The sequence below is a fragment of the Calidris pugnax genome, unplaced genomic scaffold (assembly GCF_001431845.1).
Source record: "Calidris pugnax isolate Ruff unplaced genomic scaffold, ASM143184v1 scaffold17, whole genome shotgun sequence".
NCBI classification, from domain to species: domain Eukaryota; kingdom Metazoa; phylum Chordata; class Aves; order Charadriiformes; family Scolopacidae; genus Calidris; species Calidris pugnax.
Genome location: NW_015090794.1, coordinates 4,571,518 through 4,643,270, shown reverse-complemented (window position 1 = coordinate 4,643,270; position 71,753 = coordinate 4,571,518). Strand labels below are relative to the sequence as shown.

General features: G+C 45.9%; 1 long non-coding RNA gene across 1 annotated transcript; it reads left to right on the top strand.

Annotated features, from left to right (window-relative positions):
* Positions 1 to 19,230: 19,230 nt before the first annotated feature.
* LOC106884753 lies at positions 19,231 to 54,413 on the top strand. The gene is made up of 3 exons (XR_001411280.1): positions 19,231 to 19,362; positions 24,687 to 24,831; positions 54,241 to 54,413. It is a non-coding gene; the product is annotated as an uncharacterized LOC106884753 (long non-coding RNA).
* The last annotated feature ends 17,340 nt before the right edge of the window (positions 54,414 to 71,753 follow it).

Genomic DNA, 71,753 nt, shown 5'->3' with positions numbered 1-71,753 from the left:
CTTCATATTTGCAAACATGTTCAGACAGCTCCTTCAACATTAAAAAAAAAACGAACCAAAAAATCTTTACAACAAATCTTTAAAAAAATCTTTATGGCAGTAAGTACTCTTTCTGTTGTCTCAGCTGGACCCTAGGTAGGAGTTTTGATTTTAGACTAGGCCAGATTCCAGTGGGTGTCCAGCCTAAGCCAGTCCTCTGGGCTCTCTTGAGTTGTTTGAGAGAGAGACATCTTTTGAGAGGGATCCATCCCAGCCTGAGATGGGATACTTGGGGTAGGCAAGCAAGGGGAATAAATTGCTCTCTGTGGGTGTCTGTTTCTTTCCTCAGGCTACAGAAGGAAGCTAAAAGACTAGCTTAGATGGCCTTCTAGCCTCTTCAGCAGATGAATGTAGGTGAGGTGAATTTTATACTGAATATATGCCAACATATCCTCTTGTTCTGAGTGCCTGCCAGAATCTTGCTGGTGCACCAAGTGTAGGAAATATTTGGTGTAATCCACCTTTGCAGAGATGCCTCTCCTTAAAAGTGATGAGGTACATCCTCTTTGACATATTTATTTCATTCTTCTGGATGTGTACTTAGTGCAGTTTCTACTACACAGGTGGTCCCAGTGATTTCTAGAAAAAGTGGCTGGCTAATCTCTTCTTTCTGTCACAGTCCCTATTGCTGCTTGCAAGGGACGAACAGCAAGGAAGGAAAATGGTGTGTAACTCAGAAAATATACCTGTCTGCTGCAATATACCTGTCTCATGCGAGTCTGTTGTGAGACTGTGACACTGAATTTGTCTGTCTACTGCAAAGATTTACAAGGAAAACTGGTTGGGGATATTTCTTCTTGCTAATGAGCATTGAAGATAAACAGCCTTTCTGATATGGCAAAAAACCCAGTTGTGATAAGGAAGGTGGAAAATTTATTCTTGATTCTTGCATCATTTTCTAATTCAAGTACAATAGGATGCAAAATGCTGAACAGCTGATCAACAATTTAAAGGATGGAGGCAAAGACACAGCTTGCTTGCTGGTTGGCCTGTTTGGAACGGTGTGGTAGGTGGAAAGCTTTTCTGACAGAAGTGTGGAAGAAAGCCAGGGCATGGCTCCTCTACGTTTCTCTGTCTCATCCAAATGGATATGTAGCTTTGGCACTTCATCACTAGCCAAGCAGAGGCCATTTGAATTGTGAATAGTGTTCTCCCAATGGCAAACAGAAGATCAGGCCAGAGAAAAGTCTCTTGGCATTTAAATGAAGTCATACACTCTAGAAATGTAAGTCTTGCCTGTCATTCCAGTAGTGCATTTCAAGAGCTGATAAAGGCTCCTGGCATTGTGCTGATCTCGAGTGCACACCATATCACCTTTTTATCCTAAGGATAGGGAAGTGTCATTTTCATTAACCATACTTTATATATATGTATGTACCTTAAGAGGAAGAATTTATATATAAAGGTTTTTTTTTCTTCCTCCCAAGATTTATAAATCTCATTTGAAACTTCTGTTTGATTTATCCCCCAGGCTGGGGCTATAAATACTGCATGGGGTTTTTTTTGTGTGCTCTGTTCTAAGTATATTTAGAAGTGTACACAGTTATTTGTGTTCATACATCACATTCTTATTAATGAACACAGTATAATTGTTGGCTGTATTGACTTTTGTTTCTGTGGATGTTTTTAAAAGATGTTTTAAAGGCTCTACTGGAGTTTGCATGTGCTTCAGAAATTAAATTTAGTCTGTGATTTTATTACCCTTTTTATTTAATTTATCTTAGCTGTTGCTTTCAAGCTGTGAACCAGCTGTTGACTTTGAAAAAACATTGTTCAATTTGAAAGGAGCATTTTAAAGCTTAATGTAATGGCTGTAAGTAATCACTACAGCAATTATATTCTCTGGTGTTGTGCGTCACTATAATAATATTGGAGGTGGTGAGAAAATGCAGGAGAGAAACACATCAAGCCCAGACTTTTCAGTTTTGCCTGTGATGCCCAGCATCTCTCTGGTTTGTGTATCGCTTGGTGTTACTGCTTGAATTGTGGCAGAAAAACCGAAGCTCCCCTCTGTTGTGGCTCTGTGTGTGCCCAGCAGGAATCGAGGGCTTTTTCCGAGCATTGTCCTCTGTTGTCATTCTTCTCAGACTGGACAGGTTTTTTTCTTTCTCCATGTGGGCAGAATGTAGATGGACGCTTGCTGCAGTGGCAGAAGCCTCTGCTGCTCTCTTGCCTTTTCCTGGCTACTTCCAAGATGTTGCACTTACCATAGAGTGGAATTTTGGTTTTGACTCTTCTTCAGCAGTTGTGTACCCACCTTGTATGGTGCCAGTGGTAGCAAAGCTCCTCACAGGGCATACAGAGAGTCTGGCCAGGGCAGGAGTGCTTGGCATCTTGCAAAGTCAGGTGATGCTCCCGTTGTGCTCTGGAAATGAGCAGCTGATTGCCATGGTGAGGAGAATTGATACGAAAGTTAAGGGTGTATTTTCATCCACATTCTGAGAGGAAACATCTTCCATTTATTTGTGAGCAGCTCTCTAGTTCAAGCAGGCTGGGCCTCTTGGGGAAGAGAACTTTCTGGGTCACTGCAGTGAAGATAGAAGAAGCAGCATGCAGTCAGGATCCCTTCATGTTGTAACAAACCATGAGAATGCTGTGCAGCTTCCTCCACGCTGGAAATTCTCTCTGCAATGATTTTAAAAGGAATGTAATATTCATCATTGTGGGAGTGGGCTAAATTTCACAATGAGTCACCAGCTGTGCTTACACACAGTTTGTGCTTGGAAACTGTGGGCAATAGTGGTGCTCTAAAAAGGTGGTCCGCTGGATCGCACAGCTGTGCAGGACCTAGCCCCTGCTCTGCTTTTGACAGTGGGTGTTGCACAGCAGGTTCAAGTCACCTACCAAGCTAAACCATCAGCTCCCATTGACAGCTTTGTGAAGCAATAACGCAGCTGGGCAAGACCCAGTAGGAAGCTTAGATTCAGCAATATGCTAAGCCTTCCACAAAATTACTTTGCAGCAAGATCCTTCAGAATTAGGATCTAATGACAGCAAGATCTGAGCCAATGCAGTACAGTGACAATGACAGTAAGAGCAGTGCAGGGAGGTAGAGGCACTGAGAGCTTGGGACAAATGGGAGAGCAGGCTTATTACTGAGACAAAATTGCTGGTGTTTGGTTGCTGTAGGATGATGCATTTGGAAGTGGGTTTTCTGATGGCACTTGTAATGGATGGTAGTCATGGTGATACGATTGGGACGATCCTCTACTGAGAGGTAGTCCTGCTTTGGCAGGGTAACACTCAGCTAGAGTGACCTGTACTTTATCTTAAAAGAAAAAAGTAACATTAACATGAGTGTGAAAGCATACCCACGTGTATCTGTTTGTGCAGTATGCATCTGTATGACAACTGTAGCAGAATGAACTTGGATGTAGTTTCCCTTTTCTCCACCTGCATGTGGTGCAGAGGAAAGCAAAAGCACTGGTACAGATCTAAGTGTGCTTAGAGATCAGGTGTATCCCTTCCAGACAAGTGTGGGAGACGCTGGGCTGCTGGCCGTGGATTTGGCACAGAGGGATAGAGGCAGAATCCTCATTGTGACAAAGGCAACGTGACGTGTGGGTTACATTATATACATATAGGTGTGTATGTATAAATTAGACATTCAAAGAAGGTAACCGCTAGGATGAAGACAGACATGGAACAGCGTGTTCTGGAAAGTTAAAAGCTTAGCCAGCGTCCCAAGGTATTTTTTAATGTAGCAGAAAGAAATTCCTTTGGGTGCAGCAAATGAGACACGTAAAGTGTAATGCCCTGTGAAATCACAAAGAGCCACTTTCAACAGATGGAAAAAACAACTTTAATACAAAACTAAAAATTGATAGACTCTGCTTTTGATAATCCAAATACCAGGTTACACTTTAACAGTATCCATTACTGTCTATAAAGTATATTTCGGTTGTTAAATGCACTTGCTGGTTTGTCACTATATAGAATTTAAAGTGATGAATCCTATATACTTCTGTCTTCTTCACTCTAAGAAATTAAACAAAGTCTGTGACAAATGACTCCCAAGTTGCACATGCTATTTCAGTCTGCTGTCTGCTGCACCTGTGCCGCTGTTCTGAGCGTGGAACCAAACCCCTTGTTTTGAAGCTGCTTTTAGGAGTCCCGGTGGCAGGAGATGTTAAGAGCTGTGAGTGGACACGGATGAACTGCCCATTGCCAATGGCAAGCTGTGGACTGACACCCTAGAGCCAAGGAGCTTTCCTGTGTCCCCGGAGAAGGAGCATCTTCATGCAAATAAGATTAGAGTGCTCACCTTCCCTCATCTGACCTTTCTGATACACACCTCTGCAGTGGGGGCACCTCTTCCAGCTGTCCTATGCTGCTCAGGGCAGCTTCAGGCAGGATTTCATGGGAACACTGGGCTGCATATTCGTTCCCAGGGTCAATGCTAGCACTTGGGAAAATCCCCTGTGCACCAGTCATTGTAACCTAATCAGGGAAAACCTGAAGAAGACAGCACGGGATGGGGGAGGAATCCATGTCCTGTTCTTTTTGGAATGCCTGGAGTCACTAGCATATGAGTAAATGTGACATACTGAAGTCTTGGGACTCCTGTAGAGAAAGGCAAGTCTTACAAGTCTCTTGGAGTTCTCTGGAGGAGGCAGAAAACATGTGGGACAGCAGAACTGGATTTATATATTCCACTTGGCTTTCCAAAAAGAATTCAGCAAGGCCCCTTGTGAAAGACTTCTAAATAAAGCAAGCAGCTATGGGTTGAGAGGACAGGTCCCCAGGTGGACACAGAACTTAAAAAGCGTATAGGAGTAAATGTCCAGTTTTCACAGTGAAGGGAGGTCACCAGAGGAATCCTGTGGGATCCATGCTTCAGCTGTTCGACATACTCAGGCATGGTCTGGAGAAAAAGATGAACGATGAGTGTGTGTTTGCTGACAGTTCTCAGCCTTGCAAGACAGTAAAAATAGGAGTTCACTGCAGAGCGCTGTGCAAACTCTTCTACATAGTGAGTGACTGAGCTGGTGTAATTCAGTGCAGAGAAACAGAAAGTGATGAACAGAAGGAGGAAGAATGCTAATTTTCTGTATGCAGTGATGAGTACAGAGGTGATTGTTAAGTCATGAATGAGACCTGGGATTGTAAAAAAATACTGGTATGGAAATGGTGGCGTAGCACTCAGTCATAAAAGTAAATAACATGTTGGGAGTTCTTAGAGAAGGAACAAAACAGGTAACAGGATTATGTCCCTGCATAAATTCTTGGTGTTGCGCACCTTGAATACTCTATGCAGTGCTGTTCCCCCTTTTCAGAAAGCAAAGAATTGAATTAGAAAATGTTAGACAAGAGAGACAAAGCTGATCTGAGATCTGGAATGGCTTCTTTATGAGGAGAGCTTTGCCATGGAAAAGAGACAATTAAATGGAATATATGTGTATAAAATCACGCGGAATAGGAAGGATGAGAAAGGAATGATTGTTCACTGCCTATGTTCATGAAAGAGCTGGGGTGGAGGGAAGGATGTGACAATATCTGTCAAACTTGAAGCAAAAAAAAAAGGAGTTACTTATTCACACTGTACATACTGGAAATGTGGAACTCTTGGCTCCATGATGTAGTAGGTGCTAAAAGTTTCAAAATATGAAAGCATAAAATAGAAAAATCTATTTGTGAATATTAAATACCAAAGACTCACCCCAGTCTGACTCAGGAAGTTTCCAAACTGTATGCACGTCACTAGAGGTTGGGGGCATGCTGCTACGTGCTTTCCTAATTCTCATATTCTTTTCTCTGTGAGACGGTCAGTGAGGCCCTGGGAATGTTTATGGAGGCTTCTGGGCTGTGGATGGTGATCTAAGTCTGCGCAGTTTTTGGTCAGAGTTCTTAATGCCTGTGCAAGGGGATAGAGCAGCCTGCTAGCACGGAGGAACCCACATGGTCAGGAGGTTGTGGCCTTTCTAGATGGAAAATTTGAATGAGTTAAGCAGCCACTGGCTCCAACCTCCACCATTCCCGCTCCTTTGCACGCTTTGTTGCTCATTGTGTAGCAACAAGAGTGATGGGGGTAGAGTTCAGGGCTTCATCTCACACCGTGGCTGTGTTGCTGTCAGGATGGAGCCAGCTCCCTGGCTTTTCCTCTGCAGGAATCTTCCCATTTACATGCCTCAGAAATAATTCCTGTGAATTTAATTAATCACAGTTTACATGGTAATAACCCTTGGAATATTTTTTATGGGTAAATAATGTGTATCCCCTGCTGTTTGTGGGGGTCTGCTGGTTCCAACTTTCAATTATGGCATAATCTACTTCCCATTAAATGATCAGAGACCAAAGGAAACTAACAGCAGCGGGAATAACTGGCAGCTACTTTGTGTCTGGGGCATGAAGTACCTTCTTAATGCTTGCTCAGAAGCCCCTACAGTGAAGAAGAATGCATTTTTTTGGTGCTGCGAAGCGAGGGAGTGTCCGGTTGGCAGCGTGGTGCTGTGCACAGGGACCTGGCTAGTTCTCCGTACAAGGAGCCTTGTTCCCAGAGAAGTTCCATGTGAATGAGGCTACTCAGCCCCTGGTACGTGACCAAGTCCAGGCACTTTCCTCGCTGTATGCCTGGCTGCGAGCTCTGCTTCGAGGGGGCATGGGAATGCCTGGCTGCAAGATTTAGTTCAGTCCCTCTTCTCCTACCAGGCAGGCTCAGAGCAGCTCCAGATGGTCACAAGTATATCACTTTCATGTGAGACAGTGAGGAGGGTCATTGACACCCAGCACCTTCGACAGAAGAGGTGGTGAAGAGGCTTACCCAGGGCTGCACAGTATGTCTGCAACGGAGCAGAGTCAGGACTTCACGCGTCTGAGTTGCCAGCCCCATGCTCCGCTGCAGCCAGACGAGCCTTTCTGCTGAATGGTAGCCCAGGAGGTGCCATGCCAGCCTGGCCAGCAGCCAGGTGCACCATCACAACACGTGCGGGGAGAACGACTCGGAAGTGATGTGATGTCTGGCTGGGAAGTGCTTGCGCAGGGGCACACTCCAGTCCCTGCACTATGATTATCCTAAGCAACAGTATATTTTTCCCAATTTATGTTTCCTTTTCCCCCCCTTGTCTTTGCTATTTTTGCTTTTATTTAGTGTTGTATTCTCTGTAGTAATTACTTTAATCTGTAATGTTGCTGCCTGCCTGACTCCCCCAGCTCCTGGGTGCCTTCAGGACCAGCACTGTAAACAAGTCATGGTGTCCCTCAACAGCAAGGTTCCTGCTGAAATAGCTCCCTAAATAAATAAAAGGCAAATTGGATATTGGAAAAGAACTTTAAATAACATCTGAATTCCTAGGGAACTACATCTTACATCTCTGTAAGGGACAAATGGGTTCAACATAAGTAATAATCCTCTGGAATGAAAAATAAAGAAACACTGTTCCCCAGCCTCTGTGGGTTTGAATGAGAATAGACTTTAGTGATAAATAAAAGCAAAATGCAAAGATGTCCCCAAGTGGCAGATGGGAGCAAAAGATTTAAACATCATTGGATTATAAACACATGATCTCTGAAATGTGCCATAGCTTGCCTCCAGATAGCTGCTTTGGATATGATGGGTCTAGCTTTTTCCTCCTGTGTAATGGGAAGAAGCTAAAAGCCCTTTATGAGACAGCATTGCTGGCAGGCCTTTGCAGCACATGCTACGCCATGACCTTCCCATATGGAGTTGTGCCTTTCAAACACAGCTTCATTGTGCTGAATTCTAGCTCTTTAATGAAATGTAGCTAGTTGAAATTCTCACAATGATTTTCTTGCTGGTCTTTCCCCATACTGATGTAATGCTAAAATCCTCTCTTATTCCCACTTCGTATGATCTATTTGTGTTTGCATTTTGATTGCTATGTCCCTGCTGTTTGATACTAACTCCTTCTCCACACCTTCAGGAGTTTATGTCTGGCCAAGCCCCTGAGAAGTGTGCACATCGGCTCCTGCTGTTCTTCCTCTCCTGTGCGTGACATACCCATCCTTTTGGTTCTGGGGCAATTTATTCCTGTCACTGCGTAGAGCGGATGCTTTGTCACTGGATGCTTTGCTTCCTGAGCGATAAAGCTCTCTGTCGAAGTAGGATGGGTGCCTACTGTCTGTGACTGTGATCAAGCAGCTGAGCTCACTGTGGTGTGGGTGCGATGGCATGTGCCGTCAGGGAATCCCCATGTGTGTCCCATCCAGTGCATCACAAGATGAAGCTGGGAGTGTGGGTTGTGCTACCCTTCATCTCCTTCCATCTGTTTACTCCCCCAGTTACAGGCAGTGGGTATAGCTACTGCTACTACCGCCCTACTCTTCATCTTCCTCTGCATCTCCTGGATGCATGTTCTATGTGAAAAAAAGCTGATTCTTGCTGCTAAGAGCCAGAGCCAAAGATGAGCACGTTTAGTGCCGTAGAAAAATCCCTTCCTTTTGAGACGCACTTTATCTTTGCTAAAATGAAATTCTTTATGTGCCTGTTTATGAAAACCAGTCCAAATTACTCCCTGCCCAGCAGGGTTGTGCTGCACCCTGGTAATGATTTAATAGCAGCTCCTGAAGAGGGCAGCATGGGTTAGCTGATGCTCCTTCACGTGGACTTACACTTTATATTCCAGCCGTGTCTGAGGCAGAGCTAGTGAAATGTAAAAGAGCATTGAAGGAATTGGTAGTAAAACTCTTGGCTCTGTGATAAGATGCCTGGGCTGAGCAGACAGAGTTATCCCCGTTCCTGTTCCTACAGGAGAACGCGGCTCTCACCAGCAGTTGTGCTGCCTGCCACAGGCTGACGTGAAGTGCCTGGTGCCTGTGGGACCTCTCTGCAGGCCAGTCCCACTCTGCTGTCCAGGGGAGACCACCAACACAGGAGAGCGCGTGTAGGAACCCCAGCTGCCCCCCTCTCTTTAAAAGACTGACCCTACATGCTGGGTGGATTTTGAAACTCCAGAGTTGTGGACAGGTTGTTGTTAATTGCTGAGCATTAACGTTGCACTCACCTCTGTGGAATGTTCAGAAAATAACAAAATGAAAACACAAATCCCTTACACCGAGGAGCTTGCACAATGGCAGAGTATGAAGTACTTTTATGACTAAGAGGAAGACACCGGGAGACCTAAGGGAAGGGATCAGCGTCGTTAATGAATCCTGGGACTTTGGTGCCTGACTGTCTTACATGTGATGAATGAACAGCTTTTTCCCTTGAAGCAGAAACCAGCCTGGTCTTAAGCACACAACAAGACTGGAAAATCACGTGGAAGTACTTGTGACATCCACATTAATACCAGATGAACTAATCAGGATTAATGTTAGTGGGAGTAATACCGGTGGATATCACAATGATTAGACTATTATAATAATGAGTTTTCCAGGGAGGATGATGACAGGTGATTTATATACTGTACAGGTATTTCTTCTGTGTATCCAGATGATAAGCAACTCTGGCACTTTGCTGCAAGAAGTTGGGACTTTTCCTTATTACTGAAGTTGGCCAGAACGTGGTAGGTAGTTGGCCAAAAAGGTCCTGGGCAGGAAGAGAGGGAAGGCTGGGTGGAGGAAGAGGTTGCTGGTGTTTCATTCCTTAACTGCTTTGATAGAGCTGTTGCAAACCTAGCCCTGAGGTGTTTTCTGGCCTCACTGGGAAAAATAAGGAGTTGTGATGCAGGATCAGTTTTATAAACACCAGAGTACTCATAGGCAGTAAGGTGGTGAAGACTGCTGTTTTATCATCAAACTCTGCCTTTCTTCTGTACAAGCATTGGCTGCTTTCTGTTTTGGTATTCAAAAGAAATATATCCAGTGGAGTATAAACCACAGTGGTAATGACAGTTTCACATGGTGTATGTGTGTACAGTGTTTGGTCACAGAAGGCTGTGATCTAACTGTTCTAGGAGTCACTGTCATGTGTAATAGTGATTGCTCAGAAAAAAATGAGGAATCTAAGGTAGTAAGAAAAGGTAGTACAATTTTCCATGCATGGCATTTTATCCTTCACCATTTTTTCTGTGTCTTTGCTAAGGACTGACTGTAATTGTTGCCATCTAGGATGAACAGTCACTTCTCTGTAGACTTTACACCATCTCTGTAGGCTGGCAAGAGATACGGAATTATGGTGTTCCTGTGCAAAGCCTATTCTGCCAATGTGTCGTCAACTATTTTGGAAGAAATTTCTTTTTCTCTGGAACTGAAATCAGAGGACAGGGAAGCTACCCAGTAGCTTGTTGAGGATGCAGAAATGATGTAGCATTTGAAGGTCTCATAGTAGATATTGAAGGTCTTTTATTGATTTGTTGACAGGGCGACCAGGGCAACAGCTGAATTTCTTTTTTCTCTTCTCTCCTCTTGAGTTGATGGATAGCTGGATCCTATCCAGAGTTTCATTTTGGACTTTAGAAGCTATGTGAGTACCTGCGTCCCATCTACAGCCTCATTCGTTAAATACCCAGCTTTCTAGCTTTGATGCCCACCTTTGGGAAGGTAACACCGTGTTACCATTATTCTCAGTTTTATAATCACTTTAAAAAATTAAGTCAAATCTTTGGTAATAATAATAATAATAGTAATAATGATTTTGAATGTAAGCCTGAAAAAATGAAAATAAGTTCAGAGCGTTTTCAACATTGAATTTTCATTATGGGTATTTCAGCTGCTTCCCTCTCAGCAAGGATTGTTCATTCGTTCCTACTGCTGTGTGTGCTTTGCACAGTAAGACCTGGGCAGCTAATAAGTGGGAGGGTGCCACAGACGCTGAGCAAGCCGTGTTCATTCTGATTCCTGCAGCAGGTTAAGGTTGAATAGTGAGTTAAAAAGCCAAGGCTGACACTGCTGCCTAAAAATTAAGTGTCATGTGTTTCAACTGTACTTGTTTTGGGGTAGAATGAAATCCGAGGCAGCATCTTTCAGGTGATTAAGTCCTGTGTGTCCTTTCATTTTCACATTGAGAAATGACTTGGGGACAAGTTACCAGATGAAAGCAGCCAAAAAATTCCTGGGATTTTTCCATCATTTTTATGATTCCTAAGCAGAGACGGCTCTGTCTGCCGCAGGAAAGAGCTCTGTGCTCTGCAGCAGGTTAATAGGCTCCTTTTTCTTCGGAAGTGCTGTAATTTCTTTCCTGTCACCATAATCCTCAACCCTCAAGTGACAATGTGGGCTCCTTAGAGCCCTGTTCAGAGAGATGCTGTGTTTGTGTTGTAATCTGGCAGAGAGGTAGTGTCCTGAGCCAAAGCTGCTTGCCCACATCTCCATCTGGGAAGTGGGGATACACGCAGGAGGGCTGAGCACGAGTGGATGGGGCCAGTGTGACCTTGTGCTGGTTGTGCTTCTTATTTCAGTGGATTAGAAGCAATCTACATGAAGCGTTGGTTTGGTAGTGTTAGTCTGAAAATGTATGTAACCCTAGGCATATACACCTAGGGTTAATGTGTTACCAGTGTAATACCAGAGGACTTTATTACATGCTGTTTACATAGACAAATATTTGTTTATGAAAAGTGTCCCCCATCGGTACTTCTGTTTTATTTTAAAGAACCTGAATCATGAAGGGCACCTGGTAATCTACAGTAAAGCAAGACTGTGCTGTGCTACATTGCCACTTGAATGCTTAAATACCCTGGAGGTTCATTTACAGATTTGCTCAGGTGACCATGTCATCTTTACCTGCAGCTCTGAGGGTCTCTTGGCCAGGTCCAGAATGGGAAGGAATGCAGGCCAGCCTTGATTACTAATTACCTGCATTCTGAACTTACTCTTTTTGATGCTTGAATTAATCTATTTTTAAAACTGTGATTAGACTTTGCAGATATCTCAGTGATCTGCAAATGTCAGGCTGGGAAGTAGCCTCGTGCCCAAGGAGAGCTTCTGTGAGGTGGTGGTTCCCAGCAGAAACACTCCTGCTGTGACCACAGGGTGTTCCTAATAGGCAACACTGGGTCCTGACAGGTTTGGGGCTTGATATTGCCCTTTCAGAGAGATTCTGTCTTTGCTTAACTTCCTCCCTAATGCTTTCTGATCCGTATTGCTGTATTGCAAAATAAAATGCCTGATTCATTTCTAGATTAACTTGGTCTCTCCTTCACAGTGTAGATTTACTAAGGATCTCTGCAGGGGAAATCAAATGGAATGCCCTGGCGGGTGGTAAAGACATCTGGGAACATTTTGTGTCATCCTCCTGAAGCACGTTAGGTCTCTTGTCACCAGCTAAAGATCAAGATGCTGCATTCGGCTCATTTGTTTTGGAATTAAAATAGGAATACGTGAAGACTGCCGAAGCCTTTCCATGGTGCTGGGCTGGCTCCACAGTGGGCAATCCCACAGACAAGAGTGGAGCTGGTATGATTTATACCAGCTTTGAACCTAGTTCCCTGCACTCACTTTTTTGTGCTCTGCACAGTGGTAAGATGAGCAGTTGAGCTTTTGCTAGGGAGTATGTCAAACTTGCTAATTTTGCTCAGTCTTGGATTAAGAGAGCAGCAGAACTGACTAGAAGTGGGAACCGGAGGGTTCAATAATTTTGCCACCAGAACCCCATTAACTAGAAAGTGATCTGTAAAGCAAGCTCTTGTCTTGTCTGTCTTCTGTGCTGTCAGTTTGCCAGGCATGGACATTAGACAGTGTTCATAGAGGAGTAAGTTACACTTGTCTCTCCCTGGTTTGTGCCCCTGGGATGAAATGACAATACAGCACAGCTGTACTAACCGTGACACTGACAACCTTTCTCGTTCGGTAAAGAAAAGGAAAGGAAGGGCATGTACACTGATCATCTTAAAAGCAGGTGAGAAGGGGATGAAGGATACTGAGAGCACTATGATGTCCACTGGGGTCTCCAGCAGCTATGCAGAGTTCTGCCTTTTGAGGCCACCAAAGGAATTTCTGCCTGCCAGTGAAAAGGTTTTCCTCGCTCAGGACCTTCACAGAGTTCTGGTTCCATTTCTCTGCCTGGATTCACATTCTCTTCCAGATAGGTGACTACATCCAATGTCTTTGGGAGCAATTTTTGTAGCCTGTTTGCATAGCAGGGCTCAGCTCCTGAATTACCAGCAGCTGCCTAACCCACCAGGGGCCTGGGGAGGAGGGGTTCTGCAGCCAGCAGAGCAGGTCAGGACCACATGAGCAGGGCAACCACATGCACCTTGGAAGAGGCAGAGGTAGTAAAGGCCACGGCTCTGATCATAATGGCTGAGTAAGGCTGGGAGGCAAGATAAGACCATCCAGCTAGTGAATGGTGAATGTCTTTGCTATGTGTAATTGGCTCATGGCTCCACAGAGCCTCTTCCCTAACTGTTGGTGCTCTCATCTGCCCTCCACTCCTGATCCTTGCATCTGCCCTTGCTGGCCTTCTGCTTTTGTTCTGTTTTTCTGCTAATCACTCTCTGTCTTCTGTCTCTTGATCCTGCCATGTAAAACACTGGCTGTACGTAATAAAATCAATGGAATTTCTACTCAGACATGACATGTCAGACCAACCAGTGGAGTCTGAGCAAGGCAAAGGCAGCCTATAATTAACACCTCTTACAGAAGTGCAGAAAGGTTGCCTCCCTGCACAGAGGCACAAGGGCATGCCCTGTCCAGACAGGCTGGCTCCCCAGCACTTGGCTTGGCTTGCAGGATTGCAGGGTTCTGTTTGTTGCACGTCTTTCTTTGTAAGGAGATGCTGGGTAACAAATTCAGCTTGGTGGCAGCTGGCTGTTTTAAACCCGACTAAGTTGCAGGCTGCTTCCAGGTGGCCTTGGGAAGAGACTGATTTTAGCAGCTTAAGCCATCCAATTTTCAGAATCAAACTTGTCTTGTCCTATGTGCTCCACACAGACTCTTCCCAGTGCATTCAGACCCATGCGACTTTTGAGGCTGAAGACCCTGGTCTATTTTCTGTCTGTTGTTATATATAATATATATAGTAATATATATAATAAGTTTTTCTGTAGATACAGCATTATGCTAAGATAATTAAAGCAAATATTGGTTCTTGATACAAAAACGAGTCTTTGCACACAAAAATTATTCTGATAAAGAAGCTTTGAGAATTTATTAACAATTAACCATGTGCAATCAAAACATAACTATTTTCCTTCTACTTAGATGTTCAGAGTTGTTAAATTTGATTTTCCAGAAATGGTTGCCAGTAGTAGCATAATTGAGCAGCTAACTAAATATATTAATGCAGTTTGCTACCTATAAAGTACGTTTTGGCAAGTTGAAAGTCTTAATCCCGGCCCACGTATTTGCACATTTTCAGCTTTGTAATGTTACCTCGGCTGCCAGAGTGCAGAGACCAGGGCTAAACCTCCCAGTGTTCTTAGAACAAACCAAGAAATCACTCTTGTTTTATGGGGGTTGGTGGGACAAGTTGTGTTTTAACTTAGCAAATAAAGTACCAGATGATTTAAACTGTGCAGCTTCCAACCACTTTGTAATCCATGTTGGAGAACTGTTGGTTGGTTTAGAAGATGAACCCACCCATGGGCTGAACTCGTGGTTGGTACAAGCAGCACATGCTCCCAAGGCCAGAGTTGGCTGAAGTTGTGCCTGGCCGTGGCAGTGCCATATATTCTAATGATAAAAATTCATTCAGGCTACTGCAGAAAATAAGACCACTGGAATTATGAAAATTGTTTGTATGAATTACAAGAATTATCTTGTAATTCAGCTGCAATTTGAAAAAGGTTTTAGTGTTTGTTATGGGGCTGGATCCGCCTGCGTGCTCAGCTCTCTGTGGGACCTCAGACATGGCACATCCACTCAGGGTCTCTGTGTGTGGCATGCGAGGGCCAGTCAGTGGGCCAGTTAGCGGGCCAGTTAGCTGGTTGACCCTCACTGGTTGTTACCATCTCAGAAAGAAATGCTCTCAGCCTTGTGAGTAGACCAGCATGTCTACTGTGCGATTGTGTGTGAGAGAGAGGGTAACAGGACTCGGGCTGAAGAGGTGACTGCACTTCTGCTTTTTAGAATCTACCTGCTGAAACCGGCCAGCTTTTACGTGAGGTGCTTTTACAGCAGCAGGGGCTCTCCCTGAGACTCCAGGCTGAGGAATGTGGTGGTGTGAATCTGTCAGACTGCTCCCTGCCAAGAGATGTTTGTGCTCGGAAATGCAGCTTTCTCCACTGTGTGGTTCTGGCCTCACAGACTGTCCTGAACTCCTCAGCTACTGGTGCGTCACAGTCTTTTGGGACTCCAACGTTCTCCCTCTGCCTCCTGCACCGGAAAGATTCTCCAGGGTGTTTCCTCTGTCATAATCCAGTGGCTGCTTCTTTCTCTCCACTGCTGCCATTTTGGCTTTTGTTGTTGCAAAGATGGTCCCCCAAAAAGCTGAAGAAGCAGCCAAAGAGTGAGAAGAGTTTCCAGGAGAATAGAAGGAAACTTTTTCATGAAATTCAAGAGAAATCTTGATTCCACTGCAGCATGTCAAAGCCAGGTCAAGGCATGTTTTAAACTTTACAAACGTTACATTTGCTGCTCCAAGGCTAAACCCACACTCCATATTTATGGACAAGTAGCAGACTTCTCTGGGGATTTTCACTTTCTCTCCATGTCCATGTTCCTGTGCATTTGTACAGGACAGGCAGTTCTGGTGAAAGCATGTGAAAGCAGCTAGACCAAGTTTGACTCACAGTGCATTGCAGCCCTCAGGAAAAATACTGATGACAACGCCCTAATTAACAATCTGTCCAGCCTCAGGTTTCATGACAGGGCAGTGGAGTGCTCTGAGGAACTTCCAGCTGTTCTGCTTAGCCAGGTCTGAAAACCATGGTTTGAATGAACACCGGGCTCCCGAGTGCCAGTGACACACTACACAGATAAAATTACTCAGAGCCCTAAGTGCAGGAGTTGCCTGAAACATGCCATATGGCTGAGTTCAGGGTCAAGCATCAAGAGCAGACTGTCAGAATGTGGTATCCGGAAACCCCAGGGCTCAATTTCCTAGAGCTGTTCTCTGTGCACAGAGACCAGAGCAGACGTTGCATCACCTTCCTACTCATTGAGTCCTTGCATTCATCATCGTCAGTGAAGGTTATAGGATGTCATCTCACACCATTTCAGAGGTTTACTCTTTACCAACAGGAAATTTCCAGCCTTGGTGTGGACTGGTCACCTCCCTCTTCTGTTAGTTGTAGACTTAAAAAGAGATGTTCATATTTTAAATATGGTGCAATGACATCAATAGTAATAATTATTGCATGCATCAAAGCTTTGGAGATTAACCACGGATCATGCATCTAAATGGCAAATGGTTATAATAGCTCCATACGTGAAACATCAAAGTCTGAGGAACGTTGCTCTGTTATAAAAAATACATCAGAATGATCATTCCACTCCAAGCAAAGTGCAGAACTGTAGACGTGCATGGAACAAATGCAACACATTTCATACTCATTTGGGTGTTTCAAGTATGGGAAAAATTGATTCCACAGCCCCAATTACCAATCCACATCAAGTGAAGACTGTTTTGAAATTATGAGATTTCACACAATATTAGGCTTAAGTTGACTCCTCCTTGTGAAAATGTATTTATAATTAGGGCCTAGAAAAGCAAGAAGCAGTATTTGGGGTTTTAAATTTTTATATGCTCCCTGGCAGAGGGAGAAGTGGCTGAGATTGCATAAAAATCTTAAAACCATGATGTTTCAAGTATCCTTTTGCTGAATTGAAATGGCTTTCTCATAGATTAAAGGAACTGCACTGTTGTTTTCTTTGTTAGGAGAAAAGTATTCCAAACTGAGAAAAGCACAGCCTCTCTCTATTGAGCCCGGGGACAGCTGCTGGAATAAGAAAATGCAAAACAGTCACTAGAACAACAGAACCTCTGAACTCAGCAACTGAAATTGCCAATTACAGACGTGCTGCTGTTTCTCCTCCCTCATCACAGCTGTTTAGCTTGATCACTCCCCCAGCCCCGGTGGGACGAACAGTGTGAAGGATGCGGTGCCATGCATGCTCTGACAGCCAAATCAAAGGCCCAGCCGAGTCAGTGCCTCAGCTACGAGTCTGGAGGAAATCAGAGACCCTCATTAAAGTTTCAGAAAAACCTAACTGGTATGAGGACAGCATTCAAAAATGTATTTGGGGAAAACAAATATTGTTTTAACTCTATTAATAATTGATGTGTTGCCAGCAGAGATCCTTATAGCATTAAGGGAATTGAAAATTAAAGGCACAAAGACACGACTTTAAGAAAACACATTGATAAATAATTAATATGGCATAGGCCTACTGGAATCTAAAGAGGGTAGATTTTAGCTTGTCTTGTCAAACCTATGCTTTCTAATACCACAGTTTCTTCCAGAATGAGAGCATGGTCATTTTCACTTTATATCGACAAAAGCTCTGGTTGTTTATGCTGCTCAGCTGGAATAATTTACTGACTTCTGTGTCAGTTGCTTGTGCTGAGAGCCCCTAGGATCCTAAGTAGTACATACCCAAAGATCATAGCTTTCTTAAATCAAGTGGGGAAAAAAGATTGATGATTATTTAGAAAACAGAGAGAAGAGAACGTGTCTATTTCAGGGAAACTACTGTTTGTCAGGGTCAAACTGGATCAGAGGAAGAAACCTTGGCAATGACTGTTTAGCAATATGATGTACAAATGGCTGGGAGAGGTGTCTTGGCATGTGTAACACCCAGGAACAGCTACTGCTTTAGTCTGTGTGTCTCTAGAGAGATGCATTTTCAATGGTGAGGCCAATCTTGGGGACTACACTGAATAATTCAGTGGCTGGCACTTCCCCTGTGCATTTTATCTGATGAGGATCTTAAGGACAATAAATAGAGCAACCCAGCATTCCGCAGAATACAAGCCCATCAGCATGACTAAAGAAAGCACTGTAGAATGTGCTAAAGGAAGTAAATATGGAATTTCTGGATTTCCCTCCAAAGGAGCTCTCTACCAGCGCTGTGAGCAGAGCCTGGGAGAAGCAGCGTTCAGAGACATGGCTGAAGAGTTCAGCTGATGTACAGCTCCTGACATGGAGAAACACCGTGGTTTCAAAACAGAATACTGAGCACTGTGTTAACTAATAGAGCTTCTACCATCTCTGAAACCCTGTGCGTTGCTGAAGGGTGTAGGAGCTCTTTAAAGTACCAATTTATTCCAGTCCACTCCTGTCTTTTGGGTTGTTATAATGAAGCAGCTAGTAAGTCAGGCATAATTGCTGGCAGGCATTCTAATTTAAGAAACTGCACAAGAGCATCCACAGAGCTATGTTTATCATTGCATTCCTTTAAATAAAGCAAAAGTGAATGCTGCATCTTCATTACAAATGTCTGTTCTTTACATGCAAAAGGTTTGTTGAGATTGATGGGATTCATAAACAACCCTTTATTTACTACAGCAAAGTTAATAATTAAGTAGAAGAGAGAATATCCATGAATGCTATTATAAAAGTAATTCTTGCCCTACTTCTGAGCAGGAAGCGCATGTAAATTAGTGACTGAGAACGTAAGGATGATCCACTAGAACTACAAAGGGGAGTCAATTTTTTCCATTCTGGATAATGTAAATGTAGTGGTCAGACATGGCCTCAGTATATTGGTGAGTGTGTTCTGCCTCAGGTAGATGCCCCTTTCACCATCCCCCAGTACATGGACCGCATTCATTGCATCCACCCTGTGCTGAGCAGGAACTCACCATTCCTTCTTGCTGCTGTGACCCCTGCTTGCTGTGACCACAGGCAGCAAAGTCAGGCCCTTGCTGGAACTTGAATGTGAAAAGTGTGGGCTGGGACTCACTGGGAAAGTCGGGACAGAGAAAGGGTTGTGGAAAATCATGCTTCTTTGCTTTCCTGGTGCAGAGGCCTTCTATCCATCCTGGTGCTGGCTGGTGGGGTGAGCTTCCTTGCCTTCCAGACAGCGCTATTGTTATTTAAGATGCTGACTCCGGGAGCCTCATACCCATCAGGCAAAGCTGAGACTGTCTGATTTAACAAAGCAGGGAAACAAGCCAGTCAGAGTTATCTCGATCTGAAGCATATTCTAGGAGTGATTAGCTGCCTAAACTTACACTGTAATTATCTGTGCTGAGTGGCTTCTGCACATCATTGCCATTTTTCTGAGTGTTTTTATTTAAGTTGATAATGGAAAATGAATAAAGCCTTAGTTCCACTCTGATTTTGACACTTGTGCCAGAAAATATCTGAAGATTAACATTTTTGTGTTCACAATAGTTAGATTAATATTAATTTGCTGGCATCCAGCAAGCTGATTAGTTTTCCTCTGATATGGCTCAACTTTGTAATTACAGGAACTGTCTCCTCCTGGTTTGTGCCTGGGGTAAGATTCTCAGAGGCGTCCTGACATCACCGTGACCATGATTTCACCAGGCTGACACTCTGCAAGGTTGTCATAATCTGAAATCTCTGCTCCTGGAAAGAGGTACGGACTGGGACCTACACTGTCCATGACTTCATTTAAACTGAAGGGAAAGAGACTTGAAACAGGATACAGCCGTGTCAAGTCTCAAGGAATGTATGAAATTCGCAGTTGTAAGCCAAGCTGGCCTTGGTGACACAGCCCACCTGGTGCTGCAGGTGTAGGGGTGACTCCACAGCACTACAGTTTGTCTTACACTGGGTATGGGCAGAGCTAACCGAGGCAACAGGAGATGCCCCCCTTGGTGGTGATCTTCTTCTGATCCTGAGGGATGCTACAGGCAGGTGCTACTGGTGACAAGCCATTGAACAACCTCCAGCACCACCATGGAGGACACCTGAGAGAAAGCTTAATGTGGTATGGAGGCCTGTTTAGCTCGGGGCCTCTCTGGTCACAGCCATTAGGAGATCCTTGTGAAAAGCCTATAGCAGGCAGGGCGTGGATTACATGATTATTTGCCCATGGTCCTCAGAAATCCTGCTCATGGTCTGTCTGGAGTAGTGGTTGTACCTGACCATCGCACTGAACTACCAGGTGGGGCTGTGCTCCATGAGTGTCTCTGAAGCCTCTTAAAACCCATGAATACATCTGGGCTTCACAGTGTTCTGGGCTAAGAGCCCCATTCAATTCTGGGGTCATACTGCCCTTCCTCTTTCAACCTGATACTGAATAATTTCACTGTCACCTCGTGATTCCTAGTGGTTGTACCTGACCATCGCACTGAACTACCAGGTGGGGCTGTGCTCCATGAGTGTCTCTGAAGCCTCTTAAAACCCATGAATACATCTGGGCTTCACAGTGTTCTGGGCTAAGAGCCCCATTCAATTCTGGGGTCATACTGCCCTTCCTCTTTCAACCTGATACTGAATAATTTCACTGTCACCTCGTGATTCCTGTGTTGTGAAAGCAGGGGCTAGTGCACATCTGGTGTGCTCTGCTGACTGTGTTGTGAAAGCAGGGGCTAGTGCACATTGGGTGTGCTCTGCTGAGCCCTCCTGCTAGGGACAGTCCCGTCCCTCCTGCTAGGGACAGTCCTGCTTTCCTGACTGCATTTGTAGGTGAGTCGACTCCTGGAGTTCTGCTGGACACTCCCGAGGCAGGCAGAGGGCCCTGCCTGCTCCTGGGGAGGCAGAGGCAACAGGTAAACTTGCATCCTTTCCTCCCAGAATCATGGTCCCAATGCTTCCTTCACAAATGGAACTACAACCTGCCACTCAGTCGTCCAAGTGATTAAGCCTTCCTTATTTGCTTAGAGACCAACTATGTGTCGGAATCAAATTCAGCCTTTAGAATTAACCCATCTTTACTGCCCATTAAGTCTGGATTCCCCTGACCAGTCATGCAAAGTAACATCTCGCCTTAGTGCCATATTCATCTTGCACTGTCAGTTTTACCCAACTCCTAAGCACTCAGTAATAGCCAGACTGTCAGGGTGTTAGTTATTCATTAGTTTTCACTCACTTGAAGAATATATCGTTGTCATAATATGGCACATTGCACTGGGAACAAACTCCCCATGCAGACAGGGATTAGGGCCATTTTTCAAACGCTGCTGACTGTTAATTTGTACATTGTTTGAAGGGAAAAGGTCTTCTTAGAACTCCATTTTGAACATTACTTTGACAGAGCATAGTGGGCAGTTTTCACATCCTTTCAGATAGCTGGGGGACAAATGGGTGCTGGTGACAGGGCTGCAGAGCACTAACCCCTATGTCAGTGTGTGCCCAGTGCCAGCTCTTGTTCGTGCACCCAAAGCTAATCAGGTGAACCTCATCAAAATCCACTTGTTCAGCAGCTGACTCTACAATAGCTGCTGGCTCCTCAGCCTCCATCCCTCATCACTGTGCTCCAGAACTGTCTGCCGAAACTTGATCAATGAGATGTTCAGATATTTTGTTTAGCTGCAGTACAATCCTGGCCAGGTGAGAAAAGCACCAGGTTAGTGCCACAATGAACAGAGCACAGGTAGTAGCCAGTCCATGGGCACCTGGTCTACTCAGGAGAAGGTTGGGAAATAAGTCTGGTAAAACTGGGAAGGAAAAGTTGATCTTCATATATGGAAAATGTGAAGATAGCCACAAGTCTGCAAGCTGGTGTGGAGGGAACATATCTGTGGTGAGAAGGGGAGATGATTTCATGCCACCTATAAGGTTCCTGTTGTGTCACCAGCACTGGGGAGAGCTGGGTCAAGGACCTTCTGCAGTAATATTGTTGCTGAGATGCATTGCACCTCAATTCTGTGTGCCCAAAGGGCGAAGCAGGAGGTGTGCCGTGTCTGTGCAGAGCTGGCTTCTGGTGGAGCTCAAGGAAAGCAAGTCAGGCATCACCCTCAAGTCTGTCATCTTGTGTCTCCTCAGCCCAGAGGATTGTTAGGTTTGAGGGCAACTTAATGATGGAAAGGAGAATTGATTAACATTCAGAACTGCTCCATTATTGAACAACTAGAGCAGATCTTCTTTGTATTGAACCTGGATGATCAGGGGAGCGGGGAAGGAGTAGGGCTGTGTGTCTAAGCCAGGGTGCTTGCTATTCTCAGCTCTTCCCAGTTACTTTTCATCATCTGTATGGCTGCCCCCAGAGAGCTCTGGGAAGGAGGGATGGCAAATACTGCAGAGCTCACAGTTCAGCTATCAGCTCCCACAAGCTGAGTGTCCTGTTTGCTTCTAGACTGAAGCAGCAAGTGGAACAGCCGTGGCTGATGGGTTGTTCTGAGCTGCGACATGTCTCCGGTCTGCCTTCACAAAAGGCAGAAAAATAAAAAAGGAAAATTAATCTCTCAAGGGGAAACAAATCAAACCAGCAACCTCTGCTACAGCTCGTAGCTTGCTTAAACACAAGCCTGGACTAGAACATTTGTTGCAACCATTTAGTGACCCATGCTCTTCCCAGATTCATCTTCTGAACTGGAAAAAGCAATTTGTCTGCCCATGTGCCCTGAAGTACTGGTATTTGTTAAATCCACATGCTTCGAAAGCCCTAGAATTGAACTACTGGATCTGTAGAGAGAAAAGCAAATAAAGCCAGCTGCGATACGCCCGTTTCATCTAGATAATATTCTGATAAGGCCTGATTTATTACCTTTATGTCTTAAGGCCAGGCAAGCCTCTTGGGGTCTCACCTTTGTTCCAGTCATAAAGTACGATGGGGCAGAAGGAGGAGAGTTTGAGAAAGGAGATCCAGAAATCCTATTTGCTTGTGGAAGTCTCCAGGTGCTTCTTTTCCAAGCTTTCCAGTTCACACAGTGCTGTCTAGTCGATCAGTTTGCTGGTACGTTGGCTGTCCCTCTCTTGGTGCCAGGCTCATGCACACTGCCATCGGCATGGGATGCCAGCATCTCCAGGGCATGGTGCCCATGGCTGCCCAGGGTGGCCATAGCACTTATCCTTCTGCACTGATCTCCTTTGCAGAATCTGACTTCCCTTCTTTGAAAAATTATTCAGCCCAGGCTGAAACCAAGTTATCAATGACAAGAACAATCTGAATATCACCTGTGAACTGGGGTTAAATAATAAGGCAAGACAAACACAAGGCACACAGAGGGTAATTAAAACCATGATACCTAGGGATCTACCTGAAATTGCAAAATAATGCATCTCAGTGTCTTAATTCTGCCCAAATTAGCAGTGCTTAAAGAACTGTTGACAGTGTCTGCTAGCTTTGGAGATTGTGATGGGGTGAGCAGAACATCAGAAGAACTTTGGTCTCCCTGTCTCATCTCTGGGACCCTGGAAGAGGCACTCCATTTCTGTGTCTGGCTTCTCTGCTGGCTTCCCTGCAGCTCCCCACCAGAGGTCCTGAGCTCTCGTCGTGGGTGGGAAGGGAGAAGGTGGGTGCAGGATTTCCCCAGCGAAGGGCCTGCTCTTTCAGCCAGATGCTGCTGCTGCTGCAGGGGCTGCCATTTTGTCGTATTATTCCTTCATGTTTTGAAGTTGAGGAAAAAACTGGAGCAGATGAAGGATCAAAATCTTTGTGGTGTCCAGAACCTTTCATGGGGAACTTCGAGTGAAATCATAGAAATCTTCCAGGAGATTGGTTCATTTTTAATGATATAGGATTATCGTTTGTCTGTTTAATTCAACCTGAGTGACATAATATCTTTCATTTGGACTTATTACCAGCAGAGCAGTTAGTCAGTTGGAAGCAGATCTAGGGCAGGGCATTTTGTCATTATTTTAAATTTTCTCTATCTGACAAAATTGAAGGCCTTGAAAAGACTAGAGCCATTGTAAAGGATAGAGCATCAGAGAATAGGTCACACAGTGTATTAAAGAATGAAAATTGATTCATTCTTTCCTCTGTTGAATAAGCAGCTGTACTTTGGTCCCTGTGATCCATGAAATAAGCTGTCAGGGAAATAGGAAATGTGCCACATTTGAACTTCACTCATTGATTCCGTTCTGATCCGAGGTGCAGTATTAAAATGCATTACACTGAGTGCAGAAGCTGCAGCAGTGACAGCAGCTAGGCCTAGCTTGCTAGTCAGTTGTCTGGGTTATTTGCTATTAAATTAATCAGCACTTTTACAATGCTGGGACTCATTTACTTAGGTCATCTGGTCAGAGCCAGCTAACAGGAGGAATTTCACAAAAGTGACGTTTGTTAGTTTTAAATAAAATCAAAGGCACAGAGGAGACTCAGGAGGAGTGGTTCTAACAAGAGCTATTGGCCCTTTTATCTGGAGAGGCAATTTTCAGGCAGTTCAGAGATTCTGACAGTAATCAATGTAATAAGGGGTAGCAGAGACTTCTAGAATATGGGATTACCAGTTGGAGCACGTTAGGCCAATTAATGCCTGCAACTCTAATAGGCTGCTTAGGTGCAGAATGAAATGGAGGACTTTCCCATTGCATAAAAACCATACTTACCTTCATTTTTTATATCAGAACACATCTTCCTTTACACACCTTTTCCCAAGTAAAAAATGAACCTTGTTGTGCTGTCCTCAGGTAACATACAGAGGACTGCCTGAACTATTATTTGCTATGGTGAGTCTGCTTTATCCATACTGAAGTGTCTTCCGCTTCTTCTGTGAGTTCTTACAAGTTTTATTAAATAAAATATCATTTTTGCTGCCTTTGCTTTATTTGCCTCAAAACTGTGATTCATAAAGATGGATTTTTATAATTAAGGTAGAAATGAGAAATAACCCCCTATATATAATTTAAAATGTTGAAATTATAGACACTATCTAACTTCTGCTTTAAATCACAGGAACAAACTGTTCCCCATTAGCAGCCCTAATTAAATCCATTTTTCTATGAGTCTTTGGCAAATTCCATTTTAGTAAAGCTGTATTAAACTCTCTTTTATTTCTTCTTGCTTTGCAGAATTCTCTGTTTGAGATGAATAATAGGTTGAATATGGTATGTGACAGCTCTGTAGTCTCTGAAGATATAACATGAACAAATATATTCTGGAAAACTGGTGTTAGAATGCTACTGAGGATTTAGAAGGATCTCGACTACCAGACAGGTAGGAGCACTACCATTCTGGCCTGGGGAGTTCATAAATGGTGCAAGACTTTGCAAACATCATGTAGCAAAGAGACTGTGGAAAGCCAGAGGAGAGGAAGAGAGGCTTGGAGAAGGGGAAGAGAGGGAGGGTACCGAAGCAAGCAGCACGTCATTCTCCCTCTACACAGCACATTCAGGTGTTGCACTCCTGAGCTCTAGTCTACCACCCGCTGTGCCCTGCTGGTGTTGTCCTAGCCTTTTGTGGGGAATGAGCAGCTGCAGAAGAGATGAGAGGAAAAAACTTACTGAGGATAGCCACTTGGCTTTTATTCAGGATGTGCAGTCATATAGAGGTGTGTTCTCTTCAGGGCTGTGCCGAGTTGCCTGTAGCATCTGTCTTTGTGTTGAACCCATTTAGCAGGGGCCATGCTCCTACTGGACTCAGATCTGTTTCCATATGTCATCCTAGGTCACTGGTATTGCACATAGACAGCTTTGTTAGGCTGATGTTCACTGACAACTTGACTGAGGAAGCAGTGCACAGACCAGAGAACCCACCTGAAACAGCTTCTTGTTTTGCAGTCCTTGTGTGTGAAGATTAACTTACTCCCAATAACCTGCAACAGCCCCAGAGCAGTAGGCTTACTCCTATCCTCAAGCGGCTCCATCATTCATTTACTGTAACGATTGGCTTCAGCCTTCGATTTCCTCTGTGGAGCATATTGGAAAGAGAGAGGCTGAGCTGTGAACATTAATAACAATGAATAATAACAGTACGAGTTCCACAAGCTTTAACAATCAAATGAATCAACAGTCAGGAAAGTTTCATTAATAAATACTTCCTGGGATTAGGTGACAAGGGTGCTAGTGCCAGAGGTGTGTGTATCAGTTAAAGGCACTTATCCTGTGTGATCCACCTCTCAGCCCCTTTGCTTATGTGCTAGGTCCCATGTTCTCCTCCGTGATCTGCTACGGAGGGGGCAGGGAACAGGAGGAGCACAGAGCAGGCAGCTTGCGCTGTGTTCCTCTGTTGCTATCTGTATTGAGTTTATGTGGCAAGATTTTGGGAGTGGGGGTGCTGTAAAGGTGGATTCTGTGAGAAGATACCAGGAGCTGGCCCCACGTTGGACAGAGAGAGTTCCAGGCAGGTCCATGACTGACCCACCACTGGCCAAAGCTGAGCTCATCAGTGACAGTGGTAGCGCCTCTCTGATAACTTATTTTAGGAAGGGGTAAAAACTGCTGTGCAACAGCAGCTGGGAGAGAGGAGTGAGAATACGTGAGAGACAACTCTGCAGACACCAAGGTCAGTGAAGAAGGCAGGGGAGGAGATGCTCCAGGCACTGTAGCCCATGGTGAAGACCATGATGAGGCAGGCTGTCCCCCTGCAGCCCATGGAGGTCCACGGTGGAGCAGATATCCACATGCAGCCCGTGGAGGACTCCATGCTGGAGCGGGTGGGTGCTCTGAAGGAGGCTGTGACCCTGTGAGAACTCATGCTGGAGCTGACTCAAGAAGTAAGGTGCAGCAGCTCCATGTGCCACCTCTGGTTCACTGCCTTCATCTTTGCATGGGAGCTTTTTCCACTGCCAAGGCAGTGTTATAGGGTCTGGGGTGACTTATACTCCCTGAACAGAAGTTGGTATAATGTTCTGCAGTTTTACTTTTAGAAATGAAGTAGCTTCTTTGTGACTCAGGGGTAAATATTCCCCTTGCAAAGCCATCAAAGCAAAAGCTGGGAAAGACCTCTCAGGTTACAGGATATTCCCCTCAGGACAGAGTGAGAAGTGCAGGGTAGGGCTATTTAGCTCATCTTTTGTAGCTTTCTCTTTGGGTGAGCTGAACCTGGCCTGGTTTATAACCTTTTATACAGAGCAATTCCTGTGCCAAGAGGAACAGCCCTGGTCATTTTACTATAGCAACAACAAAAGGAAACGCAGGCTTTGTTCAGTGTGGTTTAAAATCCAGTATAGAGCAATTGTCATTCAGCTAAGGAGGGTTTGAGGGCCAACTACCAATGTGTTCATTCATTTCAGGAAAGGAGAACATCATCTTCTGTAATCATGATTAAAGAAGCTGTTAATGTCTCTTTCAGGTTCTCCTGTTACCTTAAAGAAATAGATGTGGGTTTCTTTCTTTGGAATTTGCAGCAGATATGTTATCTGCCTTTTTTGTCTGGGCTGTTTGAAGTCAATTTTGTGAACTTCCATGTTTTAAATAACACAAACTGTTTTCTATTAGAAGGCCCGCCCTGAGGCACATGATGCTAACAGAAAGGACAATTGGTTTGGTTTCAAGAGAAACCACAGAGTTCAGGGGTAAACTAGAGCTCTCTACAGTTACAAGGGGTAAAACTAGGACCTGTTGTGCTGAGGATCTGTGCAAAAGTTAGGCTGCCTGCCAGGAAAAGATACCTCCCTTATAAAGGCATGGGGTTTCACCTAAAAGACAGGGACTGTGAACCTCATTCCAGCATGTTATCTCACCATTTCTGGCTGCTTTTATGTATTCAAGTGACTTTGTTCCAGTCTCTGAACCTCCTCCACCCTGCCATGCTGGCATGTAGGAGCTTTCATCAGGCTCCACATCACAGGCTAATTATCCAGTACGCGGCAGATGCTTGTGGTAAGCAGGCTTTAGCATGGCTTTTTGACTAGGGCAAGCATGTTATGCTGCTGGGCTAGCAAACCTGGGCTACCTCTGGGTGAGCGTGGAGAATATTTCACAGCCCTAGTAACAGACCTAAGCCCTTTGCATACCTGTGCCCGTGATTAATTTTGTGCACATCTGGCCCCTGCATGGCAGTAATGGAAGTGCTGCTGGCTCAGATGAATCTTTACAGTAAAAGTGCAGATTGGCACTTGATTTCTGAGAGCTTAGTGCCACCTTTTCCTGCTCCAAAATAGTGTCTCTGTGCTTGTCTCCTGATATGTACTCTGTGACCAACATTTTTTGGAGTGTAGAAGTGCTATAAGGTCACGATGTGTGTGTGCCCAGAGAGAGCAGCCATGGGGCTTCAGGCTCCCAATGGTTTTTGAGTCCCTTTTCTCTTTGATGGCATCTGTTGGTTCAGCCACCCAGCACCTGGGCAGGTCAGCATTGCTGAGCACATCTGCTGACACCCAGTGTGGTCCAAACTTTTGACCTCTGAGGTTTGCTCACTCCTTTGGGCTTCATTCCCAGACTGGTCTCATGTCACAGGCCTAACAGGGCTTGTAGCAGTAATGTACAAAAACACAAGACTGACTTGCAAAATGAACAAGTATATCATGAGAGAAAGCACCCTGGACTTCGGTGGCTTCTTGTGCTATAGTTGTGTGCGTGCAATGTGGCCAGAGTTGTCACTGGGGGAACCCCCAAAGCCAGTGAGGTGTCACCCCACAGACATGTACTGAGTCCTGTGGCCTTCTGTAGTTTTTGCCTTTGGACTAATTAATGCTGTGCAGTCGTCAAAACTATTTTCTCTTAGTGCTGTTGCTTTGCATCTCATCTTTGTATTTTGGTATCCTGTTGTCTAATTCCACTGAATCCTCCTCTTGGCATCAGGAATCTCTTTTGTCAAGTGGATCAGCTGCTTGGCAGCCTCAGAGCTCTCCATCTTGTTCGTCTGTAGCCTTTGGGCTTCTTTGCCTTTCTGGGTTGCAGAGACTATGGAGAGGTGCTGAAGAACAACTTGTAAAGTGCCATGTGATGGTTTGTCTTTGTGGAAGTGCTGTTCCTGAAATGTAAACAACATGCAGTGCTCTCATTTTTGTCCTTGATCATGCATGGGAGTCCTTATTTCTCAAGGACCGCTGGGACCCATTTGAATTGCTCCTTTAAGTGAAGTCCACCTGACAGTTGATATCCAAACTTCTCATACAAGATGAAAGTGCTTCTCCTTCCATGATAAAGCTCTGGCCATTGCTTTTTGACTGCCATGCTGGGGTATGCTCTCAGCGTGTGCGAGGGCACTGCATCTAGAGCACTGGCAGCTTGGGGCTCTGTTGCCTTAACTCTGCAATTGCTCTGAGCTCTCAAGCTGGACATCTGGGTACACTTACCCAGTGGGGATCTGTGATCAGAAACGCTGTGAGTGCTCCTTGTGTGTGAATGGCAGCAAAAGAAGCTCCAGGCTCTGGAGGGAGCCAATTTGCAAAATGCTGACCAGTCACATCCGCTTCCCAGTCGAGGGGGGCTGTGAGGTGTGGTGTCCAGGCCGGGTGCCAAGGCAGTGCTTTACATTCTGTCTGAAGCTCAGCTGTGATTTTGATGGATAGGATATCCATTCTCAGTGCCTCCCTAATCTGCTGGCTGTATACAACTGCTTCTTTCTGCTTCTGATGCGGGTAAAGTGATCCCACACCAACAGTAAGGCTGTACGGCCATCAGACTTGCAGAAAAAGTTATATGAATTAAATTATAATAATGATTTAGTGAGATGCTGTTAGCGGTTATGAACTCAGCCAGAAATATAGCCTGTTCAGTCTGTTCTGAGGGTGGGATTTGTATTTGCCTCTTTTCTTGCTGTGACGAGGATTGTCATTGTATTTTCAGCAGAAGGCCCTGCAGTGTGTCGTGCTGGACATTTCTAAGGGCTCAGTAGATTTGTCATCACCATGCTGCTCTGTCTGTGTACTTTATTCCCTGATTCTGTTGGTAGGTCTGTTTTGTGTTGCTCTAGCAGTCTGTTGGATTTCACTCTTTACCTACAGTTTATTTCCTAATGCTCTCAAGATCAGTGTAAGGAGATCTTCACTCTTTTTCCAGGCCATGTTTGGAGTCTTGACAGATGCGGTCCCTGTGTGTTGGTAATGCAATGGGAGATCACTGGGGAAGGCCAAAGCTGTTACTGGCTCACAAGAACATAGAGTCATGAAACAGCCCTGGAATGTGTAATATCAGTTAAAAGTGACCAATGCAGATATGAATGAATTATTAAATCTATTAGCATGGGGCTGCCATAATGAAGTGTCAAATTCTTCACAAAACCAATTCCTATTAAAAAGACCCAAGATTAAAAGCAGAGTAGATTCTAAAATGATGTGAACTGAGAGGAATGAGAGAACACAGTATTGATTATCCACACCAGTCATGTCTGTTTCTATTTAGAAATATGAAAAACAGATTAATGAATTAATGATTCGGTGTCAAAAAGGGGCCCAGGTCTATTTAATTCATGTGATTGTGAAAACCTTGGCAGCAATGGGAGAGGGGATGAGTAGCAGTGGTTACAAACCCCAGCAAAGACAGGACAGGGGAGGGATGTATCAGATTTATCTCCATGACAGTGAATGCATTGAAGGTCTGGGTTCTCAGGGCACCCATCAGGCAGCACAGAGGTAAGAGATAACCAGCTGTATCAGCCACTGTGGGGAGGTTCAAGTTTTCCAGCTCAGCCATTAGCCCTTGTGGTGAGTTAACCCTGGCTGGCTGCAGGTGCCCACAAATCTGCTCTCACACTTTCCCCTGTCAGCAAGACGGGGAGAAAGTAAGATGAAAAAGCTGCAGGTGCCCACAAATCTGCTCTCACACGTTCCCCACTCAGCAAGACAGGGGGAGAAAGTAAGATGAAAAAGCTTGTGTGTGAAGATAGGACAGGGAGATCACCATCACAGGCAAAAGAGACTTGACTTGGGGAAGATTAATTTAATTTATTGTGAATTAAAAATAGAATAGGACACTGAGAAGAAAAACAACACTAAAAACACCTTCCTCCCACCCTCCCTTCTTCCCAGGCTCAACTTCACTCCTACACTCCCAGATCCTCTCCCTCCTCCTTCTGAGCGGGGTTGGGTACCAGAACCTTGCCATGTGAAACCAATGCAACAGCAACGGCAAGTCATAAAGAAGGAACTGCACAGACACTATCACATCTGGAAAGAATTTGTGTTTGCTCTGAAACCTGTGCAGGTTTCTGGCTTTTCCTTCCTGAAGCTGAGCAGCTTTTCCTTGCTTCAGCCTGAATCCATGTCCAAGAAATCACAAAGTGCATTGCATAAAACTAGAAAAATAAAACCATGGTGAGAGGCAGAAACTTGCACCACAAGTTGTCCTTTTGAGACTGAGGCTTATGATAGGAACTGGTAGAAGATGTAGGAAAAAGGTTAAAGAGAGCTTTTTGATGGATCGTTTTGTTTCCGGGCATAACAGTTATCAGTATGTCTTAGTATACAGTAGAAATTTGCATGTCTGACTTCGTCCTTCCTGAAGCTGAGCAGCTTTTCCTTGCATCAGCCTGAATCCATGTCCAGGAAATCAGAAAGTGCATTGCAGAAGACTAGAAAAATAAAACCATGGTGAGAGGCAGAAACTTGCACCACAAGTTGTCCTTTTGAGACTGAGGCTTATGATAGGAACTGGTAGAAGATGTAGGAAAAAGGTTAAAGAGAGCTTTTTGATGGATCGTTTTGTTTCCAGACATAACAGTTATGAGTATGTCTTAGTATACAGTATAAATTTGCATGTCTGACTTCATTGATCAGCTCTCGTATTTATATGTGTGAGCATCTGTGGATTTGTGCTCCTGAATAGAGGGCTAGAAGTCTGGGGAGACCCACGCTTCAGTTCAAGCCTTTTCTCCAGTTACCAACTGATTTCAGGAAATGTCCCACAGTTACACAGATCTTGGAAAATGTATTTCAGTGGCCCATAAATTAATTTCTAAAGCTTTAGAAATGCCTTTTCCTTTAACCTTTTCAGTGTTCCAAAATGCAACCTGTGAGCTGTGAAGAAGAAGATGCTTTCTGTCCCTACAAACTCAGCGTTGATCAGCTCTCGTATTTATATGTGTGAGCATCTGTGGATTTGTGCTCCTGAATAGAGGGCTAGAAGTCTGGGGAGACCCACGCTTCAGTTCAAGCCTTTTCTCCAGTTACCAACTGATTTCAGGAAATGTCCCACAGTTACACAGATCTTGGAAAATGTATTTCAGTGGCCCATAAATTAATTTCTAAAGCTTTAGAAATGCCTTTTCCTTTAACCTTTTCAGTGTTCCAAAATGCAACCTGTGAGCTGTGAAGAAGAAGATGCTTTCTGTCCCTACAAACTCAGACATAAACGTGTTTGAGAACATCTGACCTTATTCATTATTCATCTAGGCATGTGCATGTGTAATTCTGGCAATGCATGAGGAACCTTCCCTGGTATTGTTGCCTGGGGGATGCACTGTGAAGCAGGGAGCTTAGCTTTTATTCCGTTACCTGATGCTGATTGAATGCATGGCCTTGGGAAAGTTATTTGACCTCTTTGTGGATTGTGTTCTCATAAAACAAAATGGGTTCAAGGAAAATTGACCACTTACAGAAGCCCACCTGAATTCTATCCACCAGAAATCTAAATTCAAGTAGAAAGGCAGTCAAGAGATTCTGAGAGGAAACGTAGAAAATATTTGAGAATTTGATGTCTGAGTCACGGTGAAGCTTTTGGAAAAAATTCCCATTGAAAATCCACTATATGGCAAAGAACCCCAGCACCAAGTGTATAAAAGGTCCTTCTCCATTAACTGCACGTATTGCTGTTGTGTGGGCTACTGGTACATCTTCCATGTGGCCCAAGTCACTTGTTTTAGGGTGGTAATGCTTTCTTTTGTGTTTGCACACACACATTTATCTAACTGCTGTGCCACATATTGCATAAAGCTCCTTGAAATGTTTTTGGCGAAAGTAAGTAACTTTTAAAAGCAAGGTTTAATCAAGCAGGATTCTTGCCTACATGTAGCTGGTCGTTTGTTGCATCTCCTTATTTCAGCTTGTGTCGGGCTGAGGTCGTGTTTTACTGGCAGGGTTTTGAACTCACGGCCCCTTTCTGGCTGGGTGTGAACTAATGGTGCTGCTCTTCACACCTTCTCTGCAGGTATTGCAACGCCTGCCCACACATACCTTTAAAAGGCAAAACTTAATTTTGCAGAAATTAATTGTGTTAGCAAAATGGTTTTTAAAACACTCTGGAGAATGTTCTGCCAGCTTGACAGATGAAGGTAATGCTACAAAATGAATTTTGTTGACAAAATAATTTCAGGGTGTTGATAAAATGCGTTTTGTCTTCAGAGTGAAAAATACCAGACTGACAAATACTATTGTCCTTAGAAGTGTTTTTTCAGCTGTCATTCAATTATTCCCTTTTTGAGCCAGCCAATGATAGTCCTTCATATCTAAAAAAGCTTTCCTAAAAGATAGCATTAAGCTCTGAAGGACAAAATAATTAAACTTTGATTTGTTGCTTTCAAATTGAAAACAGCTTTGTTACTTTGATGAACAAGGATTGTTCGCCTGGGAAGCGGGAACAGGTGGCAAGCGTCTGATGGAGGTTTGACACGCGTCGTGGAGGAGAGAGGGTGGATTCCGAGCTGGGTTTCTTGAAACAGCTGTTTGTTTGAAAACTTACTGCTAGACTATTTGAATACGTTGCAAGCTTTTAAAGTGGGTTTCCTGCAGATTTCGCAAGCCATTTGCATGCGCTCAGAGAGTCTCATTTCTTCTTGCCGTGATGTTCCATTTCTTGAGCGTGGGAGAAGTTTGCCGCCCGCAAGCATGTGGTGTGGGCTGGGGGTGGGTGGTCTGGGGGGGCTAGTGGCAGCACATGGATGAAAACTGCACTTTTAGAAGACATTAGTGTCTGAATTTGTGAAAAATGTTGTGAATATATGGTCTCAGCATTTTTGAGCCACGCCAAGTGCAGGCATGAGGAGGAGCGAGACTCAGGCACTGGACCCAAGCTGGCCAACAGGATTATTTCATACCATGGACATCATATTCAATATAAATTCAAATTGCTGTGAAGTTCTCTCTTCCTTGATGGCAGTCATCCAGAGAACTTCTTGTCCTGGTGCCAGACCCCTGAGCCCTTCCCTTTTTCCAAAAGCCACAGCGCTCGCAGTGTCCGACATTTGCTGTCCCCTGCTGGGAGTGCACAGCTTCCTGCTGAGAGAATTGGCTTAGTATCATCCTTGTATATTTTATACTGGTATCAGGATCAATATTGGTTCTTCAGTACCATCAATGTTAATTAACTAGTCTTACTCTATTAAATCTGTTTATATTTCAACCCTCAGGTTTCCTTGTTTATCCCGATTCCCCTTCCCGGGTGGGGAGGGGTCATTGCATGGTAGAACAACTGTCTAAATGACAATAAATTGTTGTGTGTTTTACTACGCCTCTGGAGCATAGGCAGCTGGCACAGCTTACAAACACCGATACCATCCCCAGGCTTCTGGTTATACCTTAACAATAATAATAATATGTGCATAGAAAAAGATCTCTATGTCCTTTCAGCAGCTCCCAGGAACACCAGTTCCCTTATCATGATAGCTGTATCAGGTCAAGCCCAGAAAAAGAGTGCCAAATTGAATGAGATTTTATTTTTTAGTTTCTAGACCAAAGTCCTGCCTGGTGCAGCCCAAGGAAAAGTTAACCAAACTACAGTAGGGGTAATTGGAGTCAATATAGTTTCAGTCACTAAGTGCATGGAGCTGTTTCTCCTAGACGGAGAATGGATCTCTAGCCATTCCACTGCTTCCCAGCAGGGTGGCATGCCAATATTTTTTCCAAAACCGTCTGGTTTTGGGGTCCTGGTTCAACAAACACATCCCCTTTTATCCTGAAGCACAGAAAAGGAAGGAACTCTGCTGAGATTTTTGAGGAAGCTTGAACTCAAGGAGATAGTCTTGTGATGAGGTAGTGGTGCTTCGTTGCCAGGTTGTATTTTTTTTCTTCTTTATCAATACTGGCATAACTAATTACATTAAAGCATAAATAACCTTGCTGGAACAGCTAATCTTAGTCAAATGAGTGTGCCGCTCCCACAAGTCACTGGAATGACACTTAGCATAATAGGTCCTTAATATGTGGAACATCTGTTCTTCGTTTTTGAAATAATCGGTGACTCTTCCTCGTTACCTTCACTTGCCAGTGCCAAAGTGAGCCATCCATCCCTGGCATAACATTTAAACTTTTTCATTTCTGGCTGGCTGGGGTTTTGAAACCACTGACAAGAAGGTAAGCAATCAAACTCTAAATTATCTGAAATCCCAATTACAATTAATGTGTGATAATTAACTAATGGTAGTTAATGGCACTAGCTAATAAATTAACAGAAGCACAGTTTCTTTTTTGGAATTAGAGTTAACGGGGCTGCTAGTAGCATCAATTATGCCTTCAGCCTTGCTTTTAAGGGGGACTGTCTTTTGCTTTAGGAGCAGTAGGATTGAAACCCCTCCAGCAAGCTGAGCACGGCGGACAGTCTTTTATAACACGTTAGTAAATACGTGAGCCCTCAGTGACCATCCAGTCAAGCCACACCATAAGCAGAGCTACTGTCTGCATGAATTGCTGCTCTCATTGCAGCAGTGTGTAGGCCACTCAAAGGCTGTTTTGGGAGAGCCAGGGGCTGAGATGGGCTTCCCAAGGCCCTGGAGGGCGGTGGGCTCTGGTTGTTTCCCTGCTGAAGAACAGCCCCAGCACTCTCTGCCTGGGCACTTCTGCAGCTTGTGTAAGGGACACTGTCATGGGCAGAACGTGCCTCAGGTGACAGAATATCCATGTCTGGCTCGTTAGGTGCAAACCAATCCCTCCAGCTTGGTTCAAGATGGCAGGGAAATACGATTCCCCAGGGGAACTGGGATGCCTGAGTGTTATTTGCTGATTGAACTCCAGCAGAGCTGTGCTTTCCCCTTCTGTGCTGTTTGTCTTTAGCAAGCAGATAGCAGCCTGGCTTCTCCCTGCTGGGGCGTGGAGGGCAGGGAGAATCAATGCACGCCTACTAATCTGCCTTCAGTTCACTTCTGCCTTTTAGGCTGCTTGGTCTCGTGGTACAATCACAACAATGCTAGAATAACACCTGAAAACCAATCATTTTTATGGGAATACACATAGTATAAAAGGTCTGACTGTCTGTGCACACATATACCATCAATGGCTATTACCCAATAAAGCTGTCAGATAGAGAAACATCACAGCAAGTCCTTGAACAATATCTCCTCAAGTTTAAACAGAGAAAAAGCTCCTCACAATTCATTTCTCGTAAAAATAAAGAAAAGAGGATCAATACAAGCTAAACGAATGAATCAGGGTTGCTTTCTATAGACAAGGAGAGAAACGGGGTATGCGACCACAGGTGCTGGCTTTGGGACTGCTGCCCATGGCCATGCAAATCACCCTGACAGATTTGGCAGGAGCCCTCAGCTGCTAAATGCCAATGTTGACTGCCTGCAGCATCTTCTCCCAGGATTTGACTTTTATTCTGGAGAAAAGCAGGAGCCCAGGGTCCTTCCGGAGAGCTGACAGGCCAGGGACTGCCAGACAACCCTGTTCTCTCTGCTTCCTCCATGCTGAGAACAGCCTTGGCACGATGACAAACCTGGAATAATGAGCAGGGTGTAAACGAGCTGCTCTGCTGCACTGGTGTCCTCATGTCTGTAAATGCTGTCAGCACCCTCCTCCGCTCAGCACAGATGCACCCAGAAATTCTAGGTTTCATCATTCCATTTTTGCAGTGGTTCTTGGCCCCAAAAGGAGCTGTAGAAAGTGCTTTAATTTCTCTGTAGTGATTAGGAACACAGTGTTTCCTTCATGACATGCTGTCTGTGCTTCTGAGGCTCCTGCACACTGAGCCCTTTGTATTTCTCTCTTCAAAGTGTGAGTCCCACGACGCTCCATTTAATGGATGTTATTTAGGTTGAAAGGTAAGCAGCTTAAATGGTTTGCTTTCTAATATCTGTGTCCTGTTAGAGCCATCTCTCACTCATTCTCAATTGCACATTTTGTTACATGAGCATGTTTAGATAGAACAAGGGTTTTTCTCTCCTTCAAATATTTATAGTGATGACTTGTGATGTAATCAATAGGGTTTGCAGAATCTCACCCTGCACCATCGCATCTTTATTCTTCAGAATGATGCTTGCTGCAGTATTGTAGCTAGGACTGACAAGATAAAGCAGAGTTAAAACAAATTGCACATTATCTGCTTCCATCCTGCTGTTGAGATTGCAAAAGAGAACAAATGAAATTCTATCAAAGAGAAGCTCTTCTCCCTCCTCCCAAGCAGAGGAGTGGCAGGTACTGAGGCAGACCGAGAACAACTCTGACAGAAGCTGTGCTGAGATGGAGCTCCTGTTCCCTCACGTCCAGCAGATGACCAAAGTGCCCTGTGCCAGGCTTCCAGATCCACATGCATGCCAGATCCTGAGCACATCTTTCACAACCCCTCCACAGTCTTTGCTCAGTCACCTCCTGGGTCAGGCCATTACAGGCCATGCATGGTCTGAGCTCTCCTGCTCCTGCAGCACAACCCTGGAGGTGTAGTTGTTGCCTGGTCTCCTTGTCTCCTTCCCCCAAGAACCACTGCAAGGACAAATACTGAGATCGTAAGACAAGGTTTTCCTCCCTGTCACAGCCAGCAGCAAGCCAGTTTTCATGGGCCCAAAGAACACTGGTGTCCCACACAGTCCCAGCAGGAGATGCTGACAGGATCCCTTTGTGAGCCAGTCTGAACCAGACCTGCATCAGGAGGTCTGAGTATTTGATGCTGCAGACCTGCTATGAACCTCCTTCTTGCCAGTACATGCTGGAAGCATTTTTTGAAAGACTCTGGGAAAGCAGGCAGGCTACGGGGAGGTTTGCATGATGTACAATTTGAGCAAAGAGCTGTTCGATATGGATATGTGTACTCTGTGCTGAACTAAAAGATAACAGGAGCTCTTCATGTAGTGAGGAATAACATGCAGTTCTTTCAGGAAGCCGTGTGCTTCTGGTGAGGATCTGAGAGCATCTTGCCCCAGAGCTGCCCAACTAGGAGACTTGGTATGAAGTCATTGGGCAGCATTCAATAATGTCTACATGCCTCCTTTGTGCCATGGAAGTATCTGACTTTATCTCAGTCAGTGAGAGCAGGATGGTGTTTGGGGCACAAAAGCTACATTAAAGAACATTATGGCATCATTGTTCTGAATGGAGCTGCCAGGAATTGCTGCTTCTTGCTCTTGGCTGGCAGGTGGCTTCACTCTTTTTGCTGTATGAGGTAGGTATATGTAAGTTCACTTGACAGGAAGCCTCCTGACTTCAGCAGGAAGGCACTGCAGACAACTGTGGCTTGGAGGTCAAAGAACTTCCTACTCTTGTTGCTGCTCCTATGAAAAAGAAAAAAAGAATTTCTCAAAAATAAACCACATTTGACCTGTAAGCAGAGAGTTTAGCTTGGCAGATGGCAAGGGAGGAAACGAGGGATCAGGCAGTCAGAAAGATACAAGCTGATCTCTGTCTACTTAAAAGCCAGTTCTTTAGTGGGAAAAGTCAGACTCTGCCTCTGCACAGCTCCCTGCCTCAGTCTGTGAGTGCTGAACCTGGGACTCCTCCACTGAGGCTGTGAGAGCTGCAGAGGAATGCTTAATTGTGTGAGTGCTCCCCCAAAGGATAATTACTGATCTAAACTACCTGCAACGCCCCTGGAAAGCTGTTTAGCATTAAAGACATTGTTTAGCTAGCCAATAGCAAAGAGTAATTTTCAAGTACTCTAGGAAATAAATTTCTACAGATTTTGAAGATACTAAAAGTGATGGATCATTATTACCTGATATTAAGAGTTATTTTTCCTAATTCTGTGTAGAAAAGTCAGGCACATGCTGGTAGGTTGAAGGAGCAGCAATCCTATGTAGCCTCAGTGCCTTGGTTCAAAATATCCTGGGCATAAGTGGAGTCAGGAAAGACTCTTCCTCCTTCTTTTTAGGGACCCCAGAGGGATTATCTCCAAGCCCATCATTCCCAAAATGTCTTTTAATTGCTGCAGGGCCAGTTCTGTCTGGAACAAGTCCCTGAGTGGGGTCCTTCTGGACATTGGACAGTGATGAACTCTGGCAGCACACAAGCCGTGAACAGCCCCAGCTTCTACCCGGCAGCTTGGTCAGGACCTTGATGGTGATAGCCCACGGTTCCATGGCTGGGGTGGCTTTAGTGGTCACGACAGCCAGCCACCTGCTTTTACATCTAGTCAGAAGGACATGAAGTATGTATCACCCTTGGCACTGGACCATCCTGCTTTGGGGGGTGTGCATGTCAGAGCATGCTCTAGTGCTTCAGGCCATGCTGTAGTGGTGGCGATTGTGGGGGTTTTTTGTGTGTGTATGGTTGGACTTGGTGATCTTAAGGGTCCTTTCCAACCATTAAGATTCTGTGGTTCTGTCTGGCACAGCACTTGGGCTGCCCTCGGTGTTGCAGACCAACACCAGTTAATGCAGCACGTACATACAGCAAGTGTGAGATGTGGCATTTGTGTAAATGTGTCAATGCCATGCCAGTGTGCTTGCCTGTGTTCACAGTCATCTTAGTATTTTATAGCATAGATGTGGTGGGCCACCCTCTGTTCCTGTGTTAGCTGGGTCAGCTGCTGGTGGGCACCCTAGGAATCATTCTGCCCATGGCTGCTTGGTGAGCTGAGGTCCACAGCAGTGGAGCTGGGTGCATGTGTCCCTCTCCTGGCCTCCTTCGGATGCACACAGGACCTTATGAAGAGCAGATGCAGCCAGCATCCTTCTTAATACTGGGAGTGTCTTGAACCTATCCCATTCTAGTGAGGATGCTACTAATAAATGTAAGGCTTGAAGGTGCCAGTTGGGACCAAAATAGTAATGAAATTACATCATAAATGCAGCAGCAAAGCTGGTGTGGTTCCCTGTTAAACAACTCAGCTGTATATCCCATTTCATAGAGCTCTGAGGAGGCACCGCAGATTCCCTCCCCCATTCAAAGGAGCCTTGTCTGCTTTGAAAGCCTGTATTTTTTCCAGGATATCAAGAGTTCGGTTTCTTTGGACCTGACTGCAAATCCAGGAGGCCTTTGTGTGTATTTCACAGGGCTCCATCCCTGCAAACAGAGTCCTTTGGTTTTCAAGCTAGTCAGGCCCAGGACCTGCTTTGTGTTCTCTCCCTTTATATTTGTATCACTGTTCTATTACAGTAAGGTACTGCAGAGAGGAGATGAAAAGAAGCTTGGAAGTCTATTTCTATGAAAGTGTGAATTTATTTTTAAATCTCTTGAATTATTTACTTTGCCTTTTTTTAATGACAGGTGAATACGTTTATGACGTTCTCTTTCCCAAGGTAACACTTGGCATGAAGGGAATTAATTACAGGCAGAGGAAATGCAGCTGATGTTAATTTTCAAGTCAAGTTTCAGCTTTGCTGGAATTTCAGAAAGAAAGTAGTGTTTTATAAATTAAACTCTGCTTTGTGTGCTTTCTTTTTAAAGAAGACTTGGCATTTGGAAAGGCAGCAGGAACGGAAAACAAACACATGAGATGAGGGAAACCTGTCTTTAAGGATGTACTCTGTCAGCTATCAGTAGACGGCTGTGAGAGGTCGGTGTGGAAACCCATCAGCCATATGTGGGGAGTGCAATGGACCCCAGCAGCACACCAGCACCTTTGGCAGGAATTGATTTAAGGGGCAAATTTGTGGCACGAGCTGCTGCTTTGCACTGACAGGGCGATTAAACTGGTTGCTTCTTTCTGAGAGAGAGTGCCCGCCCTGTACATTACCAGGAATACCTTGTTCTGCTTCAAAGCATTTTAGATACTGATACCACCAGTGCTTAACTGAAAAGGATCCTGCACCGCCATGGCTACACTGGCTGCACAGGTGCACTACCAGCAGGACAGGAGAGGCTGTGCTTCCTGGGAAAATCAAACTACCATCAGCATACATTCACAAACCGGTCTCCTTTGTTGTTCCATCTAAGGCTATAGTTGGCATTTCAGTTCCTCCTTCCAGAAGGCTGGAATGATGTTACGTTAACTCTTGTGGTATGAGAAGTCTCAGGAGCCCATCCCCAGAGCTGGATGGGTGCGGTGGGCTGGAGCAGTGGTGCTGGGTCTGGCTGGACCATGCTGCTCTCCAGCAGACAGGCTGGGCATGAGCGGTGACCCTGGCAGCTGTTTTACCAGCCCTCAGTAACTTGGCCCTGCAGGCAGCTAACATGGACAAGGTCATAATTAATTTAACGCTCCATCCGTCAAGCCCAGTTTCCATCCCTGGAATGACAACTCATATGTGATGCTTTGGAAGGGAGCAGTTCCTTTCAGCCTCCAGTGCTGCTTATAGGCAGTGGTGCCCTGTGCAGCCTAGCAGAAAACACATCTGTTTTAAATGTGCTCTTCTGATTTTTATGTGCTGTAGTATTTAAGTCCAAGTTCATATGTCTCAGGTTTCCAGCTGTCGTGTTTAAATCTGAGGGAGATGACCCTGGGAGCAGAGGTAGAATCTCTGCTGGGGTGAAACTGCTTTGACTGTCCACTGCCAGTGAAGCACTTTGAGCTGAGCTGGGTGAGTTGCAGTATAATCCATGTCTCATCGGCATCATTTCATCGTCTTTTAACAAGAGGACTACAGATTAGTGTGTTTTGAGTGTATTTATTGCACCAGGTCTTGTTCTGAGGAGCAATGACCACTGGGTTCCCCATTGTCTTTTAGCTCCTGTGTGTATGAAACAGTCATCTCATGTTTCCTGTAGCTTATGGCCCATATCTGATAGTGGAATGTAAAATGAGTTTATGATTTAGAAGTAGAAAAGGTTAACTCTAAATAATAATAAAAAGTTAAAATGCAGAATAGAAATGTTGCTTTAATTTTTATGGGTTCTACATAATTTTGGCTTGTTCCCTGAAGGATTTAGTATAACTCAATGAGAAAATTGCATTCAAATCCTGTGGGCTGCTCTGCCGTGACTGAACTGAAATTAGGGGAGAGATACAAAGTAGTTTTATCGAAATGGTTTGGATGGCTGCCTGCTGGGGGAAGCACTTCGTGCCTGGGCTGTACTGTCCCTTGAATGGGACAGAGATAGGACAATGGCATACTTGTGGTAAGGAGGAAGGACACAGCTGCATGATCTTGAGGCCGTAATGATGGATTGATGGTCCTTTGGGGGACCTCAGTGCACAGTGGCCTCTGCTTGCTGTTCCTGCCCCTGTGAGGTTTGCTAAGAGCTACTGGGAAGGAGCAGCATATCAGATGGCTTCTTGCTCAGAGCATGGTTTTTGTTTTAAGTGTGTTGTTGATGGCAACTGTACTTTCCTAGGGCTGCTCAGCACCAGTGCCTTGGTCTGGGGCCTCCCAGAGGGAAGGAGTACCAGTAAGAAATTTTGACACCTAGACCCATGGGCATTGCTTCTGTCCTGCTTCTTAACCTTGCTTGAGGTGCTTGCTGAGCTCCAAAACTTCCTGGAGCAGTCCCATGAGCACCTGCACAACAAAGTTGAGTCTTTGCTGTTCCACAGGTGGTTCAGAGCACCACAGAAGGATATTCCTGTACAAAGGGAAGGTGCTCTGCCTCATCCTGTGAATGCTACATGGCACACAGCTGGAAAAAGACTTCCTGAAACTTGGGACAGTCTCAGCTCCTGGTCTTTGGGAACAGAAAGGTTAAAATCACAAACTAACTGTGGGTCTCTGCCCACGAAAGGCCCTTGGGAGTGGCTTCTGAGCGAGAAGGACCACTAGGACTCAACTCTCTCTGCAAAAGTGGCCCTTGGCAGGGTGCGCTGCAGAGCTCAGTGCCCTGCAAGGCTTACCTGATGCCTGCAGCAGGAGCACTTGGGGGTGTGAGCACATAAAGGACCTGGGTTGTTATTCAGGGCTGACATTCCAGACATGACTATGCCATTTTGATGAAAGAGATGAAATCTGACAGTTTTACTATTCAATTGTTTCTTATAGATTTCAAATAAAAATAAATTGGCTTCTTTTAGAAGAACAAACTGTGGAAAAGCTTTTGTAAGCAGAAGTGAGTGGTCTCTGAAGCATGGCAGACAGCTCTGTATTCACAGCCAGCTAACAAGCTCTTCAAGGCCCATTGCAGAGGGGCTGGACTGAAAAGCAAATGCCTCTTCTTAGCTCTAGCTTTGCCTTGAGACACTTGGGGAAAGAAATGCACAGGAGGAAGGGGAGAAGGTTTTAGAGCCTGAGAATCTCCCAAAAGCAGGCTCATACCCAATGCCATCACAACAGCATTGCAAACAGCACACTGCTGGCACTGGTGAGCTCCTGCCAATGCCTCTCGGACCCAGCAGTGGGGTACTTCTTGCAGAAGAAGCAATGAAAACCGGTGTGAGACTGGCACAGTCTCTGCCATTTCTGTTGCAGTAGGTCTGGGATGCCAAACGTTGTGGGAGAGGTGGTTCCTGCCCTGCAGGGCTGACAGGCTCAGGGTGAGACTGCAAGGAACAGGCAAGGAGACAGTGGCCTTGCCTGAGTGAGAGGGATGAACTCCTGGGCCCTTCCAAGGGTGGGTTCTTTGTTGCCTCCCTCGTGAGCTGGAGTCTCTGGAGGGGCTCTCCATAGATGTTGGCATTCCCAGGGCTGCCTGTAGCAGACTTGCTTTTTCCAGGGTGCTGGAGTTGGTGGTAGAATGGGTCTGTTTGGATGCCTCCAGGATCCCCATTGCCTTTGTGAGACTGCTTCCCGCAGAGGCTGCTGCAAGGTGTCTGGGGAGCAGCCCATCCACAGGCACTGTGATGGATTTGTTTGCATTTAGAAGGAACTGCTGGCTTAGGAGATTTATCTGCTGCTTTTATGAATCATGGGCCTGCCATTGCCCTCCAGGCAGCTTCCTCCTGACACCTTCTCTGCAGGACTGGTAGCCTCCACAGACTGCCAAGCCTGGGCTGGTGATGAGGATGCTGTGCCCAAGCTGGGCCTGGCAGCAGGTGCTGGGGAAGGGCACGGTGGCCACCAGGCCCCTGGGTGCAGTCTGCCTGCAAGGGAAGAGTTTGCTGCACGTCCCCAGGGGCTGCTTGCTGCTGAGATCATTCCTGAGGAATTAACCTTGGTGCAGACAGAAGATCCAGGAGAGAAATTGCCCTGACATTAAACAGGCTGACAGAAAATGCAGGGGCAGCATCTGGAGCAGTGATGATAAGGACTTTGACTGCCGGGACAGGACTCAGAGGGCTGGATGCTTTGCCATCCCCCCAGGGTGGAAAGAGGGAGCTTGGTGGGCCCAGGCAGCCCCAACTGCCCCTTTCACACATCTCTGGGGAATGCCTGTGGTGAGGGCAGCAGGATCCATCCCCTCAGGGTGTTGTTGGCGAGAATTGCTCTGTGTCCTGGGCTGAGAGGTCACCCTGGCCCTTCAGCAGCAAGCTGGTCTTCCCTGGCATGAGCACTGGCCAGGTACAGGCAGCCAAGGTCCTGGATCCTTCTGCTTTCTTTAGTGCTTTGGTTCAAGAGGCAGGCCAGAGAGTCTTCTTGGCCAGAGAGTTCTTCTTGGGCTCTCTGCACCTTTTAGCTTTGCTCCTAAGAACTGGTGTGTGCTGGGCTGTTTATCAGGTGGAGTTTGCTAATGAAGGTATAAGCATTCTGGATTCTTTGGAGGACTTTGTTAGCAAAGACCCTGGGATACATGAGCAAATGGCTGTAAGGAAAATGCCTTTCATTGTTCAAGATAAAGAACATCACAAAGCCTTAGAGACATCACTTCATTCAGGAATTAAATTGCAAGAGTCATCTGGTGTCAAATAAGTTTCATTTAATAGGTCACTCACTTAAATAAAGTTTCTGTAGAAATCAATATCACTTTCTCCTGCAATTGACAGCTCAAGACATTGAAAATGGCGTTTTCACATAAGGTTTATTTAATTTTAGGAGGAAGAATCCCTCCCACACCTTCTGCTTGGTCTAGGCAGTGCTGGTATAAGGTTAACAGTCTGCCGAGGCGGAAACCTGCCCTGTCCTTTCCCATGGGGATAATGTAAGGTCATTTTAGCACAGGCTTGCCAGTCCCACGTGCAGTCAGGATGCCATCAGACGTGTGTCCACACGTCACTGAAGGAAACAGTGACAAATCATTGTGTTCTATCTAACAGATGAGTTTGGCAGGGTAAAATCCTTCATTATATATCTTAGCAGAACTAAATTTTCTGTAGAGGCTGGTATCTGTGGGCTGTGAAGACTGGAAATTGGAATAGCAATGCTTCTGTGTCTGGGGTAGGTGAATCTTAGAATTTCAGCCTCCCTTAAGAAAATACAACACCTTTGCTCTGTGTTTTTTATTTCAGTCTGATAGTATCCCATGGGGAAGGGAGGAGACTCTGGCAGCTTTCTGCACCATCTCCCAGGAGAACTTTGTGTAGGAAATGAGAGCTGTTATTATTCCTACTATAGTGAAATAATTGTTTCTGAACACTTGCTGTTTCCTCCACTTGCTTTTCAGTCTTAAGCAATTTCTGAGGTTGACACGCCATCTCCAGTCACATTTGTCTTGTGTGGCATGACTGATGCAATTACAGCTGACATTGTCACAGCATTTTGCACAAATGCCTTCAATTGCAGACTAGCAGATGACCCCTGAAATGAGCAGCAGGAGACATCAATGCCCTAAACTTCCTCCACAGGAAAGAGCTGCTGGCTCTCGGGGTTACATGTGGCCAGTGTCAAGTTATTAAAGCAAATGCTTTTCTCCGTCTTCTCTCTGGAGAAGCACTCTGCTCTTGCACAGCCCGCATGTGGACTTTCCCTGCCAGTGTTTTTGGCCACGAGACACCACCTGCAACCCAGGAGAGTAACTGCATTGGCAGATATCAGAATTTAAGATGACTGAGGAGCACATGAAGTGCTTTGCTTTCTCTCTGTCCCTCAATACAAGTGCCAGCAGCCATGGTGAGGTGCAGAGGGTGAAGGACTGGGGACTGGCCCAGTGGTCAAAGCCAGGCTCTGCAGAGGTGCATGTCCTTGCATGAAAGGAAAACTCTTGTCACTCCCTGATATTTACTTTGGGAGACTGGCAGGCTGTCGGGGTGCTTCTCTATGAAGGGGGACTGCAGCACCTCTGTTTGGGTGCTGTGCTAGGAGAGGAGATGCCTCGGATGGGAGTTAAGGAGTGGGAAGAGCAGCAGAGGCGTTGGGGACACCTCTGCCCGCTAACGGCACAGGCGCATGGGACATTCACTAGACCTGAAATGTAAACCTGGGGTGGAAATTTCTTCTTTTTGGACCATACAGCTCCAGGAGGCAGGATGTCCATGGGAGAGCAAATGCTGGCTCTCATGGGGAGATAGATGCAGGCAGCAGCTGGCAGGAAGGCTTGGCAGGGCACCAGTTGGTCTGGGAGAGGGGCAGGAGCAGCTATGCACTGCAGCAGCACACTGGCTGTGCTCACTCTCATTGCTCTGAGAGTGTAGAAAGGCACTTTTAGGGCATGGCTGGAGCAAACTGTAGCAGCTAACCCAGAGCTGATGGCAGTTCCCCACTCTCCGCCCGACAGACAGAATTAGGTGCTATGTAAAACCACCCAAGCTTTTAACGACCTCTTTCAGACACAAACTGACCATCTAACTTTGCACGATTCACTGAGATTCCATTTTACTCAAGGAAATAAAAATAATAGTTTAAACCATTTCAAATATAGCTGTAAATCCCTAACAACATTAACCTTTTCCAAAGCATTAAACTGATCCCTGGTGGATTCTCAAAATTGCTATTAGGAGGAGGCACAAGATACTCTCTCCTGAACTTCATGTTCCCAATGTAAATAACAAGCCACACTGAGTGTGGGGTTTATTAGCTTTCTGACTGGTGCCTGCCTGTCTCCTCACCTTACTCTGAGTCATCAAACATTAGCCCTTGCTGCATTATGAAGGCAAAAGTTCATGCACAGAATCACAGATGTGAGGAGGGGGGCTAAGGGGATGTTTGGGTTCAACAAGGGGAGAGCAGCTGCTGCTGAGAGCGTGGGAATGGAGGAGAGCTGGCTGCTTGGTACCACCCTGCATCTTCCTTTGAAGAGATCTGAGGCTCTGGTGTTCAAATGTCAGAAGGACTTGGCTGGAGAGAGAAATAGCGGGAGAGGTTTAATTAGGCTTCTGGGTCCAACTCATTCATTCATTATACAAGACCAGATCTGGTATTTCATTTTGGTGCGCTGGCTGAGGGGAGGGGATGGGGACCACTGGCCTCTCCAGGGCCACACAGGATTGCCCCTAAAAGAATGAAGTGGCCTGAAGGAAACACCTTTTTGATAATAACACCACAGTCCTGCCCAGGCAGGAGAAAACAGATCAGGGCCTTTTTATTTGGAATGGTGTGGCACATCCATCAGGGGCAGTTTTGCAAGATGATACTATCATAAGAAAACTGTGAGAACATAAACATAATCATGAACGAACACTGGGATTGTTTAAGGTACTCTAGCAGATACCCCTTTTGTTCATAATTTCACAGGCAACTCCAATTAAAAAGCCTCTTGATCAGGAGAGATCTTATGAAAGTAGCAATTAAAACACAAAAAGATACAAATATGAATCTCATTGGGAAAATTAGAAACTTGGTAATTGACACCTATTTGGCCTTTTATCTGAGAGAAGGCACTGGTATCAATGAAGAATCTTTGGGTTAGGGCCAGTGCTAAGCATACCAGAACAAATGAAATATTAGCCACAGTTATGCTGAGGACGAGGTTCTGATTGGCAGTGACAGTGTAGGAAAGGCTGAGATATTCCTAATCTATATTAGGAAATAAATGGGTGAGTCACTCACATCCTGCAGTAAACACAGAATACTTAATTCTACTGGAAACTAGGGGGGGTGATAAACTGGGGCTGTTAAATGTTTAAATTTGGAAGATGGTATGAAAGAGTTAGTTGAACTCCAAATGTTTTTTTCCAACAAAATGTGGAGCACTAGAGGAATTTGAGAGGCCCGTAACAGTGCATCGGGAAGGTAAAGGAGGAGGCCAGGACCTGTGGGCTGGTTAGGCTGATGGTGTTCCTAGGAAAATATGCAGAAAAACAAGTTGCTTCCCCACAGACTCTGTGTTTAAGGACTACTTCTCCCTTGTGTGTTTGGGCTGCATCTCAAGGGAACACTGGATTTAGTCTCCTCTGGAGCTGAAGATGTTCTCTCCGGGCGGCAGCCTGAGATCATGGGATTGGAGCAGGGGAGCAGGAGCCAGGTCTAAGGAGGTGTAAGGGGAGTGCTAAGCCTTTGAGATGCCTTTCTCTTTCTTGTTGAAAGAATGTGTACTGGGTACACAGCACACTGGGATGGGAATCTTGTCTGGGCAGCCCAGCTGAAGCCCAGCCATGCTGGTAGCAATAAGAGCTGTCATAGCTCATCCCTGCCTGGTCCTGCCATGAAAGTGCTTGTTGTCCCTGCTGGCAGAATCCCCTCAAGAAGATGCTGATGGTGACGTAGCAAACCGTGTCTCCTCTGATACGGCTCAGCACCATCCCTGCTTTGCTGTGCCCTGTGGAACGTGGATCTGTGTTAGACTCTAGGAGATGGAGCTCTTTTTCTCAGGCTTCCTTTGGTCACCTCTGCACCTGCCCTGCTGCTGTGCCCCTTTCCGAAGCACTGGTTGTGCTATCCATTCACAGCATGCAGGGAGAGCAGCTCCAATTGTATATCCAGTAAGGGCAGATTACTTCTAGGCTGCTTCAAGTGCCATTAAAAGACATTTAGTTCTAAGAAAGGACAAGTTCACATTCTATCTAACATCTTTAATGCTTGTAATTTCTATGAGCAGTAATATTGATTTCTAGGGCTGTGCTGACTATAGCACAAATGGACAGCAACTGGTAGGAGGAATTTCCTAACCCTGCTGTATTGCGTTCCCTGAAGATGCTGAGTGATTTGTATGTTCCCAGGAGCTCTAATCTGGTGATGCTTGTGACCTGCATGCTATCAGATACATCCTGGCTGCAATTTCGGTGGCAGAAGCTGGGCGGGGAAGCAGCTTTCTACCATCAGTGCTCTCTGGTTTTTCTTTGTTGTAGCCCTGTGTCAGGGGCCCTCAGGGATTTATGGCATCCCTGGTTCTCTAATGCAGGACAGCCCCTGGATGTTCCTTATCTCCCAGCATGGTTCAGTGCAGAGGCAGGAGGTGGGATGCAGGTGGGTGAGCCAGCGAGGGTCGGCTCAGCTCTTAAGGGCCCCATTCCCATGTGCTGTCCCTGTCACCCCACATCTGGCACGACTACGTGGTGTGGCCCTGCAGAGGGTGAGATGGCTTTCAGCAGCGAGAGCAGGGCTGGAGAGGCTGGGTGTCACCTTGACGAGAGCAAATGGGGACAGGAGCCTGCCTCTGGGAATGACGTTCTGCCCCGACTAGCAGATACTGTGTTCATAACTTCAACTAGCTCTCCACACTGCTTTTAGGCTAAACAGATTACAATTAACAAGCTTGTTACTGCATTCATCCCAGGCACTTCACATTGAATTACTGATATGTTAAATATCTGATTACCTTTGAAGCTAACTAGCTTACAATAGAACCAGCACAACAAAAACATTCGCAGCTCTGAGAAGGTAACAATCAAAATTGGTGCCATCTGCTTTTTATTGGTAAGGAGTAGAAATCTGCTTTGTGCTCAGAGAAGATATCACAGTTGGAAAGCGAGGATACATAGCTAAAGTAAGACTTCATGTTTCCTATCTTTTCACAGCTACAAAGCTTTCAATAGTGTAAAGTCAATTTTTATTTGAACATATTTGTGAGATTAACCTAAACCATGGGCCTGGGCTGCAATTTGCCCTTCTGATAAACAAGGATAAACAGAACCGGTACTAGCTGAGAAACGAGATCTGGCAGTAAACAGAGCATTATTGAAGAATGTTATTTTCAGCAGTGCAGCTGCTTGTCTCTGACAAATTAAAAAGGGAAGCATCTGCAAGGCACAACGGGAAGAAAATACTCCAGGAGAGGTTTTATCAAGAGTCAGAGGTAATAGTCCTGTGGAGACAGTCTTCTGGTGCTCTGGAAAGTGTTATGATGCTAGATGTTAGCATTCAGACAGCCAAAGTAGGCATTTGTATGCGTTGTGCAAGGAATGGTGTGTTATTTAAGCATGCTTTCTTCTAAGGGTCTGTATTCTCTAATTCTCTGTGAATACGTGTTTTAGAAGGGTTTTTCCCAGAGGAGGAGGGATTTCACCCTTCAGTGCTTCTGGTAAGAGAGAGGATATATAGACTGTCTTCCTGTGTCTTCTCCAGGCTGACACCAGTCCCTCTCAGTCCTTGTTTTTGTTTGGGCATTTTAATAACAGGATGAAGACAAGCACAGGAAAGCTCCTACCGAGTAGCATGCCCTGCCTCTTGTGGAGCTGTCACCTGAGTTGTCCCTCCAGTTCTGCCGTGGCAGCAGGTTGGGAGCCTGTGGCTGCCCTCTTCTCACACCTGCAGCCTGCACCTCCAGAAGTGCATTTCGTTTGCACTGTGGCTGTGGGTTAACATCGTTAGGCCACAGAAGGAGGAAAGGAGTTTATATTTATGTGTGAAGTGTGTGCGTGCCATTCCAAGAATTGCCTGAGAGAAAGTGGAAATAACATTTACAGTTGGCCAGAACAGCCTCTTAATTTGACTTGGCATTTATGATTTCCCATGCATTTCTTAAAGAGTCATCTTTTCCTGCTGTGTTTAAGTTAACTGTGGTCCATCCAGTCTCGGTGCTGTGTCCTACCTGAGGCACCACCCCAGGTCCATGAAGGCAAGCTCTCTATGTCTCCTTTCCTTCAGCTCAGCAGTGGGAATCCCTACCTGAGGCTCTGCTTGGAGCTGCCCACTACAAGGTATCTGTCTGTCTTCCAACCCTTCTCTAGGATGGTCATTTAGCCTGGCTTCTGTAAATCAGAGTGCCCAGATATTTCAGAATATGCAGACTCAGACAAGTCTTCCCTTCGACTATACTGGTGGTCAAGACTGTATTACAGAAGCAGCTACAGCTCAGTAGCAAAGACCCACGGGGAGACAGTGCTGGCCTTGCAACACTGGCTTTCAAAGTTTTTGGAGGTCTGTACACCAGAGAGGGCTGTCCTGAAAGACACCACGCACCCCAGCCTGGCCGTGCTTATAAAGCAAAGGCTGCATCTACAGCGTCAGGTTTCTTGGTTCTGAGTAAGAGAAGAAAGCTGTATGTGCTCACTTGTGTACTTGTGGCAAGCAGAGAAAGGATGTTCTATAGAATTAATTCTAATAGCACTTAGATGACTCCTGTGGTGTCCATGACTGATTCAAAGGGTGCAGTGAAAGAAGGGCTCAAGCCCATATTCCAGGGAAACACTGCTGGGTGTCTCATGCTGGCTGGACTACAGCTCTGACCTTTGTCTGGAGGACCTCAGTCCTCTAATTATGTTTCCCTGGACAAATCCAGTGAGATGTACAGAGCCTAAGATAAATACAGTTTCTACAGTCCTTGGCACAAAAAAGTTAACCCATGTAGTTTATTAAATGTCTTTCAGCTCTTGTTTGGTCATGTTTATCCATAGGTGACTGACTATTTTCAATGCAATTATACTGGAGGGAACTGGCAGGGTTTGCTGCAGCAAATTCCTTCAGCTACCCAAAACCCAGTCTAGGGCTTGGTGCTTAACATGCTGCTGTGGTACAGACACATCCTTTAAACATCAAGAAAGAGATGTGGATCGGGGGTTTTTTCTTCAAAAAAATGACATTTTGAAGTAGGTTAAATCTACCTCTTTTCCACATTTTCTCAGAGAGAGATTTCTTCTAGCTAGTGTACGTGCTTTCCATGAGAAATTATTTATGAGCTCCTCAGTCCCTTGTCTACTCTTCTTGATGTAACAATAGTAGATCTGGAGGAATGACCAGGGTTAGGTTTATAGTTTCACTTCAGATGTAGTGCCAAGTTATTCAGTACTTCGTTTTGTTAGTGCCTGAACCAAAGGGCAATTTATCTCAGCAATGTCCTTCAGATTATACCTATATACCATTTTGCCAATAAGGCATGCACCTGCTGCTCCAATCCCAGAAGAAATCAATGTTTCATTTCAGAGATGCCAATCCTTTGCTCTCTCTCCTTTTGCCATTCTTGTGAAGACAAACTTTTTTAGGGGGTGTGGGAAGAAATACATAAGGATTGTGGAAAAACCTTGTCTATTTCAGCTACCTCATCCTGTTTAATTATGAATAATCCACCAGTTTACTGTAGGGCATGGTTGTCAGGGTTTATGTGATCAATATATATGAATAGGAGAGGGTATATTCTTTGCTGGAGTTCCCTCTAAGAGGCAGTCTAGGACTTTTGCAGTCCTAGTGGGAGGTGTAAGATGTGACCATGTCATTACTGGCTTTGCTGGGCAAATGCAAAAGTGTAGCTCAGCTCCTTGCTCACAGCCAGTTATCTGTCCTGGCACTTGTATAATTATAATACATGTTTTATTGCTTGTCAATATTTTAACCTTTCTGACACATTATCCCCTAGGGCAACTGAGCAACCTTAATAATATAGCTGATAATTATCTTCCACATGAATAAAGTTATCACTAGGGTCCTGTATAAATCACATGGAAAAGATGACAGATTTCACTGGCTGGTCATCACAAAAACGGGAAGAGGCACAGATTGTGACAGCTTAATAGGGAAGGTAATAAAACCAACAATAAAGTCATTTATAATATAAGCAATGGTTCTCAGGCCCTTCTATTTGTTTTCATGCTAATAGAAGATAAATGTCAGATTAGGAATAAGACCTGAAATTTCTATTAAAAATATTTGGAAAATGTCATTAAATATCAGCAATTCACAGCTCAAGAAGTGGCAGCATGAGTCTTAATTACCTGTGTGAGGTCCTTGGAAGCAAAGTGGGGATAATAGTATTTGCTTTGCTGTTTCCTGGGGGTCTGTGAGGAGTAATGTTTCTACAGTGCTGAGGGCATCAGGACGCTGTGCTGTCCATGCAGGCAGCAGCTACCCCTCGCTTCTGGAAGGAGCAAGATGTTGTGTGGTGCCTCGGCAAGAGGAAGCCTTTTGCCCACTGGAGGGCAGTGGGAGAGACACCCTGTCAGGGATCCCAAGTTGGGTACATCATGACTGTTTTGGCAGGCCTCAGGTTTCACATGAACCCAAGCTGCCTTTATAAACCAAAAAATATGTATGAAAGACATCAGTGCAGATGTGAAAAAAGCCTGCAGCAGTAATGGAGTAGTGAGAAAGGGGAGAGTGCATTATACTGTATATGAAGGTGTAAGACACACTCACTCAAAATACATGAATCATAGAATCATAGAATCGTCTAGGTTGGGATCATCGAGTCCAACCATCTACCCTACTCTACAAAGTCCTCCCCTACACCATGTCCCTTAGCACCGGTCTTTACGTCTTTAAGTTTATATAGTATTGCTAGTTAGTCCTCTGGAATGCACGCTGTGAAAATGCACCAACAAAGGGTTTGGGAGTGCGGGTGAGCGGTGGTGGGGATATGGAGTGAGCAGAAGTGTCCTGGGGAATGGCAGAGTGGGTGCTGCCTGGGCACAGACCCTTTCTACCAGCTGCCAGCGAAGCTGATGCTGCTGTGGCTGGAAAAGCAGGAATGGCTCTTCCCAGCGAACAGCCTGGCCTGGGCCGTCCTGGCTCTGGGTGGACTCTTCAGCGCCCGTCTCGGCACAGGAATTAACCTGAGGATGTCTCTGGGACACAGGCTGGGGAAAGGAGAGGGGTGGAAGTTCGTATTTGTGTCTGTGTTTAACATTCGTGGAGCATTCTCTCGCTTGCACTTCTTCTAAACAGGCACTTTGAGGTCTGAGCCCTGGTGCCTCTAATCTAGTGAGCGCCTTATTGATCAAGTCTTGCCATTTGATCCCCCGAGCTGCCCAGTGTTGCACAGAAAGGGTAAATTGCTCCTTATACTTTAAAACAATCAGAATGTTTTTGGAGCATGTAGACCCGTATGATAAATACAGAGGCACAGCTGGGATGAGAATAGCAAAAAGCAGAGGGATAATTAACAGCTGGAACACCACAAACCGGTTCCCTAGCCCAAGCCCTGGAGGAACACGATACATTCATCATGTTGCTCTCCGGGCTGATGCCACAGCTCTGGGGTGTGAGGTATTGAATTACAGTCTCTAGAAAATATTGTTTGGGGAATGTTGAAGAGAGCTGGTAAACAATGTGCTGGAAGGTGACAGATATGTTTGCAGCTTCATATAGTGCTTTCACAATAAAAAGAGCCATCCGGGGTTTTCCCATCACTGCCCTGCTCGTCAGAGCTGGCAAGCAGCAGGCTGTCTGCCAGGCCTTGGTGGGGGAAGTCAAACCCAGCAGCCAGTGGGCTTGCTTACTTCTGACAACTGCTTTCTTTAAATGATTATTTTATTACTGAGAGTACAACACTAACAATGGCTGATGAATCTCAAGCTTAATGAAGCACCATCTGTGATTCAGCTGTTGTAGAAAGCAACATATAGAGAGCTCTTAACACTGGCTTTGGACATGGTCTAGCCTGGGAACCCCTTCTGGGCTGTCCTCTCCTTGGTATGGTGTCACAGAGGATGCCATAGAGGCTCCTAACCCAGAGCCACTGTCCACATAATCTGGGCATAACCAGCAATGTCCTGAGGGCTCCTAAGCTCTCTCACCAGGAGCTGCACTGCAGCCACACGAAGGTGGGGATGGTGGAGGCAGCCAGGATCTGCTTTGATCTTTTGCTTTATTTTCTATCCCCCTTCTTCACAGGGAATCATTCAGAAGACTTTGATCTAGGATGACACTTCACTCCTACAAACCTGCCAGCAAGTCATGGCAGTCTCCCCCTGAGTCAAGCTCCCGGCTTGCTCCAGTGCTGCCTGTCTCTTCAGCATCCTGCGTAACCTCATCAGTGTCCACCCGTGAGTCACGCCGTAAAGCACACACCAAGGTAAAGAGGGGGGAATACTGGGTTCTCTCTCAAATGCTGCATTCCTCTGGCAGCAAAAAATAAGCGCTCACTTACTTCATTAATTAAATGGGTGACTCCCACAGCCGCTATAATGAATGGTGTCTGTGCACAGGGGGTGAACAGGAGATTAATGGTCAGATTTTCTCTGTGTGTTGATGAAAGCGGGAGTTTTAAGGTGGTCTGCTACCTGTTAAAAAAACCCGTGATAATCTCAAAGAGAGAAAAAGACACACAAGAGCTGTTTACGTGGGAAAATCTACAAACAGCAGTATGTTTCTCCTAGAGGGATTTTCCTGCACATGTAGCGAACGCTCCCAGCAGTACTGGAACATATGATGCCCACCTGGATGTCTGGTGAGGATGCATCAGATGCTTTCTGCAGAAGATGTGTGATTTAGGGTTTTTCCATTCTTGCTTATGAGCCACCTTCAAGGGGGATGGGTTGTAACTTGTATGGCATTACAAATACTGCTCTGGAAATCCTGACTGCATGGGAGGCTCTGAACCAGAGAGCTCCAAGCCACCTGCTCCTTGCAGGAATCCTTACATTATTATGAAAATCCATGAGGTCCAGGTTATGGACTTTGAGGCCAGAAGAAGACACAGCAATGGCCTACCCTGATGTCTTACCTGGTGATAGGTCTTCCTGCAAAAACTGGAAAGCTTTATAGCCAAAGGGAAAAAATTGTCCAGTGTTGGAGCCATTTCTGCCCTCCTGGCAAAACTCTTCCCATTATGAACTGCCTCTGCTTTTGAAATGTTCCTTTTCAGACTCTTGCCCTCATGCACTCCAGGACTGCCCAGGTACTGCATGGGGAAAGGAAATATTCTTGAGCAGGCTGTGGTTGTTGAGCTGCAGGGTGGACTGGTATGCTTGTTACAGAGCGTGTCTCATGTTGGTAGCCTCAAGAAGGAACTGTAGTTCTCAGGGGAGCACAGTGCGGGGTTTCACTACTCCTCATGTGGCACCTCGTAGTGCATTCTCAGTGTGAATTTCTACCCTGTCCCTGCACCTTGGGGAGCAAAAATACTGTTATGTGTAGCAGTGGAGAAAGACACTTGAAGGAAGAGACAGTTGCAGTTAGCAACTCCGTTTATGGTGTGCTTCCAATGTGAGAGAAAGGGATGAGATGTCACAGATGAGGTGGGAAGTGAGATGTTAGACAGGAGGGAGCATTGAGGAAAAGCAGGCAAGAGCTATTTGGTTTTATTTTAACACCTGACACTATCTAGCTGTATTTCACCATCTTTCTAGGGAAGCACCAAGAGACCTGAGGGGTGGGAGGTTTTCTGAAAACATAGACCAAATTTCTGCTAAACATCAATCTGTGCTTCCTGAGTGCTTTGGTGATGCCATGTGGGTGGTTGTTTCCCAGGGCATGCTGCATGAACAGAGGACTGAATCCTGCTTCTGCTGGGATCAGGTTCCAGATTTGCAGTCTCTTCCTTGTGCCTGCATATGATGTGCATGGGTGCATTTCCGTGTTTGTACCTCTGTTGCCCTGGGCTGTGGTGAAGCTTTTTCCTCAGTGGGGAACTCTGCCTTCTGAGGATGTGCTGGCTTGAGATGCTTCCATTGGAATTTTGCAAGTACTTCTCTTCACAACTTCTTTCATTGTCATGTGGAAGGAGGCGGTGGTAGATGGCAGCAGTGATGGGAGGGCCTAAGGAGACAGGTTTGTTTGTTCCATGCCTCTGGCAGAAGGGCTACAAATCCTCCCTGTGGTATGTGCAGCGAGTGGCCTGAGGCTACAGGTGACTTGTTGTGTGGTGGACCAGGAGACACTGAGAAAACTCTGAGCATCAGCTGCGTTACGTTCCAAGGCATTGGAGAATTATCCCTAGCAGAGATGCTGCAGCCCGAAGTGCAGCTGCAGCCAGCAGAGCTGCACAGGGCTCCCTGGGAGAGTGGTGTCCACAGACATCCGCCTCCTGATGTTGCCTCGGGGCTGGCTCAGGAGCTGGCTTGGCCAAGGGGCTCCTGCCTGCCTGGCTGGTGCTGCTGCTCTGAAGATGTGCAGAAGTGGTGGTGATGCTACAACTCTCACTCACAGTGTGTTTTGGCACAGTGTGTTTTAAAAATTACCTGTTTCTGTGGGGAATGATGGGTTGGCCCTTGGGGAATTCAGAGAGGTTTTATTCTCCTGTCAAGGATAGGGAAGTTAAAATAACCTTCAATGAAGTAAGTAAATAAACAAAGTTGATGAATCTCTATTCCCTTTTCGCTCCTTGCCGCCTCAGCAATCCCTCCTCTTTGTCTGCATTTCTCTCTTTCTCTTTTTCTTTCCACCTCATTTCCCCTGAAAGGTTTTCAACTTGTGAGTCGGGTTTCCCAGTGTGGGTTCACCTGCAGAGTCTCCCGGAGCAGGTGTCAGGAAGGACAGTGTGAAAGCTGCAGTTCTCCCTCAGCTTCTTGCTTGAAGGAGCAGAGAGCAACATGGGCAAGACGAACCCTTCTCAGAGAAAAATCTGAGTGTGTCGGGAGCCCAGTCACCTGTCCCTGGGAGCTCAACTTGAGAACAGGGCAGAGAAAGGTTTCTGAAGGGCAGTGTTTCCAGGTGTCCCTGGAACAGGGATACCAATGCAGCTCTGCAGCTGGGGCTGGGCCATGGGAGTCACCTGGGGCTGTGGAGAGGGGATGCACAGCCATGTGGGGCAGAGCCAAGGTTTTCTCCTGGGCTGCCTCCCACCAGACTCTGTGCTAACCAATCCCTGCCAATTAATTGGGTTCTTGGGCTTAGCTTCGTAATGATACTCAGCTCATCTCAGCTCCCACCAGCTGGGCACCAGCCAGAAAGCAGTGGTGTATGTGGTCATTTTTAGATGCTTAAAAGAGAGGCGGTCTTTTCTCTTAGTCCTTATAAAGGTGCTGATTCCTCGAGTTGACTGGCCTGTGAAGCAAGGGGCCTGGAAATTAAAGAGAATGTGTGAAGAAAGGAACTCTGCTGTGTTTCATTCAAGAGAAAAATAGCTTTCCTTATCCCATTTTTTTTTTCAAGCAATAAAAGCTACACAACTGAATAGCAAAGATAGGTCTGCTCTGGGTATTTGCATGTGAAAGTCTGGAAAACACATTTCTTTAGTTCTGTTCTTATTGGAGGTTTCTGGTTAGGGAGAAATCCTCTAAATGCTGCCTGCACTGGAGCTTCAAGGGCCCTGGGCTCTTCTTACCTGCACAGGGTATAGTCTCCTGGTGTGCCCTTTCCTTCTTCACCCCCAGTGATTGCTCAGATTGTTTGGCTGCTGGGACCCACTCTGCCCTGACTGAGCTCAGCTCAGCTACGGCTCCATGGGGCGTGCATGGAAACCAGCCTTGCAGGGGCCTGGGCAGGTTGGAGACTTCCCAGCTGGTGGGGAGCTGAATGAATGCTCTGGACGCCAGCTCCTGAAGAGGAGTGAGGTTGCCTTTGCCTGCTGAGGAAGGCTGAGATCATCCAGCAGGCTCTGTTGGAAGCAGAGCAGCTGTGTGGTGCTTTCTGTGCAAAGCTGTGGATGCAGAGGCTGCCGACAGGTGAATCTTTGGTGAGGGCAGCTGAGCTGGGAGCAAGCAGCGTTCCCGGAGCTGAGAACATGAATGTGTCCCACTTACTGATAGCCCAGTCCTTTTCCAGCCTGGACTGCTGCTCAGCTTACAGCTCCCAGGATCCCCGTGGCATCAGGGATAGTCCACCTGCCCAGGCTGGACTGCTGCCGGAGGAGAGCAGTCTGTGTTGAAGAGCCAGCCACCGCTGGCACAGGCAGTGCCTGAGGAGAGGGCAGTAGGGGCAGTGTTGGAGGGGCTGCAGGGGGGCATCTGCTTCCCCTCCAGCATGGAGCTGGCTCAGCCAGCAGCTTTCAATGGGCTTTGTTCCTGCTCCAGAGCAGTACTGTGATTACAGGATGAACATCAAGTCACAGAATCACTGTCAAAACCTAAAGTAAAGAATTTGGCTCATAAAAAATGTGTCACCCGAACAAACAGAAGAAGAGTTATGACTTGCCATTCTCCCTTCCTGGAGCCAAGGGGAGAGTGTGCCACTGTTGCACACGCTTGAGGAGCCGATAGTGGCCAAAGCGGAGCATTTCACTGCCCCTGGAGAGGCCCTTTCAGAGTTATTAGTCATAAGTTTCTATTTAATGTACTGATTAGGGCCAAGACTTGTAGACAGCCACTGACTGTGCATGTGAATTGACTTAAGCATTATTATGTACGACCATTGTCAGCTCTGCTACCCAGGAAGATTGATACACAGAATGAATCTTCTCAAGCTGTTTCTGAAAAGATTCACGATGCTGCAGTGAAAATGGCTTCCAATGGGAACCTCTGTGTACTGATGTCAGCATATATTTTATTCCCCTTGACTACAAGGGCTGGTTAGGTTATGAGCCTCCCACTGAAATGGACTCCATACAATTGCCAGATAATTGGTTCTTTTCCTTGTAGGCAGATGAAGTTATGATTCACCCCTGACTCCCCCAAGAGCAGCAGTCACAGTGCCATGGGTTGCTTATCTCTCATCCAGCTGCGCTCGCTCGCTTTCCTTTCCACCTGGCAGGGCAGAAGAGAAACCCCAAGAACAGAGGACATGGAGCAGCTGCTGAGCATGGGTTTAACCCCGGGCTTCCTGCGTGAGCAAGCAGTGGGACTGCAGGGCTGCACAGGTTGATAGGATGCTGGTCCAGGCAGGCAGGCTGGGGATGATGCAGCAGCTTCAGCTGCAGAGTGATGCTGAAAACAGGCTGCTTTGAGCATCGGTCCTTGGCTTGCGCTGCAGCCCAGCTGTCCTGCCTTTGTCCCCACAACACAGTAGTTTTCTGCTGTGGCATGTCACAGCTGCTGCTCGTGCTGGTGCTGCTCAGGGCAGAGGACATGTGGACACCTTCAAATCTTGTGCTGATTGTATCCAGAAGCAGTGAAGGCTCAGAGGGCCTTAGGAAAGAGTGTGTCTCTCTGCCCCTTGCTCCCCTCCCTGTCTGATTTGTCTTACCAAGGGGCCATAACTGATCATGAAAATCTCCCAGACTCCCAACCAAGCAGACACATAGAGAAGCACAGTATGCCCATCTCTCTGCTTTGTCCTTGTCCTCCTCTGGACACTGACCTTCAACCCAACACAGCTCCTCTCTCCTCTGCTAGATCTACTTGACTCTGGAAACGTGGTTCTCCTCTGTGCTGGTGTTTTACAGTGCGGCTGCTGCTGGGAGCCATCCTGCTTCTTCCTCCTCCACACTCCCTCTTGCAGGCTTGTACAGTGTCTTCACCATGCCTGAGTGGAGTCTGGGGCTGAAATGGGGTAGGGTGGTGGGTTTGCTGCTGCTGGGAAAACCACGAACGAACCCCTCCTGGATCAACAATCAGACTGGGACCTAACATCTTGCATGACACGGAGCAAAGCCCTCTGAATGCTGCCACCCTGCACTGCTCTTTGATAATGTCAGCACCTTTTTTGTTTGCACTTGCTGGTTAAAATGTCCTTTTAAGTCTTCCTCTAAGAACAAAGCTTTCTCTAAAATCTGTTTACTTATCCTGTGTCCTGAGTGCTTTTCCCTGCTGCGGGGAGGGCAACGCTGAGATGCTCTGGAGGTCTGTAGCACTACTACCAGCCAGAGTGGCAGCCAGCCACACTCTGTTGCCTTTCTCCTTTTTCAATCTCTTGCTCTAAGTAGGACAGCATGACAAATAAGGGTTCCTCGTCCCAGGCCCCCTGGCCTCACTTGCTTGCTTCTGCAGAGTTTCCATGCCCTAGTTCCCCAGGGATGGATGTGGATGCAGTTGTTGGAAGAGTCAGGGCACCTGGATGCTTGTCCGCCTGGCTTGAGTGCTCGTCTGAGAGCAACACTGCTGTCACTCGTGGGACGGAGTCAAGACGCAAATGAATACTTATTATTCTTCACAGTAAGTCTGTGGCTTGCAAGTACAAGCATGGGTAAATGTTTCATGAACATTTCAGGGGTTTTGTGGGTTTTTTTTCCTCCCAGACACATAAAATCTTCTAATAAATGCAAATTTAAAAACCGGTTATTAATTGGTGTTAAAATGCCACTGCAAACTCCATCAGAATTCCAATTACCAGTGACCATGGGCAGTGTTTGCTGTATCAGTCAGAATAAATATCTTTTCAGGTAAACAGGAACAGCTTGCTGAATGCCTGATTTTTGTCCATTTGTGTAGCCTTATTTAAATCAGCTTTTCAGAAATCTTTCTTCTATTACAGCAACTTGAGAGAATCCATCTTTAATAGCTTATAATGAAAATTTAAATGTTATGTGTATTAAGCAGTCTGCTAGATCTGTTTGTTAATGTAACTGTAAATAATTGCCAGATACCTGGGGAAGGTACTTACCTTGCTTACTGGCAAGAGCTTCTCTGTGAGGTACAAAGCAGGCAGAGAGCGGAGTCCCAGGAGATCCGTGTGAATGAAACCACCTTAAATTTTAACACCGCTGCTGTAACTTCTCTCATGGTGCCCTTGCAAGGGATGTGCATGTTTAGTGCAGCAATCACCACCTGGGAGCCCCCATCGAGGCTGGCAAGTCCCTCGGAGGGTTCCCAGCATCTCAAGGTGTATGGGCTGTAAATAGCCATCTGGTAATCATGTCTCCTAATCTACACAATCCCCCTCATCCCCAGTCTTTGGCAATTAACCCTAGATCTGCAGCCCTGCCTGCAAGTTTTGCATTGTGGTGGGTCAGCCTGTGTTGGCTTCATCCACAGCTGCTGTCCATACACCTGTGAGCATCTGGTACAGTCCAGGCCCTGGGCTGTGCTTTGTCCTTCTCGTGAGGAGCACAGCAGGCACAGACAGCATCGCAGCGTTTTGCTTCAGGGGAACATGGAAGAAACCGATGTTTTTAATGGTCTCCATTTTTCTAACCGATTAATTTGCAAGAGACATCGACATGAAGCTGAATTAATCACAGAAAAGGAATATTAAAAAGGTGACTCTGACAAGGGAATGGTTTCCATCTTTGGCCTGTGACAGCCTCACTGGTGAGCCAGGCCCTCCACGCTGGACACATGGCTCTTCCTGAAAAGCTGGCAATGTTTCATGTGTTTCATCTAAGGTGATTTTGCATTATTTATTTGATGTTTATGACACATGGAACCGTCAGACTAAGGCCGGTGTAGAGAGAGGGGCTGCTGCTCGGCTGTCTGGAGATATGCCCAGACCTGTCCTTGACCCGGTGTGCTCAGGGTACTGTGCTCAGGCTGGCTTGCCTGGGGCAGGCAGCTTGTAGTCAGTGTCTCCAGCAGCCCCTCGCCTCCCTTTACCCCAACCACAAGTGTTTGAGGGGCTGCCTGCTTCTCCTGAGGTCTCAAGGTCTGCTGGCTTGCCGTAGCTGTGTTGCATGAGGAGGTCCTCAGCTTTACAATGGGATACTTCCTGTGTTCCCAGAGGACTGGTTTTGGAGGAGCCAAGCTGCCAGGACAGGATGGCACAGCATGATGGTGCAGCTGGCTGTCACCCCAGTCTGTAACCTGCAGAGAGGGGCCAATCCTCCTGGACATACTTTGAGAGGAAGGGGCATGCCTGCTGCCAGTCTTCAGGCAGAAAAGCAAGAAGAGGACTATTAAAAACATTTTCCCATTGAATGAAGATATAAAACACTGTCTAAGTGTTTATGGAGTAGATTAGGTGCTTGGTTTAGCAGCTTTTAGAGGTCAAGCTTGTGGTGCTTGGGGACCTGCCCCGCACTCTATACTTTGTTCAAGGAGAGAGTTGTCCTCCATCATGGAAAACCCTGCTCAGAAAGAAGCAGCAGTGGTGCAGTGCCTCACGTGCAGCAGCAGGTTGGGATGACCTAGTCTGCAGCAGAACAGTCTGAGACACATGAGAAGAGGATTCAGCGATCCAGGCTGGTGCAGACCATCTGAGAACGGGATAATATCTGAATTGCAAGACACGTACCCTGCTTCCTTGGCTGGCTATCCATCTCCTGGATGTCGGAGGCGATGCGTGGTGAGGGTCACCCCAACAAAGCCAGTGCATCCAGCAGTGGATAAATACGTGCAGCAGAGACTTCAGCCCAGCAGTTTGTGTATGTAGTTCTGCTTGCAGAAGTGGCAGCTGAGAGCAACGTGAAGTGGAATGTTATCCACTGCTAACAAACAAAGAGCAAGGCACAATGAAATGAACAATCTGAATTATTCATGTGTCTTACAGGTTCTGAATTGAGTGCAGCATTGTTGCAGGCAAGCCAAGGAAACTCTCTTCAATGTGTACCAGTAGTCAAAATACAAAACATTATGTAAGAATTCACAGGAAATGTGATAAGAAACAATATTTGGTGTATCACACCTTCACATAAGTGGCTCCTCTACTCTTGCTTTGCATACCATCCAAGTCCTTGATCATTTCCCTCTCCAAAAGGCACTGCAGGTAGAGCAAAGAGGGAGAGATGGACATCAAAACTGACCCAAGATAAATGCATTTGGCTGATATGGGCAGGGACGAGTATAAAAGGGGGTATGAGAGAAGAGACAAGCACCTTATTCAGAGGATATAATGTCCTAGTATATACGATACAGATACTGTATTTAGACGTTTTTTCCTAGATACACTGTCTAAAGAGAAATTGGCCTCTGAAAGGCACTAATTATTTCTAAGCAATGAAATCTGCCCTGGGAACATAAAGCTTTTGCAAACTGCTGTCCAAACATTGTCATATCCATCGTGATGTGTAGCCAGTTTATCTGATGCTCTTCATTCTTCTCCTCTGCTATCAAACTGAAAACTTCTCATAGGCAGGGGAGAATGCACCAACACCTTCTCTACATGGAATCCACGATTCCTCCAAGAAAACTGGAGCAAATTGTAACATCCTATTCAAGACCTGACTTGTAGAAAGTTGTTGCCATTTACTTTCTCACAGCAAGATGCCTCATTTTCAGTGTTATCAATCAATTTTATGACATCACCAGGAAAACACTGCACTTGTTTACTCATTTTTCACCATCTTGCATGATGAACACAGGAAATCCCTTTCAGGAAGGCTGACAGAGTCCTAATCTCAGTCTGCTTCCCAGTGAGTATACCAAGCACATCTTGATTACAGAGGGGAACCTCACTGTTTTCCCTTCCACCTGGGGATGCTGTTTGATAGTAGATATTTTCATTGCAAAGCTCTATTGGTTTGCATGTTCAGAGAGTGAATGTGTGCTTTCAATAGCTAATGAAAGACGTAAAGTTACCTCTATTGCAGTTCAAGATGTGTCTTTCTAGAAGCGAATGTGTGCATAGAGCCTCTTCAGGACAATTCTGCAGAAGATTTGGAGCTCATTTCTACTGCATGCCCTTTTTTATAGAGAAACAACGATTTTCTGGCCAAATTACATTTTTTAATAGTTGTGCATATGTGCTTGCGTGACAGTGTTGTAAAGAAGCACAGTTAGGAAACAACTAGTTTGTGAGTTATTGTAACATGAGTGCTCCCAGAAAACAGTTGCCCAGTTAATAGGGGTGAGGGTTAAACAGGATTTCGGTATTGGTGTGTGTTCTTGCACCTGAGGGTAGTGCTGTGCTGCCTGGGGGAGGAGAGGTGAGCAGATGGAGGAACAGAAAGGATGAATTATCAGGAGTGTGCACCTGCAGTGTCCAAACCAATGTCCAGAGACAAGACTTGGGCTGCTCTGATCTGCTGATCCCTGTGTAGACAGTTTTGAGACTGAGAGCAGTCCTTGTCCATTTACAAATGGATGTAGGTGAGCATGTAATGAGAGGCTGCTCTGTGCCCCATTAACCAGAGAGTGAAGGCTCAGGGGGGTCAACACAGAGAGGAGAGAGCTCCTGTCTCCCCTGAGTGTGTCAGCTTTCCACATCTCATATAAAAGTCTCTAGCAAGGAGTGGGAGAAGGGAGCAGGCAGAAATGTTCCTCAGTGGACATTTGGAAAGCTTTCAGTGCTCTGTCGTTGGCATTTAATTAATAGACAATCTGTAATCCTTCCACAGAGAGGTGTCTTCTCCTGCAATCTTGTCAAAATGGAGTCTTTTAAATAAATCAAGAATTAATAATGTTCCTTAATATTAAAGGTCACCAAGAAAGTACAACTGAATGCTCTCAACAGCAAATCCCCTCAGGAGACTTGGAACAAGGGAAAGTAAAAGAACTGGAAGAACAGAAAAACAGTGCTAACCGGTGCAAGAGAGATCCTTGGTTCACTGTGGCGTTGCTGGAAGTGTGCAAATGGGAGCTCAAGCCCCATCCTCAGTGGATCTGTGTTCCTGTGAAGTTCTGAGCAGCAGAGGCTATGTGTCCCCAGGGGTTGCCCGTGTGTGGTTTCCCAGGATGGGCTTCCCTCTCTCGGCTCTGCTCACATCTATTGCAGGATGGTGTGGGCAGGACCCTCCATGGCTCTTTTTCTTCTGTGCCTACCTTTTTCCATTTTGGCGACCCATTGACTTCCCATGCTGGGAGGGAAGTCCAGTAGCTTGAAGTCAGCCCCACCAGGGCTCATATTTGCAGAGAAGCTGGTGTTTCTGGGCAGGACAGCACGTGCTGAGCGTCTGTGCAGGCATGGGGTGAGGGTCTGCCCTGTGGTCCCGTGGTGGTGCCCGAGCAGGAGACTGAGGAGGCAGACAGGAGACTGGGGCTGCTCCGTGCAGTCTTGCCATTGCGTGTGTAGAGCTCTGCATTTCTAGGGGAAAAGAGGATAAAAACAGCGGTAAGGTTTCTCTTAGCATTGCTGTAACAGGTTAAGTTATTTTACTAAATAACATGTAGCTGAGGATTTTCTGAGAGAGAAAAGGCAAGTAGGAGGTTGGGTCTCTGAAAGGCTTGTTCGTCTTGTTCATCTGTTCATAAGCCCATTAATACTTAGTGCATGTTTCCTGCACTGCGTTTGGCAGAAAGTATCAAAAATGATCACAACTTGCTTTGCTGGAGAGTTTATCATTTATCCATCTAGAAATACAAGTAAGCCCTACATCGTCCCCGCAGTATCCCTTCCCTGTGGTCATACAGAGAATGGCTTGACCTCTGCGTCCTGTAACTCGATGATGATTACAATGCAGTCACCTGTGTTTTTCCGGCTGGAGATATCTGTTGTCATGAACTCGGGGTTATGCAAGTGCTCCCTAGGGGGGATCACTGGAAAACAGAGATTTATTTGTGTGGCAATAATTGAGAAGCTCATTTTATTCCAGTAAGGATCTTTCAACCACAATCAATTTCACATGCCATCATAAATAATGGAGGTCAGCAGAGCACTGTGAGTGCTTCAGCAAGCTCTGTTGACAATGTTAAAATGCAATAAACAGCAGAGAGATGCAGCTCTGCATGAGTGGGTGTACATTAATACTTGTTTAGAGAGTGTTTGATTGGCAGGCCTAGTTCTTTTAGGATCTTTCTGATAGAAGATACTTCATATTTCCTTAGTTTGGCTATTGGGGTGGCTTGTCTAATTTCCTGGGCACCCTGTGGCATCAGGACAGTCCGGCTCCGTGGTCAGTGCAGGGGGAGAAGCAGTGGCTGCTGCCACCCACGCTGTGTGGCTGGGGATTGTCCCTCACTTCCCCAGGGGCTAATGCTTCATACCTGTGTGTGTCTTTTTTTAAACCTGGGTGCTTTATCTCAGTCAGTGTGCATTCTGTAAGTGTTCAACCCTGAGGCAACAGTAAAGCCCACAGAAATTAGAGAAGTACAGCAAATCGCAATTCCCAAATTTCTGCCCCTCAGCATGGTCTTTCCTGGCCAGGAGTCACTCAGGGTCACTTTTAGAAAAGTCAATTTCATTTCCAGTTTTCCTCTTCCAGGTGTGAAATCTAATTAGACATTATTTGAATATCTCATGTGTTGTCCCTATATGGGGCTTATGGGCTGTGATCAAGTCACCTCTTAAATTTCCCTTTGATGTGCTGAATCTGTGGAGCAACTTTAGTCTTTCACTGCACAGCAGGTTTTGTGGATGTGAAATCATTCCTGCTGTTCACTGAAACCCTTTCGGTTTTAAATAACTGGATAAGGCTCTGCTTCTCCATCCTGGAAGCCTTCTATACATTAGCCTTGCTATTTGTGCCCGCTGGAGGTGTCTCCCCAAGATGCAGCAGGCACAGGCAGTGCCGAGAATGCAGAAGAGCCACTCAGGAGTATCCTTGCTAAGGCCTCCTCCTTGTGCTGCTGGTATGCAGTGCTCCAGAATATAAAACATGGAAATAATTAAGTAGATTAATTAGCTAATGTTTGCACAGGACCTGGAAAATATAAAGCACTATATAATTGCTAAGTACAGTAGATTAATTAGTAAGTGTTTACACAGTGCTGTGTAAATATAAAGGCAGCATGGCAGTGCTAAGTGTTATTATTAATTAAGTTTTCACTATTTGTAAGATTCATTATGGGCAACAACAATGCCAAGTGTTTAGTTTTCTGGTTTTGCTGAATGCATCTGGGCTCGCAAGCTCCACAGGAGTGAATAACGTGTGGGTCCCACCACAGGCTTGGGGAACAGTGGTGGGGTGTGATGTGACCGTGCCCGTCTTCCGAGGATGGTACCGCAGACAGGACAGGTTGTGGACAGCGTGAGGGACGTGGTTGAGACCACGGAGCAGGTCAGCAGCAAGGTTGATGGTGGAGCTGAGGTTTGAAGCTGCACGTGTCCTGGCCTTGACTTGCGTTGCCATTGGTGGGTGAGTGGGAGCTGGTCCCTCCACAGCCCATCTCCTGTGCCCACAGCACCAGGCGGCGCGGAGCCCTGCTACAGGAGACCTTGGAGCTCCAGTCGGCAGTTCAGACCTGGCTGCACTATGGAGTCCAACCTGGACTCCCAGGCTCCAGCTGCTGCCTTTGGGCAGAGCTCCTGTCGCTTGTGGAGGGGCAGCACACCAGGTGACACAGCTTTTATCTGTGGTGTGCTTCTGACTTTCACAAGCCAAAGGTAACAAGCACAGTGTCAGTGCCGTGTGATATACAGGGATTTATTTTGCTGTTCAGGATAAACAGCCTACTTAGAGCTTGGAGCAAACCATGGGAAACTGCTGAACTGAGTGGAAGATCCCTGAACAAGCTTGGCTGGAAATTCCAGGGGAACAAAAGAAGTTTTTACTTTGTGTTGGTGCCCATTGCTGCTTCTTTATTTCCTCCAAACTCACCTGCGTGCTGCAAAGCCTGGTTCTCAGCATAGCTATGTGCTGGGATGAATGCATCGTGGTTTAGAGACTCAGGGCGGGTATGGTAGGGCTGGGGAGGGCACAGAGCAGGAGGATGGCTTGCTGCACAGTATTCCCATTGCTGCTCTCATGTTTATTGCTTGGAAGACCACATGAGCTCGCTCTTTCAGCTCCGGGAAGCCCTGCTTTTGGCTTGCGTCCTAGGGTAGTTTGTGAATGCAGTTGGGCCATTTGGGCGTGGAAGACTTATGATTATTGCCTGATGCAGTCAACTGTATATAAATGTAAACACACGTTGCGCTGTCAGAGGGCCCAACATGAAAACAGTAATTGCTGTCTCATTTGTCTCTTTTAGCTGTGGCAGCTGTTAGGAAGGGCACATGTGGATTCTGCACTTGGGTATCATCTAGATGCAGTAGTTTCTGTGCAAATCTGAGTATGTGAAACCCTTTAATACACATATCTCCTGTGGATCACTGCAAATAGCTTGAAAAGGCTGAAGCAACTCCTAGGAACTACAATGACCTCTTTATTTACATACTGCAATAAGAAATCTGTAGCACCCTCTGTGAATAATAAATACTGCAAAGAATTAAAAGCTGGCTTTCATCTTTCTATTTTTCTTTGCCCTGTCTTGTCCATGAAGCTCAAAATCAATTCAACAGTTCCTTAGAATAACTTCTCCAGATTGTTTTTTTTTTAAACAGCAAAGGAGGCAAATTACTAGCCATCCATTCATTAAAAAGCTGGTATTTTACTATTTCCGTCTTCTACATATGCCTGGTATTTCCTGCAGGATCCAAGGGTTTTTTTAAATCCTGGCAGGCTGGTGAGCTTGTCACACAACCACTTCCAACGACGACATTGCAACCTCAGTGTACTCCTACTCTGCAAAAGTGCAGAGAGATAAGAAACTAACTCTGTATTTATTAGCAGATAGAAATGTCTCTGGTCCGTACATTTATTTGGGTAAAAAATGAGAGCAGAATTTCCCATGCTTGTTCAACAAGGTAATTCAATTGGGATTCTGTCTCCCAGACATATGCTCCTGGGCTGTTTATAATGCTCTGGGTCAGTAAGCAGAAGGCACTCTTCTTCCCAGGCTTACGAACTTGGGGGGGAGGTGATGACATGGTGTTTGTCACTGCTGGAGACCTCCTCACAAAGACTGCAAAACCGATGATTTTCTGCAAAAGCAACTGGGAGAGTGTGTGTTAATCACACCCAACCTTTAATGGGCTGAAGTGGTAGGCAAGGCACATGTAGGGAAGGTGAGGCATGGGGTGTCAAGCCAGCGGCCATGTAAAGGCTGATTCTGAGGAGGACCACCAGGACTGCATCACGTCACCGCTGACTGCTGTGTTGGTGCAGGAGCATAAAACCAAGGAAGAAGAATCTGGCCCTAAACTTTCCAACAGGAAAGTTGGAGCCTCCCAAGTTTCACTGCCCACCCTGCTCCATTCCCAGAGTACTCTGATTGTCTTCTCCCTTTCTTGCCTTGGGATGGTGTGGATGTGTAGGACTACAGCTCTCTGCAGGGCAGGGCATGCAGAGACCCTGGGATGCCCTGCTCCAGCTCTGGATCAAGGACCTTGATCCTCTGTTCATCTGGAAGCCGTGCATTGCCATCGCTCTGCCTGGCTCCCTCCCAGAACTGCATGCCCAGGCATCAGTCTGTACATGGAGGCATGCCAAAAGCCATTCTTGCTTTTAGTCACTGATGTTCTGGGTGGTAAATGGCAGAGGGAACGACATCACTTTGCTGAGCATGTGAGGAACATTTAACACCCAGGCGATGCTGAGCAAATCTGTGCTGCAGGGACATCATCTGACCCCACACTGGTGCATCCTTCCCAAAGATTGCAGACATCTGACCCCACACTGGTGCATCCTTCCCAGAGATTGCAGACAGTGCCAGTGCCAGTGCTTGCAGCTTTGTGGGAGAAGGCGCAAGGACGTGCTGTGTCCCTGGGAGATCCAAGTCCAATGGGGGTTGGCAGCTCTAGGAGCTAAGACAGCCAGGCAGGCTGCTGGTAATGACATTGCCATTGACACATATATTACTGATTTCTTCATCTGTCATAGAGCAGCGCCTCTACCATCTGCTGTCAGTTAACACTTGGAGATGGGCTTCCCAGTGCCTTTCCTCCACTTCTGTTCATCTCTCTTTTTGCATTTTGGTCTTCGCAGAGAGTAGAAATGTGTGAAGAGCTGGAGGCTTATGGGAAGGGAATAGGAAGGGAACGCAGTCCTTGCCTGGATGGCAGCCAGCACCTCACAGCTGGCATCAAGGGTGCTGTGATCTGCAGCCCATGCCCTGCCCTGCACCAGGGGCTGTGCGGATGTGCCCATGGGCTCAGAACTGACAGGGAGAAGGGACAGAGATCTGAGAGGACCCTACTCTGTGTACTGAGAAAATAGGTCTTCCTTCAGCTGCTCTTTTAGATGCTAGGAGGGCTGTGGCTTGTTGCAAGTATGGGCAGATGTCCTTGCTACATGGTGGTCAGTGCTTGTTTATTGACTGTGCTTGTAGGACCATGATGCTTTCTCTCCATCCACACCGTTGTGAAAACAGGCTTCGTGAAATAGCCAGGAGGTGAAAGCACAGAGTTTGCCTATTAACTATATCCTTGGTTTATTCCAGCAATTTCTTCCTGAGATCCAGTGGCAAAGATGTACAGGAGGTCTGAAGCAGCTGCAGTTCAGCAGCAAGGGAAGAAGAATGCCAGGCGTGGGGAGGCACAGAGCAGGCAGACAGTCCAGTTGTAACGCCTGGTTGCCAGGCAAGACGGAATGGCTTTAAAGAACATCTTTATTAGGGTACGCTACTTAGCATCAAAGAAATGTCAGGGCTGCTCTATTCTGAGTCCCTGCCTAAGGCACTAAACTAGCCTGTCATTCAGCAGTCTGAGTACAAACCAGAAGAACCACTAGCAGAGTCCTGGAAAGATTTATTTTTCCACATTTAATTGCCCTTTTTGCTTTGTAAACATAACGGTTGAAGCTTAAACTCTGACAGCTCCAGTAGCCCTTTTCTTATCTCCTTAAAAAAATGACATTCAGCTTGTTAGATTTTTCTTTTACTGCAGTCCAAAATCTCACAAAATCTGCACAACTTTTTTTTTAAAGATCATTGAAGCATTTCAGTACTCACTTTGGGAAAAACCCTTCATCTCACAAAAAGACAAAAGCTGGAGCCTGAAGAGCCAAGACCTTTCCCCATAGCAATGTGGGATAAAAATGCTTGGCCAAAAGAGGCAGAGCAAGCAATCAGCATTCCACCTTTTCACTGGGAGCAGATTAAAGTGTGTTTATCTGCTCCTGTTATTGTTCCAAAAAGAAATGCAAAAACCAAAGACAGGAACAAAAGAAAAAGAAAAGCAGATGTTAAAAAATGAAACTAAATGTATCTTATCAGCCTGAAAACTTCCTGAGTTTAGTTCCTTCTCTGAAATGGGCTCCCTGCACATGGAAGAAGGTCCCTGGGGTGGTGGAGCTGCAGTCTGTGCTGCTCTGTAGATGGTGTGTTTTCTCCTCTGGAGCACTGTGACTATGGGAGCACTTGGCTGGGCTCAGGGCTTTGAGCTGCTCCCTGTCTGCAATTAGTCACGGTTAGAGAGAGGCATGCCCTGGATTGTTTCATAGCATCGTTTTGGTTGGAAGAGACCTTTAAGATCATCAAGTCCAACCGTTAACCCAGCAGTGCCAAGTTACAACTAAACCATGTCCCTCAGCACCACATCTACACATCTTTTAAATACCTTCAGGGATGGTGGCTCCGCAGGATGGTGACTCCACCACTTCCCAGGGCAGCGTGTTCCAGTGCCTGACAGCCATTTCAGTGAAGAAAGTTTTCCTAATATCTGTCCTAAACCTCCCCTGGTGCAACTTGAGGCTGTTTCCTCTTGTCCTATTGCCTGTTAAATGGGAACAGAGACTGATTTCCTCTTGTCCTATTGCCTGTTAATTGGGAAAAGAGACTGACGCCCACCTGGCTACACCCTCCTTTCAGGCAGTTGCAGGGAGCGATAAGGTGGTGTGTCTGCACCTCCTCTTCCATGTACCCAGCCTCGACTGTGCTCAGCTGCCTTTGGCTTACTGTGAGTTGTTCTGAATAAGCAACAAGGGACAGGGCAATCAATGTTGTCTTGTACTTCAGACCCTAAGCACACACGCAGTCTGAAGGAGCAGCAGCTCTAACGGGCCATGGGTCTGGTCCAGGTGA